At 42.3% G+C, this 72,089-nt stretch overlaps 1 protein-coding gene across 4 annotated transcripts; it reads right to left on the bottom strand.

Annotated features, from left to right (window-relative positions):
• Window positions 1-23,986: 23,986 nt before the first annotated feature.
• Window positions 23,987-71,884, bottom strand: PXYLP1 (2-phosphoxylose phosphatase 1). 4 transcript variants are annotated; one of them, XM_058812342.1, is made up of 6 exons: window positions 71,788-71,884; window positions 57,209-57,340; window positions 36,636-36,797; window positions 35,633-35,759; window positions 27,611-27,750; window positions 23,987-26,314 (listed from the first exon to the last, which is right to left on the bottom strand). In XM_058812342.1, exons 2-6 carry the CDS (start codon window positions 57,285-57,287, stop codon window positions 25,383-25,385), a joined length of 1,440 nt encoding a protein of 479 aa, XP_058668325.1. In that variant the 5' UTR covers window positions 57,288-57,340; window positions 71,788-71,884; the 3' UTR covers window positions 23,987-25,382. The 4 variants fall into 4 exon arrangements, with proteins under 4 accessions (XP_058668325.1, XP_058668326.1, XP_058668327.1 ...); XM_058812343.1 differs by lacking the exon at window positions 71,788-71,884 and adding an exon at window positions 69,189-69,323; XM_058812344.1 differs by lacking the exon at window positions 71,788-71,884 and adding an exon at window positions 41,805-41,871 and having other exon boundaries at window positions 57,209-57,342.
• Between the last annotated feature and the right edge of the window lie 205 nt (window positions 71,885-72,089).

Raw genomic sequence — 72,089 nt, 5'->3', positions numbered from 1 at the left:
CCCACAAGTCATGTCTGAAGCTGTAGAAAAATCCATCATGAAACTCATCCATCAGATACAAATTGTTGCTCATCTCCAGTAAAATAAATTTGCTTTAAAACAAGCATTTTCTTTTTTGCCTGCATCAGTCTTTGTGCAGAAAAGACAATGTGAGAGTAATTGCAAACCTTGGAAGATGAAACAAATCTATTTTACAGTAACTTCCAGAACATATAACTTTGATGAAACAAAGAATCAGCCTAGGCCCTGTCTAAAAACACAAGCCAAATCATCATTGTCCCCCTGGTGTACTCATGAAGTCAGATTTATTAGCTGAAGTTTGGAATTTTAAAGGCTGCATGAGAAGTCCCTCACAGTGACCCTCCAGAAGACAGATGCACTGAGGCTTTTGCACATTTTACTGGTACTCTGGTGTGAAGGCATTTTTAATCTGCTTCTTCTGACAGACAGTACAAGTGGGCCAGCTCAATAGTCCACTGTCCACTAGGGGAAAACTCTTTGAATTTACTTCAGTAGAATTAGGAAACCTAGCTTGGTTTTTTGGTTTTTTCCTTTTCTTTTTAAATATCCTCACAGACAACTATGAGTTGTTTCATTATTTACAGGAATGTGCATGTAAACTGAAGAAATCTGTTCACCAAAACTCTCAGTAGCCCCTCAGAAAGCCAGATCCCCCTCGGAAAATCAGTTTTCATCAGGGGAGAGCAATGACCAAAAAAAAAATCACCACCTGAAAACTTTCCACACTTTAGAAAATACTCTTTAAGAAATAATCTTCTTCCTTCTGCAATTTTCTCAACAGGCATCCAATTGTTTTTTAAGAAATTACTGTGCTCTGTGACACAGCAGGCAGGACTTTCAGATGAGTTCCAATCCTCCTTGTTTTTAATGACTCTGTAGCAATATGCATTCCTCCACATCAGCTTGTCCCTGTGGCCACTAAGGCAAAATGTAAATGTTAAGGTCAGTCATATTTACATGTCACCACTTATGCTAATCACAACCTCACTCTTTAAGGGATGTTATCAATCATCTTGAATATGATTAAGCAATAAAATGAGCAAGTAGCTCACAAGGTGATCTCCCCTACTCCTCAGTCAATTAATGCTGCCTTGTACTCCATCTGTTTGGAGAAATGCTTCCTCTTGAGTATTCCATGCCTCCCCCCAGCACACACAGAAGTAAACATGAATAGCACCATTTTATCATTATTCTCCATACACAGACATGCACCTCCAGCAAGCTGCAGTTCCGAGTGTGTGTTTTCCCAGATGCAGTCCAGATGCCTCCTCAATGCATATGGCAGGAAATTCTTAGCAATCTTTTCTGTTTCCCATATATTATTGGTTTATAATTGCTGCTATCCATCATAATTTTTTTTTTAGCTACTGACTACTGCCCTGCTCTGCAGGTGTGTAGAAGAAACACAGTTCTAGCACATGAGCTACTTTTAAGTCTGTCTTGGTGGGTAGCAGAATAGCCAATCTTTAGTGTTAGTTTAAAGGAAGCCTTTTTGGCAAAATCTAAGATAAGCAAGATTAACAAAATATTGCACAGAGACCAGAAGAGAAATCCAGAGTACCTAATAGACAATTGGGCTGTTTTCTTGACAGCTGAGTTTATTTGACTGTTATTTGTCTGGAGTTGTGCTATCCAACGCTCATACCCAGGGCCTGACAGGGAATAACTGCACAGACACACATCTCAGCTCCACGAGAGCACCCTTGTCTGTGGTACAACACACAGATTTCATTTCTGCTCCCAGCAGCAGGCTGTGCTGGGATGCTGTGCTCTGCCTGACTAGCCTGGCTCTAGGGCTGGCTCAAGGATTCTCAGCTGATAGTGGAGATTGATATCTGTCCCCAGAGAACAAGGCTGGGTTGTTCTTATGGCTGCAAGGGGCAGGGGGAAAGAGAAGAAGGACAGAGGTACTGTACAGGTTTATCCTGAATGTAGAGTCCTGGAGAGCAAGGCTGGGCAGCACTGGAATTGGGAAACAGAGGCAGAGTTTACTGATAAACCCACCACAGCTTGTGAAAAAGGAGGTTTGTGTGCTGAGCTGGATGTTCCCAGCAGAGTACACTGAATGTTGTCCTAATTTACCTTGGCCTATTTGCTTTTAAGTGACTGTTCGGACCCTGTAGTTTCTAACATTGCTTTGTCTTGCAGCAACACCATGCAAGTTATAACATGTGTGCCATGATCAGCCTTGAGCCACTGGAGTCCTTAGGTTATTCTATGACCTGCAAAGTTTCCCATGATTTCTGCTGAGCTTTGCCCTGAATTGGTAAAATCAGTGCATTTCTGGTGCTTGGAACCTGAAAATAACATCTCAGAAAACAATTTTACTGTGGTCTCCTCTGGAATGTTTCACTAAATACCCCACTCATCATTAAAACTTGTAACTGTAGGTTTAGGGGCAGTTTTTCCAGTTTTAACTGATCACAAATGACATGGAAGTCTCACCAGGTCATTCTAAAATTCCCAGTAACTGACACTGCTAAGCGCAAATTGCCAGCCCCATTAAAACACGACAGAGAAATAGAAAATAATTGGCAACAATACACAGTAAGACATCCACTCCTCTCTGACTTTGTATTTTGTATAAAATCCTAAACTGGCTCCAGCAGATAGTTCTGGCTTACTATCTCCGAGGAAAAACATAGATCATAAGGGTTTGGAGTGTTGAAGTTTATACTCCTTTTCCCCATCACTTAACTCTAAAGTTTAGCACCCTATTGACTTGTAATTGTGTCTGTCCCCCTTATGAATCCTTCTCAGGCAACAGATTGGATAAAAACTGAATGAGGACATGGGACCATTATCAACCTAGCCAGGACTTTTAACCTGGCAAGAACACAAAGCTTTGGATGACGACTGAAGATGTACAGATCATTCACCAGTGCCTCTAACACCTTCCACCATCTCCACCATCAGATCAGCAAGGACAACCACTCTGCACTGATTTTTTTCTAATCTAGTTCAGTTATTTACAGACACTTCAGAAAGTCACAGTAGGTATACAAGATGTTTTTTTAAGTTAGAAAGAAATCTTAGAGTTTATTAAAATAAAATTCCTATCTTTTCTACTTAGAAGTTATTAAGAATTGCACCAAAACAAATCACCTCCACTACCATATCTCAAGTGTGACCTCTACAGCCCTTCCATAATCCAAGCCATGCATCTCCCTGGAGCACAGCTTTGCTCACTGTACTTATTCAGAGCCAAGATCAGACATTTGTTGGTCACCAGCTCCTGGATGAAATTATTAAATCCTACTTTATATCCTGACTATGCAAAGTTCAGTAAAATAGCATGGAGTTCTTTCTCACATGGATTATTTTGAAGACTATTAATGCAGTAAAATTAAAAGGGACTAAAAACAATCATCTCACTCCATAGAAAATCAAGCCCTGAAAGCTTCACAGAGTCCTCAAGAGAAACATTGACCCTCTTAGTCTGTCTCTGAGTAGTGCAGCTGGGGATGTCTGTGCTCATGCACAGGGTGGAGAGGAAGCAGTTCTGTTTCATAAAGCTCTTGGCAGAACACAGATAGTAAATTGATGTAATAGATTAATGGAATTTTTGGGAATATGCATCAAAAATAATTTTCTTGAAAGAGAATTCTTATAGTCTCATTTATTTGTACGCTGCAGTTTGCTTTAAAAATGCAGCAACCTCTACAGCTCTGCTGCCTACCAGAACAATGTCTGCAGAAAATAGCCCTTTATGAATGACCACTTCATAGTTTATGTTTTTAGTGATATTGATTGGTTTCAGCAATCAGATAGGATGGCTTCAATACTCAAAAAAGATCATTTACTCTGGCAAAATAATGCTCATGAATTATAAAGAGAAATAAATTGATTGACTGCAAATATTTATGTATTGTGGATGTGTTGGTTACAATGAGTTTGCTCCATATTGATTTAACATAGGAACATTCTCCCTTTGGGGATCAGAGAGTAAGAGTGATTTCAACCCTGCTCCTACATGCCTAAAAGATAATGAAGCCAGCCAGTAGTCCCTCACCAGCTCACATCCCTTGCCCTTGCTGGTTTATACTGTCACACAGGACTTGCTGCATGACAGCAGTCCCAGAAAGCTCCACCCTCCTCTTTTGCCCCATGGTGAACTCTGTTACATCAGTTTGAAAAAAAAAAAAAAATTAAAAATCACTATAAGTAAGAAGCATCTTTGTCTATATATTCACACACTCTTTTAAGGTAGCACTGCCCTAACAAAAAGCAGATTTACTCGACAGCTGCCTCTTTCTGTCCCTAACAACCTCATTTCTCATCCCAGCAAAAGCATTTGTGCAGCACCATGGCAGAACAGATTATGTAGCAGATGGAGAATAAAATCTGACCAGTCAAAAATAGCACTTAATTTTAATTCAGACTAGTTTCCAGTAGTAAATTCCAGCTAAGACTCCATAAGAAGTGACAGCCACAGTCTTCCAGCCAAAACATACAATGACAACATAGACAGTTCTTACCAGCATTTCCCATGAGTTAAGGCTTTCTAAGGGAAAGAAGTAGACAAGGAATAGGGAAAAAAACTATGCTGATTCTCACTGTTCAATAGAGTAGTCTCAGTCCCCTGTACTGAAATCTAAGTAATCTCCCTAAAGCTGTACTGAAGAGATCACTTCCAGCTCCACGCTCTGAGGATGCTGCACCTCATGACCTGGGATGTTTACAGTGTCTAATCTAAGGGAACTGATTTCAGTGCCAGATTAGGAGCTTACATCTCTCAAGCTGTTCCTTAGACTTCCAAGGTTATTTCAGGAAACACAAATATATGAGTATACCACAAGCTCTGGAGGTCAGCAACCAAATGCCATAGGTAGGCTCTCAACCCAGGCTATGCTTGCACATCCATCCAAGTTAACATGCACAGAACAGAGACAATACACGGCCTCAAAAACCTCTCTGAACAACCCCAGAAGAAAAGCCAGCTTCTTTAGAGGCCATTTCAAAGCACTACTACATTTGCCCTGCCACACTGGTGTCACTTAAAAGTTTCCCTGAAGCCTTTCTCTGCTTTCTCCTTTCCTTAATTGCTCAGCAATGTTCTCCTGGTCATGCCACTCTAATGTTTGCCAGCCTGGCTGTGAATGCCCTTATCTTTTGAGTCCTTTATTAAGTCTTGCTATCCCCTTAGCGTCTTTTCCTCTTTATAGCTCCTTGGAACATTTCTTTATACCCTAAAATGCATTTGGTTCTGTCTGCCTGCCTGATCTCCCATCTATCAGCTCACACATTCTTTAATTCAGCTGCACATTCCCTCATCATTCATCAGTCCATTTACACATTCTTCTATCTGTCCTCACGTTCTCCCTCTCTCTTCTTCTCACTTGCTCTTCTGTCACCTCTCTCATTTTTACAGAGCTCTCCTGCCTGTCTCCTGTGGGCCCTGCAGGCCTGGCTCTCCCAGAGTAGCAAACAGTGTGTTATTGTATACCATCCTGCACTCAAACTGCCATCAAACTTCTCACAGCTCATCAGACCTGCACACCCAAGCATGTTTTATACATTCAGTGCTCCTGATTCTGATTTCATTCACTTTACAGTAAATAAAGTCAATGCTGGTGAGAATATACAGGTGTAAAATTAGTTTAAGTAAGATGAAAAAGAACTCTCATTTTCTACTAATAACATAACTATTAAAGAGCTAAAAAGGAAGTTAGATGAGTCAAAATCGAGCAGCTGATCTTTTTAGGAGGCTGAAAGACCATGGAAGATTGGAGAACTGCTGTTTTCTTAGCAGGAGTGTGACAAAGAAACACCCCCTGAGCTCACGGTATTTAGTCCCAGAGATTGTAATACAATGGAACATGTCTTTCTGAGCACAAAAGGCATGAGAAAGAAACACTAAAACAGGTACAAAATCCAGTACAAATACAATTGGCTCCACAGAGGTCCCTCTCAAGGTTCACATGCAAGCACTCCAAGTAATGGACCTAACAGGCAGAAACGGAGCTTGTAGCAATCAGGAAAATCCATGGAAGCAAGTGAAAAACAAAAGCAACATGTACAGTTTCAGTTGTCTGCACAGACAGCTGTGTCTCTGTTAACAGACAAGCCATGGAACTGTGGGCAGATTCTCCCAACACTCACAGATCAGAGCTCCTGCAATGCAGCTGATATCCACAAGATATGAGAGAAAAGATGAAGATTTAATTTGGTCCTAAGGAATCAGATCTGAAATGGGCCCATCTAATGGTCCTCAACAAAGAGACAGTCACTGAATTCCATTAACCAATAAAATTAATCAGGGACAAGAATATTCACTGGAAAGGTGCAAAGAAGAGAGAGGTTCTGTGTGCCACCCTCAGACAGAAGGAGGAAGAAAGATCTTTTGAGGAGATGCTAGAGGTGTGGCTGGAGAGAAAAAGGGGCAATCATCAGACAAGGGGGGCTGGTGACAAATTAAAATCCAAGGAGGAAGAGAATGCAATGCCAACATCCAGAGAATAACACACAGGAGAAGAAATGAGAGATGAAAAATCAGAACATAGTCTAAGAATGATCAAGGAATAATATGAGAGAAAGGCATTGAGAACACATTCAGTTCTATCTCCCAAGTGTAGAAAAGAAAAAAAAAAACCTTAAACTACCAAGAAACAAAAAACTGCTCATTAAAAACACAGAAAATGCCACATGATCACAGAAAAAAAAATAGATAGGCCTAGAGCAAACACTACACAATCACTTATGATCAGGTTAAGAAAAGAGACATGAAAGGACATTACAGATCAAATTTCAAACACTGACCATAAAATTACGCAGAAATTCTCCCATTTTACTGATCTCAACAGTTTCACTGAATGGAGCAGTTTGGTGAGACAAAAGAATGAAATTCAAGTGGTTCTTTCATAAAGAACAGAGAAAGGAAAGCCATCAATACCAGCAACACTGAATGGGGAAAATCAAGATCTGACAGAAAACACTCAAGAAGGCAGCCATTATCAGAAAAGAAGAAATACCATGATTTCGCTTTCCCAAATAGCTACCATATCTTGGAGAGCTTGAAATGCAGCTAAGTGGAACCCAGTGGAGGCCTCAGAGAGGAAGAGAGGGCAGTGGAGGTTATTTGAACCCAGGAATATGCATCTTAACTGACATAGAATCATGTTCAGTAAATGTTTTAGAGGTAATGGAATGCAGATTTAAAGATTATAGAAGAATTAAGGGGCAAATGAGTTCAAAGAGACCTCATTGACCCTGCCATTCATTCCTAACCTCTGAAATACTTCCAGCTTATGATGAAAGGAGCAACATAGGCCTTGCCATAGCCTTGTTTATTAACTAATTATTAAAGGCCACAATCATAATGAGAACTACACAAACAGCATTGAGAACATATTGTCATTCACCAGATTAAGTTACAGTCACAGATAACTATTTTTGTGGCTTATTTCCCCCCATCCAAACTCCTATATGTATTATGATGATGTGTTAATGGCTTAAAAGTACCTTTAGCAAGTTGGTACAAGGCTCAGCTTTCTCTGATAATCAGCAGCCTGAATGAGCCTATAATGATGCTTTTGATTCAGTTCTGGGCCTTTCCCCTCTCCAGAGCATTCATATGGTTTTCATCTCATTGCTTTCTCCAGAGGAGACTACCCACAGTGTGCAGAGATGGGCAAGATGGGGAAGAAGGGCTTTAAGATGTAATTTGCATTTCCAGGTGGGACTTTTCTGGGCCTGCATTTGTCCTGCATTAGTTTCCTAAGCCTGCACTTGTCTAATGCAGTTCAACATTTGAATAACAGAAATGGATGGGTTTTGAAGTAACTGCAACCACTTGGAAGTAAAAAAGTCCCAAACAAATAAATCCAATCAACCCCAAAACTCTATATATCAATTCATACATTTGTTCAACGTGCATGAGTGTTTAACAAAGCAAATCTTAGGCTGGCTGAGAGACACTCAGGAAGCACAAAGCAAGGCCAGAAATAAACCTCCCACAGATTTAATTAGGGGCTGGTGTCTAAACACCATTTCTCTATTGTCTTCCTGACCAATGGCTGAAATCAGGCATGGACAAAAACAGCCTGAAATTGGCTTCAGGTGATAATTAACAAACTCTCAATCTGCCATCTCTCTGCATGGCTAAGGAGGCATTTCAGCAACATAAACCTATCCAATTCTCAGGCTCTGTTTATCACAACTTCTTTAATGCAACTCAAATCACCTCAGGAAGAAGGCATATTAAAAAAATAAAAATAAAGTATAGGTATTTTCTGAGACCTGCATCTTTTGTGCATGATGAAAAGAATTTGGTCTCCTACAAGTAGTCAATGCAGCAGTTTAAAATAAATATTTGTGTTATTAAATTCTTATATGAGGCAAAAACTTCTGGACTGGAATTCTAAATTTTATGAAGCGGTACACTACTATTTACTGTACTTCTGACATCTCATTTTCAGTGGTTGTTAACAAACTCAGTTTTTGTTCTCTCTAAAAGTCAGACCTCTCAAGTGCCAGAACATCTTGGCTAGTCAAAGTCCTCTCTACGCTCTACATCCAGGAGCTCTACATCCAAGAATCAAGTACATCAGTACTAGATTTCACATTTCTACTTGCACAGGCCAGTTCTTACATAACTATCAGCATGACAGGTAAGCCAAGGAGTAATTTACAATTCTCTGAAAAGAGGCAAAACTTTCATAAGTTTTTGCTCACACTTCCGGTAGAAACTTAGCGGAATAGCTAAATTTTTTTCACTAAAATCTTTTCACCAAAATTTTTTCACCTATTTTACTGATTCTCCTGAAGGTCCTTCAGGAGAATCAGTAAAAATAGGGACTGTTTGAGAGGGACAAGCAGCTTCTCACTGCATTGATTCACTCCCTTAACTGACTTCCAGAATTTCTCTCATAGTGACTGTTCTTGTAGGCTACCAAAATGTGCATCTCTATCATGGAAAAGAGCACTGTGCACCCTGGGCTGCCATGATCACACATCAAACTTCCACATCTGGACACTTGTGCAGTAACACTGAATCCCTACCACACCACCCAAGAATACAGAGCCAAAATTATACAAAAATATTAAGCATGCAGACAGTGACAGAGAGCAGTCACAATGTGAGTGTAATACAACACCAGTTGGTCTCTGCGAGCATTTTTTTCATTTATTCTATTGCAAAGTTTGTATTTTTGTCACAGACTTGGGGATGGCATGCCAGTTGAACTGAATTTCCAGCTGCCACAGCCCAAACCAGGGCTGTTGCATGTCAGAGTTTGGAATTAAACATGCAGAATGCAGAGAACAGTCACAATACCTCCTTTATGATGCTAATGAAAACATAAAAAATGAAATTAAAAAGCCCCCATCTAAAGTAAAAATAGCAGTCACTGCCATAGAGACTGTATGAGGCAAAATGAGAACTACATTTCAGCAAAACTGCACATGCTTTTGTAGTCAGACAAGAAAAACCTTCTCCTTTGCTCAGTGGGATATTAAACTTTATAGCTGTATTTCTTATTTTAGATAGTTCTTTGAATGCATAGTTTCTGACTTCCCTAATTTCTTTTGTATGCAGTAAGCTTGGATATTTTTTTAATTTTTTTTTAAGACCTGCACTGTCGTAAATCAGTCCAGCCTTTGGAGGTCTTAAAAAATGTAACAGTTATGACTGGTATTCATAAATGCTTTTATTATCCCTTGTAGACTTTGTGGAATGCCTTGCCATGCCCATCTCTGACTGGGCACAGTACCCACCATGTCTGCACACACACACACGCACACACACACACACACACACTCACACACACACACTCACACACACTCACACTCTCACACTCACACACTCACACACACACACTCACACTCACACTCTCACATACACACGCACTCTCTCTCTCACACACACACACTCACACTCACTCAGGGTCTCTCGCTGCGGGCTGTTCAGCCCAGGAGAGCCCGAGCACACTCCTCTCCTGGGTGAACAGCAGGTGCCAGCAGTGCTGCGGTGTGACACAAAGCAGGACGGGAATCCCGGGCTCATTTCCCACTGGAAGAACCAGAGCTGCTAAAGATGGATTCGGTGTCGCTGTGACCCCTCCTACACCTGCACACAAAGTCCCAGCAGGCGCTAATGAGCCTCGGGCAGAGAGAGAGAGAGAGAGACATCCTCACACTTCCATCACTGTGAGGATCTTCCAGCTCCACCAGCCCAAGGAATGAACATGAGCCCCAGTGCAGGGGCTGTGATCCACGGCCAAGGAGCCAAGCAGGGGGCTGAGGGAATGACCTCTTGGCTTAAGGTGTGGAATAATTGCTGGGTCTGTAAAATTGCTGCACTGCAAAACACAGGATTTGCAAGTGGTTCTCAGGAGATTGGAACCAAGTCCCTGTAGGAAATTTCAGGGAGCACAGTCAAGCATTGGCTGTCCTCAGATGTCATCTTTTCCATTGGACACATGCAAGCACAGGAATGTGTGTGATACCACTGCCAGGTGAGTCTCTCAGCCACACATTCTATTAAATGTTAAGCTTCAGACATAAAACAGGCTCATGCCACAAAACCACATCTAGCTCTAATGCTTTTACTGCTACTAAACTAGACATTTCCCCAGTTTTCAATCAAGTCCAGTTGGTTCTAACGAATGCTTTGCAGCTGTGGAAAGTATCTGAAAGAATTAGCTGTTGTATTTAGGAATCTCAGGTGAAACATTCCACATGTGGTCCTTTGGGACTGCCACACAGCCAAGGCTGGGAAAGCCAAAACACAAAAGGAAAGTCCATGGAGGGCTATGTACATGCTCACCCAGGATGCAAGGTGTGTTGGCTGTTTCAAAGCTCAGGGAGGGCAAGGATCAGGTCTAGCAAACACAGCTAAAAGTAGCTGGAGAAAACCCAAACACCACATACAGCATTTGGAGAAGCAGCTGAACCCCAGCTGCCAAGGACACAATGCACAAATTGAACACCACACACACACACACACTACCATCAGCTACCCCCTTAAACCCAAAGAGCTGAGGAGCTGAGCCTGGATTTGATTGCCACCACAATTCATGGACTAGTCAGGACTAGTGCTTTGATTCAGGTGTAATAATACCAATTTAAGTTACTTCCATGACATCTGAGCACCAGAGAACAGAAGTCTTGAGATTATTTATTCTTATGAAGTGAGTCAATGGAGTAGAGACGACTTCCTTGGATTTATGTGTATTCTCCCAAAATTAACATTTATCACAGCAAAACATTAACTGCAAACTCTGCTGAGGAGGCATGAGACTCTTCTAATTATATTGAGAATGCTTTTGCAAGACAATATTGATTATATTAAGCCTCCTATGATCCTATGATAATACATATAAGACTATCTGTGGAAGAATTACATAGAATCAGGGGAAAAAAGTATGAAATTAGGGTTCCCAGACTTTGCTGTATTTGCAATTCATGCTGACTGTGTTCACTGTCAAGCTGTCATTTTACATTAGGAGTTAATTTTCTTGCTATTGATCCTCTCTGTGCTTATTCTTTTTCTCCTTCTTCAGTTGCCAGGGTTTTGGAAAACAATAACAACCAAAACTATAACAAAGAACCTGAAGTCCCAAATAAATTTTGCACACATTCATTCCATAACCATCTGCCAGCCTGACTTCTACAGCCCCATGCAAATTTCCATTAAAGTTGCCATGCATTTGAATAATGAATCAATTTAGAGAGAAAAGAGGGAAAGAGGCACAGTGCATTCATGTTGAAGAGGAGCTAGAATCAAATAAAACTACTTCACAGCATAGGTGTTTGTAACATTATAGTTGCTGTAAATAAATGAAACTTGTTTCTGAAAACAAAATCTAACAAGGACAGAAATATGGCCCACAAATTAGGTGTTACATTTTGGTAAGGAATGAATGAAATACCCCATATAAGACAGACAGTTACAGAAACAGAAAAGGAGAAAATTGTGATAGGTACAATTCCTCCAGGACACTTGAACTATATTCTATGCTCAACAGCAGGATAGCAATAGCAATAAGCAATAGCAATAGGATAGTCAATAGCAATAAGCCTGAAAGTGAAAGAGACATATGTAGAATCTTTCCATCAATGTTTTCTAACGCAGTATTCTTTCTACTCTTTTTTTATTTACCCTCTTTGCATTTTTCCAAGCTGGTTTTGGCTGAAGTACACAGCACAAGAAAAAGCAGAGAAAAGTGTGTGTAACTGTAAGATCTTTCTGGCACGCAGTGATGGGACACCCTCTCCTGGAGAAAGAGACACACTTCCTCTGCTCCAGCAGTGAAAGAATAGGAAATTAGTGATATTCTGGGATCTGGAGACAAACCACCACAACAAATCTTGGTATCATGACAATAAGTAGGAATGCTTGCCCTTGATATACAAAGATTCTTCTGGACTGACAAAGACACTGTTAGATAGAGCACCCTTCAGAAAAACCACTCATTCACAGTTAATTATTAACAGCTATATTAGAATCATAAAGAGAGGAACCTCTAGATTAAATAAGTCAGGACTTTTTACTCAAATTCAGATCCTCCACAAGGGGGGTCCCATTGGTGGACTGACTCCCTGCATCACAAAATACAACACTTTGAGCCAGGCAGAATATCACCATTCAGGTGGTTGCCTCCTAAAGTTAAAAATTCAAATAGCTCAGAAACAAAGGCTCGTCTTGCTTGGCTAAAAGTCCAAGTTCTACACGTTTCCTTCACTCACTCCTTTAAGATGTAATTGTTTCACATCATTATAGATTAGGGCAGTTCTCACTAATCCACTCATTTTTGCTTAGGATGTCATTTGCAAAATTTACAAAAGAACCTATGAAACTTCTAAAAGGAATGCCTCCAAGAGGCAAAATATTAATCAACATGCTCCTGCCTGTGGATGAATGAGAAAGCAGTGAATAGAGCAGGGATGTGTGGTGCCAGTGACCAGGCTACAGGTGACAGTGTGATAAGGTCCTGACTACCTGTAGCCTTTAAAAATGAAAGACCTTTCCAGGTAGAGGGCTCCCAAATGAGCACCTGGATTCCAGCATGGCAGATTCACACTGGCAGCAATGCCTCACACACCAGAGTGAGCAAACACCTGGGGAATCCATTTTCACCCTGAGGTGGCTGTGTGCAGAAAGCAGGACAGCTTCTGAACTGGACGCTGCTGACTTGTATCTTCATTAGATGCAAAAGAGAACGCAAGGAGAGAGAAAACCCCAGGTCAGTGTGGTCACTGATGTGAATTTTGAACTTCATTTGACTTTGCTAACATTGGTCTCATTTGCAGAGCTTCTAACCATGGCCTCCTGTGCTATGACAAGTTTGTAATAAATTACAAATTGTCAAACTGCAGGTACCTCTCTCAGTTTGCAGCCCAATTTGGAAAACATGAGTGGAAGAACAGCAGCAGCACATGGCTCAGGCTATGCCTGATCAAAGGGGAATTATTCCTCACAGCTCCAGGAGCATTCAGGCACTGTTTACCTCAAGGCGGGGATGAACAGCAAGGATAAGGCACTGAAGCCCCTAGGAAGTCCTCACAGCCTGAAAAAGTCTGCAGAGAAAATTTCTAAGATGCATTAAGCACAAAGGTTCTCAGTGCCCAAGGCAAACTGGAAAATATTCCTTCCTTCAAGTTACTTAACATTAAATCATCACCTGCAGGCTCAGGCTGCCATTTCACACTGAGTCACATCCCACAGTGTCAGGAGCTCTCCCCAAATCATTTACTCTTCGCTCCCCACCCCAACACACACAGTGGCTTGAATTACTTGAATATTAATTACTTCTAGGAAGGAGTGAGACTTACATATAACATACATTAAAGCCCTGATTAAATTCAGCCACAGCCTTCCAGTCACTTCAAACAGTTCTACATTCAATTATAGTTTGGAATTTATAAAGAAAAAGAAAATTCTCAGCATTTCCTGGTGTTGTATGTATGCACTGATCTAGTGCATTTATGTTTTAAGCTTTGGCAAAACCCACAAGTGAGCATAAAAATTTTGCACCCCCAAAAAGTTAAATAATCAGCCAGGTTCATAAAAATCTCTTAAAATAGTATCTCATTTCTGCTGTGCATTTTATCCAGAGGAGTCTTGAACAGACTTTGAAATATGCAACAAAGCACAGTATAAATTATATAAATTATATTATCATTTCCCTCTCAGATGAGCTCTAGCACCTGTTTGACACTGAGCAGCATCACTGCACAGCAGGCTGCAGCTGGAAGCAGAGCAGTTTTTATATAGAACTGCAGGTGGAGTTCAGAGTCAATATAATTACAGAATCTGGAATTTCATCAGAATCCTAAGGATGACATTCCTTTCACTGCTTCTTGTGAAAGTCTGTAAAACTTAAATTATTAAAAACATTTTCCTCCAGCCATTCATATTTTGAATTGACGTTTCTTCACTTGATTCTCAGTTTCAGTGATCAGTAAAATCACAAAGGAATTGTGCTCTTGCAGAGCTTCCCAACAGGTATTGCATGTTGGAATGAGATCAGGATTTTCAATGAGGGTGCAGGGGAGCCTTTCCAAAGTTTGGTTCACATCTATGAAGGGGCCACACTCATTACTAATAACACCCACCAGGGAGATGCTTGTATCATTTCTTAATGCAAATAACATGCTAACATTCCCAGCAGATTGGTCTGAAATTGCTTCTTCTCTTGACATCAAGAAAGCAGAGTGCCATGGCAAAAAAATAATTTAGAACTTACCTTCCTGCTCTCCTTACAGAATCCTCTCTCTTCAGGCCAGCTCTGTAGGAGTGTAAGCAGAACCTGGAAATGGTGCTCTACCTGCACAACATTTATGGACAAGCATCTATTAATGGAAAACAACAAAGAAAAAAGTAGGCTCAGGATTTTAAAAGCCTGCTGTCTGTGCTTTTTTATCATACCTCTGATCAACTTCAGTATCTTCAGAACAGTCTTCAACTTCCCCTAGAGAATCTCTCTCCTCTGCTGTTCATATATATTCACAAAATCTGTAGAGCTTGGTGACTTCTGCATTCCTGACAAATGTTGAAATCCACCCAGGTTCAAAATTTACCAAGGGGAAACCTCTCCCAAACCAGTGCCAGGTGTGATTACAAAAACCCTTCTCTCCTGTGCTAAGGTGCTCCCAGCAGACCAGACTCAGTGGAGTACCAGAATAAAGAACCAAAGCTTTGTGCTCTTTTCTCCCACACATCCCACAGATCAGTGATTTACAGAGCAGGCCCCCAGGGTAACAGCAGATACTGGCATTCTGTCAGCCTGAGAAAACTCTTCCATAGAGAAGACATCTGCTGAGAGTGTTTGGTAAGGACACTTCACTCTCTTCCACTGGCAAAGTCATTTTCAGAAGGAGTCAACAACCAAAGTCTTTGCCTATCTCTGCCCAGATGAACTAGACAAGTCCCAGAAGTTTTGAAAGAAACTGGATTGATATATGCTGTAACACACTTTAAATTTTAGATCAATATTTAACAGGACTGTAATCTCCTCTAGCAGGAAAGTTCTCATTAAAAATACTCCATTTTGTACAGGGAACATTGCTGGAAAATCACATAAAGAAATTGAAAATTCACATTTAGGAGGGCCTGAGGAAAGAGAACAGTGCACATAGAGCAAAGTGTTCTCTTCAATCCCAATTCTGACTTGACAGATTTGACATCTCAGTGTAAATAAGAAACAGTGAAAAAGCTTTATGAGAAATCCCTATAAGATATTGTATTTATATACAGGCACACAAACAAATGCACATGAACTCACAGGCACCCTTTGGATTCTGGAAAAGCCAAACTTTGCAACAAGATTAAATAAGAAGTTAAAAATCATGATTTTATAACATTTCTAAACAGAGTGGATGAGAAATGCAATAAGCCCTTCTCAATTCTGTGTCTGGAAAAGAACCCTCCTATACCTCTCAATATTTTGGAGTTGCCTGAGTGGTCACTGATTCAAGAGAAAACTCTATCAGCTTCTTTAGAAAGAGAAAATTGTGAGGGGAGGGGATGGGAATGAAGGAAGTAATGAAAGGTAACAGATTAAGATGATACAGAATTTTCCCTGAGGAGGTTCTTGGCAGAAAGCCAGCAATGAAATCTACATTTGCACACTCCAGTGGGAACTGAGAGAAACCTCAGCCCTGCCAAGCTATGTGGCTTCATTTGGATGGAGGAAAAGGCTTTAGATAACTTGCTGTACATTGGGAGAAATGCACAGCTTCCAAACACCCAAATCCATGAGCTGTTTGCCAGGAGGCTGCCACTGTACATGCCAGAAGTAGTGGACATTGGGGAAGTATTTCCATACAACCAAAGAAAAATAAAGGATGAGAGAGACTTGGAAGTCACCTCTTCATCTCCTCATTACAAAACAAAATAAATGCTCAGGGAGGTGTTCATATTTCCTGTTCCTAAAGACACTGAAGGTCTGTGACTACAAACCTCTCCCACCAGTTCATCCCACCATTCTGCTAGTCTTGCTCCCACAATTTCTTTCTTAAATGCCCAACTTGAGTATTTTTAACTATAATTACTTCTAGCCCTAACCACAAGGAAGAAGAGAGTCAAATCCTTCTTTTTATTTTTATTTTTCTTTTTTTTTTTTTTTTTTTATGGTAACCATATTTGCATTGGATTGAACCCTTCTCCCTTTCCTGATTTCTCTCTGTAATCTCCCTCCAGTTTTGAGCTTTCTCACCGTTCTGGATGCTCAGAAGAGGGCATGTCACTCGAGGCAGGTCCCTCACCAGCTGTGAGGAGAGGGAGGATGGCTCCATGCATTCCCTGGGCCACAGCACTGCCTTAGTGCAGCATCCCTTCCCCCCTTGGATCTCCCCCTGCAGCCCCCAGGCAGCAGCATCCCTTGGCTCTGGATCTCTCTCACACAACCCTCAGGAACACAGAGCCCCATCCAGGCTTTGAGAAAGACCCCCCTTCCTCCCCTGTCAATGTTGTAGCTAAATAGTTGTATTTTGTCTTAATTAGCATAGTCTGCAGGGCTCTCATTCTTTGAGTTATCCTGAGAGCTATTTCTAATAAATATAGATGAGAGGAACCTTCAAAGGTTGCACCAGCTGTTTTAACATTATTTCCTACTGGTGAAATAATGTGTTTCAACATGCTCGAGAGCTCCAAGAGGCCAAAGAATTGTGACTGCTTCTGTGATAAATTGAAAGCTTAAGAGAATGAGGATGAAACATGTTTCATACTCAACCCATATTCATTATTTAAAAGTACACAGGATTGAGAAAACATGACCTGGATTCTGTACTGATGAAATTATGCCATTTAAAAAAGAAACTAAAGCAAACACTACATTCCCTATTCCACAGCAATAAGTAATTTGCTCATAGTGTGTTTAGAGTTAGAAGTGTGCACAATGAACCATTTACTAATCTATCATCTTTCCATCCACAAATTAACCACACAGGATTACAGAACAGTCTGGGCTGAAGGATCATCAATCCAAATTCATATTCTCTGTGCCACATCCAGAAATATTCAAAGGGATTTCATAACATATTTCAGTTTTGAGCTTGCATGCAAAATGTTCCCTGCACCTGCTGTTACCAGTGGCTAATATTTGACATCCTGTATTTTTCTTATTTCATTCACATACTTTCAATATTTATGTTCTCTGATCAGACATGTTCCAAGCCCAGCATATAGCTAACAAAATATCTTCACAACAGCCAAAGGTGGATGAAATCTATACCATATTTATAGGGAAATAAACATTTGTGCAACAAGTATGACTGTCGAGTATGCCAGTGCTGATTTACTCCCTCTATAGATACATGAGATCATAAATACAGGAAATTTAAAAAGCATTTGAAGCTGGGGTCCAACATCAGCACAGGGCATGAACTCAACCTGCATCCAAATTCTCTGGATGAAGCAGGAGACTGCTTAGGGTGGCATTCCAGTTATTTGGAGGAAATCCTTTCTGGGGATTTGCTGGAGGGAGAGGAGATCCTGTCCCCAGGGAAAGCCCAGGCTTGCACATTCCATGGGGCTGTGCTGCTGGCCAGAGCTGCTCACACACACACAGACACCCACAGGGCTGCGGGGAGCGGAGCGTGTGCCTCAGCCTCGCCCCACCATCCCTCAGCTGCCACCACTTACACACGAGGCACTTCGGAATGTGCCCTTTGGAGCCATTCCCGTACCTCACATCAGCGCCCGGGTGACCGCAGTTTTGCTGCTGGTCCCTTTTCGGGGAGCCGTGCGGATCCCGCAGCGTGGCCCGTCCTGGGCCCGTCTCCAGGACACGCTCCCCCGGAGAGGCAGGCCCGGCCCGGGGGTGTCTCGGTGCAGCTTCACTCCGTCCTGATTCCACAGCACGTTCCCCGCTTTGGGTGCCGCATCCCGGCACTCCGTACCCGAACCGAGCCGCAGGAGCGGGCAGGACACGGTCCCGGTGCCCTCCTCCGGCATCCCGGGGCTGCTCCGGCTCACGGAGCACCCTCAGCATCCTCCTCCCACTCAGCTCCGTGAGGCCCGGCCGGCACCTGCAGCCCCGTGTGCCCCCCACAGCCCCGTGTGCCCCCAACAGCCCTGTGTGCCCCCCACAGCCCCGTGTGCCCCCCACAGCCCCCTCACAGCCCCGTGTGCCCCCCACAGTCCCATGTGCCCCTCACAGCCCCGTGTGCCCCCCACAGTCCCCTCACAGCCCCGTGTGCCCCCCACAGCCCTTCACAGCCCCCCACAACCTGTGTGTGCCCCCAGAGCCCCCCACAGCCCCCTGTGCCCCCCACAGCCCCCTCACAGCCCTGTGTGCCCCCCACAGCCCCCTCACAGCCCTGTGTGCCCCCCACAGCCCCCCTCACAGCCCTGTGTGCCCCCCACAGCCCCCTCACAGCCCTGTGTGCCCCCCACAGCCCCCTCACAGCCCTGTGTGCCCCCTACAGCCCCATGTGCCACTCACACCCCCCCACAGCCCCATGTGTGCCCCCACAGCCCCGTGTGCCCCTCATAGCCCCCTCAGAGCCCTGGGTATGAGAGAACCTTGCAGGTGGAATTGCGGGATTGAGAATCTGAACCACACTTAGAAAATTCGACTTCGTGCATCCGATGAAGGAGTTGGAAGATAGTAAAGGGGTCTATTTCCCTGACAAAAAACGAGGTGTACCATTTGTGTTGTGATCTGATGTTGAGGAAGTAACACCACGACCTCTAATTAAAATTGAAACCATCGATGACGGCCAAGGTCAGCAAACCGCTATTAAAAACATGTGAGCACTGAGTCACTGGCAAAGCCCCAGGCAGCATTTTTCAGTGTTGCTCCACAAACATCAGAGGATGGCAGCAGTGAATAGGGCAACGGCTCCAGAGCAGGAGCAAACCTGCAGGATCCAACCTGCAGCAGGGAGGCAATGGGGCAGCAGGGAAGGCGCAGGGCCAGAGCCACAGGCACAGCAGCACCCCACAGCAACTCCAGCCAAGGGCCCAAGGAGCACCCCAGGAGCTATCGAGGACACAGAAAGGCTGCTTTTCCTCCTGCCATTGGCTTCCAGCATTTGCAGGAAGTTTCCTCCTGGCAAAGCAGGCAAAGTGAGGTCTGCGCCCCAGCAAGTGCTTTACGAAAATTACGGATGGCAAGCAGTCAGTCCTTTGTGAAAAGGGGAGATTCAAATCCAGTGGTTTCACAGGGACACATGGGTCCTGCTGTGACAATTACCTTACATTCTCTGCCAGTCAGAACAAGCACTGCCAGAAGCAGCCCAGATTCACAACAAGCCCTCACAGCTAATGAGCCCCTGTCTGGCTGTGTTTAAGCTAGCTGCCTCCTCCTTACAAACACCACTTTAGAGCAGCACGGCCTGCTTCCAGTCCCCTCTGAAAAGCAAAAGTATTTGTATCACTCTTCAACAAGATGCAGTGCTCTTTCTTACCAAAACCCCAATTACCAGATTGCAGACCCAAGTTAAATATTAACAGGTAAAACTCTCCCTAAACCTACTTACCTCTGGGTTCACAGCTAAAGGGTTAGGAACACAGCTGAGAGCACACTAATTGCTGACAAATGTCATCTTACACCAGTCCTGTTACATAGTCATGGACATCATTTAATCCCCCTTGGAAGAGGTTTAAGCAAAAAGACATCTCTCGTGCTTGAGATAGGACTCAAGCCATTATTGTTGTCCATTTGACAGCTAAAAATGACAGTAGCTATTAATCATCCTTCAAGATATGCCTGACTTACGCATGTATGAGCAAAGCAGAAAAGCACTGCAGCCTGTTACTTATAAAGGTTTGGTTGTTGAAGGTTTTTTTTTAAAGGGACTGAATTGGTCAAAAGGCCCTTATAACTAGCATTGCTAAAGAAGAGCATTCAGTATGCAATCAGTTCAAAAAGGAAAATGAAATTAACAACCAGTGGATCAATACTGATTCATCAGGAACCAGACTTGATTCCATCTCTGTTACTCACCACTTTTGGGGACAGACAAACTTTTAAAAAGATGAAACAGTATTACAATTATCCCTCTCATCATCTAAATCTGCTGAATCCCTTCTTAGGTCACTCTGCTTCTGATGACAAAACTGTTTGGGTCTATCCAGTAGCTGCAGCTGTGCCTACACAGGTCCAAGCAGGAGGAGGACAGCAGTGTGTCCAGTAGCTGGCCCTGGACCTTTAACCTTCCAGTTACTTCAGCCACTGCTGCCAACACTCCAGCAGTCACAAACACACCCTGCAGACACCCTGCAGCTGCCCCTAGATTTTCCTTCTGTCCTGTAGCTGGCCATTGGTCCTCAGTCTCCTGGTGAGGAACAGCTTCAAACCACTGCCTCTATACCTGCTCCAGGAAAGGTGGATGCAAGAAGCCACGTTGTCTATTTGCTATTTTCTATTTTTCATCTTTTATCCTACATATCCTGTTTTGCAAGGACCTACAGGAACAACTTCTGCTCAAACTTTCCCCTCCCACATCTTCCCATGACCATTCTACAATGGCATCTGTAAGGCTGTGTCCTGGGGTGATGCTATGACACTGCAGCCCCTACCGTGGGCTTTATCCCCACACGTGGGTCCTGTAACTTAAGGCTGGGAGGGCAAGCAGGGGAAATTCCTCAGCGGGCAGTTTGTGTTCAGTTCTCAGAGATCCCTGGCTCTCTCTACGGTGCAGCCAGGAGAGCTGTGTCTCTGCTTTTAGCTAGCTCGTTTGTTAGCTGAGGCACGGAGCTCTCCTGGGGCTGTGGCCGGTTCTTCGGGAACTGTTCAGCTGTGCTGCGGTCCAAAATCCGGGCCAGCCCCGGGAGCCCCAGCCCGCGGCCCGGCGGGAGCGGCTGCAGGGACATCCCGGCTCCGGACCCCGGGAGAAGCCGAGCAGGACTAAAAATCTACCAGCTTTCTGCACAATTAGAAGGTTATTACCTAACATTATTCATTCTTTTTTTTTTTCCATGCTTGCATTCTCTCCATTAAATAACAAGGTTGTTTTTTTTTTTTTTCACTTTCCTCCAAGAAATTCCTTTCAAACCTGTGAGGAGGCTGCCCAAACCTATCTTTCTTTAGAGGGCACATTCATTTTAGGATGTTTCCTCCTAATTTGTCTCAAACTGAGACAGACTGCCAAACAGGTGAGGTTTTTTTACCCTGCCAAAAAGACTTCTTAGAATGCCAACTGGACTGCTTCACATTTCAAATGCCATCACTTTTTTTTCACCCTACATTTTTACTTTCAACAGAAGAAAAAATAATTATTATTTTGGCCAGGGCATCCTAAAGGAATAGCTTAAGTGTAATTATAAATCACTTTTTAAAATGGCTCTCCAGATCATATGGAAATAACAAGCTTAATGGTGTTTGATTTCAGTTTGAAGGAAATTAACAAAGTTCAGACTCTGTCACATCTCAAGTGCTTGAATAAGGTCATAGTACTCACATACAGCATAGCTTCTTCCATGTGAACAAGGGGGAAGGAACAAAACTGCAAGGCAAGCAAACTGAGACCAAACCAGAAAAGTGACAGGAAAAAATAATACTCTGCTTTATACTTCCATATAGGCTTTACTAATTTCAAAAATAATTCTGCTGAAAAGTGTAGGGCTGATTTTAGTACACTGGCAAGCAAAGCTGTAGAATACCTGCAGAATACACCTGTGCTCAACAACACGAATGACACTTCAAAATTACCAGCACAGCTGTCATTACTCCTTCTTCACCCCACAAGGATTTGAGCCTCTCACATAGACGCCTATTCACTTAAACCACGGGAATGAAGGTCTCATTCTGAGACTGCAGGATGAAATCCACCCACGGGTCACCTGGTTTTAATTCTTCCTTTTCCAGAGCCCTTCCCGGTGTGATTCCCGCAGCCCGCGCTGCAGCGCACGGAGCCGCCACGCGAGGGCGCCGCAGCCCCGCCGCGCTCCCGCTCCCGCTCCCGGCGGCGCCGGGAATTCGCCTTGGGAGCCTTCCCTCCCCTTTTCATGCACTAACAACAATACACGGCAGCTCAGGCCAAGCCGTTTGGCACTCGCAGCGTGCAAGGAGCGTTTGGAGCCAAAGCTGTTACGGCTTCCTAGAAATGGAACAAACGGAGGGGAGGAGTGGGCAGGGAGAGACGGGACATCAGCACGGCGCTGGAAAATGAGCTGGACCGGGTGAGGAAGCACTGCACGGATTTCATTCACAGTGCAACTACTCAACATGTTTAAACATCAGTTTCTGAATACCGTGTTTAGCACACAACAAAACAGCCCACTCCTACATCGGTTTCAAGCCGAGAGCAAGATCTCAAGCAGCATTCCTTAAAGCAGCAACACTTGATTAAACTGTGCAACTGCTCAAGCCACTGTTTCCCAGGTGGTACAGCTAATTCATCAGTGCACCCCTACAGAAAGGCTATTTATCAATTCCAGGATAACTAAATTCTCACCAATTCTTCTTTTCATTGTTCAGGTACTTAGATTTGTTACCTTAAACCAACTATAAATCCACTTGAAATTACAAATTGAATCATAAATTAGGTCAAACTTCAAAATGTTACAATTAATCAACTTCAGTAATGCAGTTTGCTTATCACTTCATGTCCACAGCCAGGTGCAAGGTTTGTGAGAGTGATCTCAGCCCTGCAGCTCTTTCCTTTAGCTCTTCTGGTGGCACTGGAGATGGATCAAGTCTTTCATTGCTGCAGATCCTCTGTGTGTATGGCTTACAGGAGATCTTAATGAACTGTGCATACACAGAAGAATAATTAGCTTTTGCCCTTTTTAAAAAAATATTTTTTACATTAAAGATTTTGTTCTGCCCATCCAGTGACCCTCAAACATACAGGTGAGCAGATACTGACAACCTGAAGCTGTAACTGAAATTTAGTTCCAGATTTCCTTAAATTCCCCAGTCCAGGTTTCTTGCCACTGCCCTGACCACAGGGGAGGCTTTTGTGGCTGAACGAGCTATCAATGCTCTTTTCCACTCTAGGACAAGAGAGATGGAGCTGCTGGAGAGTCCCCACTGACAGCCAAGATGGTTTGGAGCACCTGACATGAGGATAGAGCTGGGTCTGCTTAGCCCAGAGAAGGCTCAAGGAAATCTGAAGGGAACTATAAGAGACATCTTCACCGTGTTGGCCAGTGACAGGAGAAGAGGCAGTGGGGGCACAGTCACAGGAGGTCCCACCTCAACATAAAGAAAAAGTTATGGGGTCACTGCCTTTGCTTCTTATATTGGGCAAAAGGTCCCCTTCATATTATTTCTACAGTCAGCTCAACTTTCAGATTCTCCCTTCCTGTTTGCTCTCCAGCACACAAGCAGATCCAGTCTCTTAGACAGAAATGTTACCACTCCAGTGTGGTACAAAAGCCCCAAATATTCTGTCAGGATTTCTAGTTCAGTGTTCATTAAATGTTTACTTGCTCCTGCCCAGACTGGGGCCCAGGACAGATTAAATGCAGAAATCAGAAATGCAACAAGCAGCTTAACAATATCCACCTTGTTCCTGCAAACAGCTAAGGAAGTCACAACGAACATAACACAAAAACACAGAGACCCCAGAATTTTATTTAAAGAAACATGTTCAAATGCAGCATTGAAAACAGAGAGAGTGGAATGCCAAGAGTCAGAGAACTTATGCTGAGTTATGTTTTCTTTGACAAACTAGCACCATTGAATCACAACTCACAGACTAATTTATTTCTAGAAGTTACAAAACCTCCATCATTATAAAATTTCTAGGAATTCTATTAAAAATTGGTTCTCAATTTACTACTCCTACAGAGATGAAAGCAGTCTGAAGTTTTCATATCTACTCATTGTTCGAATTACCCATAAGAGACAATAGTTTATTCTTAAGTCTAAACATCCTGATCAAGGGAAAAAAAATGTCTAAAAAGAGATCTCCACAAGTCTTTACAAACTAAACAAGTAAGAAAGATCTACTGTGTTATAAATATACACAGTACAATATGTACAAGTCTGGTCTTACAAAATAAGAGCTTCCTAGTCCATAAAAATACTAACTCCACTACAAAGTTTTCTCAGTATTTAGTCAAGCTGTCTCAAGCAGTCACCATAGCAAATTCCTAAAATACTGATTTGTACCATAGCACAACAGCTTGAACATGTTCACAATGGGAAAGAGCCCAACACTTCACCATAAAACTCATTTCTAAGCCTGATTTCCCACTCAGGTTTAGTGGTACTGTTAGTGTTTGCTACCTATTTTAATGTCACAAGGCCTTCACATGTTTCTAGACTGTGTTTGAACTATTCAAAGTGCTGAAAGTGCAATCAGAGAGTAGAGTTTTGTATCCCTTCTCCAGTACACCCTTCTCTGGCACTGGCAACAACAGCCAAGGGTTTCTACGTCTGTGAGGTGCAGAAGGCACACTCTCATTTGTACATGCTCAGGAAGTATTCACACACACACACACACACATGCACTTTGCTTTAAGGACCATAATATTCTAGTATTATGGCTTCCTCTGAGTAAAGAAATTCAAAAATTCCTTTAAAATGCCTTAATGCAGACACCTGGAATTCCTAATGACCCTGACATGAAGTGCTTAAACTGACTGTGAGATGGTGTTACAAAAAAAAAAGGAGTTTTGGCTTTAAACTCAGGCTATCCAAGTATTGCTCTGGAACAGAGAAACACAAAGTCTATGCTCTCTCACTATATCAAGCAAGGGCCAGGTCACATTCACCACATGGTTTATCACAACATTTAACAGCATTTGTGAGTATACACACACACATAACCCTTGGCATTTGTTCTTATACTAAAGGCCATCTGCAGCCTGAATGAAAACAAAACTATTTGAAAAATGTTTCAAGCATTACCCTTCTGTACTTACACATGAAAATACAAGAAGTAAGAAAACTGAACTGTGCCTCTGCCAGAAAACAAATCACTGACATAAGTTAACACTGCCTCCTTTCCTCCTCCCTTCTCTACAGTGCTCTCCTATGACATGCATCATAGTAGCTTGTACTGTTAAAAATTAAGAACATATCCCTCTTGACAAAGTTGACAAGTTTTTCTAGTGGGCACATTGGCTTGCTGGAACGTTTATAATGATCCCTGCAAAAGGAGGTCTGGAATGTGACATCAGCCCCGTTGTACAGGATGCGGATAAAGTGTTCTTTGGGCCTCTTCCCATCCTGCCACAGCTCAAAAACTAATCTGGCAGCAAATCTGGGAAATCTGGCCTCTGTAATGCCCAAGGCACTAAGAACAGGTGACAAGGTGACATCATGTGCAGAGTAGAGGACAAACACTTCCTCCTTCTTGCCCTCTGCAATACGCTGCAGCCTACTGACAGTCTGGTTGAGGAGAGGATGAGTAGCCAACAGGGCATACAAGAAGTAAAGTTTCTTTTCCTGTCTTTCTCTCTCATCCTCCAACTGGTGTCTCTTGATTACTTTGAAGTGTTCCATACCAATGCAGCCAGCTTTGGTACATGGAAATGAGACATTATGACAGAAATAGCACAAGAGAGAATCTATAGGGTTAGAAGCTCTCAGCTGCCTGGTGGGAACGCCCACAATCTTTGCCATATCCACGTAGATCTTCTCCAAATTGCTGTTTTTCACCCGTAAGCTGTACTGCCTGCGCTGCTCCTCCTCCAGGTAGTGGTTTCTCATGGGACAGTCACAGCTTCCTGAGCAGAAAATGGTGCTCCACTGGTGCCTCATGTTAATTTTCTTCCAGTCGAAATCTGGCAGGAAGGTGTAGAGCAGGGCCAGCGCGCTCTGCAGGGTTCGGCTCTTCCCCGTGGTCTCCAGGTAGAGCTGCTTGGCTGTCCAGTCACTGGGGAGCAGTTTGTGTTTGTTGATGTAAATTTCTCTGAGCAGCTGTCCATTTCGCAGGTGTTGTACAACCCCTGCATTGTGACAGAAATTACAACACGTGATTAGAATCTTTGCAGTTATGCAAAAAAAAAATTACAGCTAGTAGCCTTACTGATAAACTTACAAAACTGAACTGCACTTATGATGACTGTAAAAAAAACTGTCTGAAACATGAGAAACCTTCTATTCTTCAGTATCTCTCATTTCTAGGAACTAGCCTGATATACAGAAAAGAAGTTGGTTCCATAAAGTTTGTTTGTAACCTCAGTGGTTTAATATTAATTCTTTGGACTAAGACACAGACTGAATGGGTCTAACATGACTATAAAAGTAAGGTGTTTTCAAAGACTGCACCTCAGTCAGGTTTTCAGGCCTGCAGAGAATGCTGCACCCTTGAAAATTTATGGCAGCCAATAAAACCACCAGCAGTCAGGACACAAATACATAAAATGTAAATTAGTGTGCAAACTCACAAAACAATCATGAGGTGTAGCAATTGTATCCAGCTTCCTTCTCCATCTTCCCTCAGGGAGTTTTTAAATTGCTTGATAATTTATGCTAAAGCTCTGCCTTTATCCAGCTGGAGAGTGTATCCTTCTCACGTCCTAAACCTCCACTCCAGAATCCATATTTCTTGCACAGCAGCAAAGCAATAGGCCTGAAGCCTTTATGCACTAGAACACCTCTGTATACCTTGCTGCAAGCCACAGGAGTCCCCAGATGCCAGCTCAGTGACACAATCTGTGTGTCTGTGCAATTTCAGTGGTGTCCTGCCTTGCTTTCTCCTGATAACACTTTGCAAGACTTTGATAGTGGCCAAGGATTCCTTCCAAAGGGATCCCACAAGAATTTGAGAGGCACCAGACGTATAAAGCATTTCCATAACACCAGGTTTGGCTGCTACATCAGCATCTCTTGTAGGGGACACAGGGCCCCTTTGAATCCCAGCCCTGTCAGTAACAGAGCACCAGATCTTCCTCAGGAGGGACTGAGCAGTGCTGTTTGTCACAAGGGTAACAGAGCAGCTCTGAGGTGTGAAGCAACATGAAAGAAAGGTGCTCTGACTTGCTACAAAGGAATTTAAATGGGATGCCAAGATTGACCAGTGTGTAACAGGATTGTCAAGCTATAGGACAAAGCATGGTTTCTTCAACTGTTGCCACTTTCACAGTTGAGTTACACATCCCAGCATGGCTGATGATATGACCAACATGATAAGATGCCATAAAAAAGCATTTATGTCAATATAAAGAGAATCAGAAGGTCCCTTCTCAAGCAGACTGTGTTTAACAGAGCAGAGGATGAGACAGAGCTGCAGAGGAACTCACCTGTCTGTGTAAGCTCTCCCATTTCACACAGGGAATGGCTGGGGAAGTGAGGCAGGCTGCTCAGAGAACCGTCCATTTGGGCTGCAGACCCTTTGGACATATGCTTAATGAAGGCTTCAAGCTGAGGATGAGAAGGTTTCCTAGAGAGATAAAAACCAAAATGTGAAACTTCCAAAAGCATATGGGAAAGCAGCTCGAGAGAGTCAAGTATTCCAAGTATGTCAGCTCAGAAGTTTCATGATGTGAAGTTATTTCCCACTGGGACAACATCTGCTCTTACTCAGGACTTTTGCAAGTATGGAAAAGAAACCTAGCTACTTACTATCTGCCAAAGAACTACAAAGAACTATGTCTTGTCACGTTAAAATTATGATATCTTCCACTTAAGTATTTTAGAGCAATTTCTGGGGGTTGCTTTGTATTCAGTTACTAATACTGTTATGTATTCAAATGAAAAAGAAAATATATTTTAAAATCCTTAAAAAACCCTCCAAAACTCTCTCATTTCTGAAGTACTAATGCTCTTTAACAGCACAGCCAAAGCCAGTTACAGTCTAAAGGGGTTCAATACAGTACTTTAGGCCGATGATTTTGAAGGAATTCTCAGATATTTTAATGTGCAATGCTGACCACAATCTCAGCTTTTATTTCTACTTCCTTCAGCCTCAAATCAAATAGCACATGTAGCCTTGATTACGTGGAACTGGAAAGCAGTACCCAGTGTCCCCATTAAAACTGGAATCATTGTTTAGGGTATTGCACTTTTATCCAGGAAGAAAGAGGCCAACACTCCTGGACACACACACAAGTAAGATACTCTGCCGTGGAAGTAATGAATGCAGCTGGAAGAGATATTCACTAAAATATCCAAGTTAACTCACTGAAACAGAGTTCAAGTCAGTGAAAGAATGCTTTAATCTCCCCCATTGCACTGGAAATTTCAAATACACCACGGATTCAGCTCACTGTGGTACTGTTGCACAGAAAGGTACAAAAAATCCCACAATGTAACCCAAAGGTAACCTGAACCTTTAAAAAATAAATCTGTGATCACATTCCTTCAGCAGAAATGCATTACACAAGTGGGGACTTCCTTGTTAAATGTCAGCAATTACCAAAGGTTACACAGTCACCTCTCTAATTTTGTGCAGAACTGCATCAGAAACTGCTTGGCAACCCAACTCTGCTCCAGATCTTATCTTAATAGGATGTTCAGTTTGAACACAGTTATTTTCACATTGCTTAAAAAATATATATAAAATACATTTTGTCAGGGATCTCTTAAATAACTGGGATTTGTGTTTACTATTCATATTTACATTTGTTAGAAGGATAAACTATTTTGAATATAAAAACCTCAGGTCTCAAAAAGAAACCTGACTTGCATGACACACCAGAGGGAGCAGTAGCACCACTAAAGCAGGAGTGAGAGTCTGGAATAGAAGTTTGCTGGGACAAGCAAAGACATCCATGCTTACTGAGAAGAGCCAACTGAGAAACTCTCACACATGAGGGGACCTCTTGCAGAGCTCTGCTCACAACCTGCACATACAGGAGGGCTCATAAGAATCAGTGTCTGTCAGCAGAAAGGCAGCTCATATCATTTTATAAAACTTGAATTTCCCTGTATTTAATTTCTTTTCAGGAAAAAGAAATGCTGGCAGGAAAATGTTACTATTATCCCACAACTGCCAGTAAGAAAAAAATGCAAAATGAGACAAAAAGTATAATGAGATTAAAAATCAGACTAATTTTTTCATTTTACTTCAAATTAAAGGATAACCAGCCAATTAATGATATTCTAAATCCATAGCTTCTTCTGTATATTGTAATTTTAACAGGGCAACTGAAGATCAGTATTTGCAAAGCAGAGAAAGAACAAAGCCTGATTTTTGTTTCTCAAGCAGTGGAAGCTTCCTGTGGTACAATCATACATTAGAAGCTTACTCCAGCTCCAGATGAACATTTCCAACAGAACATTTTGTACATTGCACTATTTTCACAGCCCAGCAGTGAAATCTAAAAATGGAAGAATTAAGTTGAGAAAATTAAATTACACCCATTTAGCAAATGGCATTTTAAGCATATTACAGAGGTAGCAGGCTGAACCACCAATTTTCTAAATTTTGAACTCTGCAAAACTCTACACATTAATAAACCGACAATCAAAATTTTCCTTAAACTCTGTTCATTTAATTAATAAGCTCTGCAAATACATGTGAAAGAAAACTGACAGAACTGCTTTATCCATCCTGCTTCTTTTGCTGCTTTGCTTAGAAAAGCCTGAAAGAATTCTAATGGAATCAAATCTGTGCTGATAAAATTGCCAGCAATCACTTGTGGGAAGAAAGAAAGGGAAGAAGAAAGAAAAGTATTTATCTGTACTTTGCAAAAGGATTTTTCTGAAAAAATGGCAGACAAAATAAATTAACTTTTAAGATAAAACTACAAAAGGGATGATAATTGAAGATTTTATATTCCAGTGTATTAATAGAGTGTATTAATAATATTAGACATGGAGATGCAAGTTACTTGACTTTGGATTACACTGGATTTAGAGTGAGCACAAGATAAGCCCAAGCCTGCAGAAGTGCATTATGAAATATATGAAATATGACTTTTGGACATCTTTCTGAATAGAAACTCAAAGCTTACTCCTTGTTAAACAGATATCCCTGTACAACTGGGCAAACAAACATCCATTTTTCTCAGCAGCAAGACTTGCAGCAGCACTCAGGCTCCCAGCTAACGAAGTATTCCCCCTCCCGCCCCAGGACTTGGCTTTTATTTAGAATATGAATCCTCCTGTTGAATTGGCCAATTTACAGATGCTGCAGGAGATGGAGTATCCAGGCAACACGGCTGAGGCTGCTGGGGCTGCTGGAGCAGGAAGCAAAGGAAATTGCTCTGTTGTACAGCTGAAAAGACTGAATTATCCTCAAAATTTTATTTCCATAAGAGTAATCAGAAAATAAAAATGAACTAAAGAGATATCCTTCTGTAATTTTCCTGGCCTTACAATGGCAAGCTACCACATTTGCAAAAGGTAGGAGTATAGAAAATATTTCAAATTTTGTCAGAAAATGGAACAGCTTTTTATTTAAACCCACTAACAGCAGCCACACTTCCCAATTTTAGCATTTTGTTCCCTTATTTAAAATCTGTTCATTTGCCTTCTAATGATTTTATTTCTGTACAATAGAATAAATTTTATCTGTAACAAAACTGAGGATGCATCTTTTCCCTCAAATAATTAATTCAGTTGATCCTTTTGTAATTTACAACCTAAGCACTGGGATAATAGATCCCAGATTGAATACTCTGGTTTTCATGTACTAGCATTAAAATGGACCAACATTTAAATCCTTAATCAACACTTAAATATCATATTTGCAAAGGTCTTAAAATGCTTTAATATCACCTTTTATTGCTACCCTGTAACCAGTGTACAAGGGAAGAAATATTGCATGACTATTTGAACTATATTATGTATTTCTGCCAGGAACAGAGCTGGCATCCTTCAGTAAAATTTCCTTTTTCTTTGAGGAGTTAATACAAAAATTCATGGCAACAGCTGAGAGGAGCAAGCTTCTCACAAGGTGTTGCAGAGCCCTCAGTGCATCACTCAGTGAGTAAACATGACCCCACCAGGCTTCAGACACACAAACATGACTTTTCTGTAATCATCAATACAAAATTCTGCCTGCAAACTATCCCAAGAGTGAGTTTCTTTCTCTTTACTTAAAATGCAAAAAAATCATTTTAGAACTTCAAGCAAAAATAACATGTCTTTTCTATGAAGTTCAAGTAGGCAAAAAAAGTGTGGGATCAAAGGAGTACTACAGTGTGTGCTTTCCACAAAACAAATGAATGGGGAAAGCCACTACACCCAACAATAAATCAGTGTAGTCCACAGAAGAGATCCTAAGGCAGCAGAAGTACAGTTGGGGATTATTTATTCATAAAAGTCTCACAGCTTGTACACTTCTATACAAACTCCTCAGTGCTCCCCTGGCAGGGGGAATGAGAGGCTCTGTGAGGTCCCTTCCAGCCCAAACCATTCCATGGCTCTGGAATCCCATCTCCTCCACTGTCTGACTCTTTAAAGCCAGCAGAGGCCTCAGGAGACCTCTGTTCACCTGACTCTGGTCTGGATCCCACTCTGACCTCACTCCAAGTCAGATCCACACTCCCTTCAGCTCACAGGATGACACTTGTCTCATCTCCCACCTCCCAGCTTGTTTCTGTGGCAGCTTCAAAACAAGTGCATATTGAACCTAAAATTTCGGTATTTGTTACTAAGCTTCTTATGATTACCATCAACACCTCTCAAAATGTCTTCAAGTATATGCTAATTAACCCAGCTTACTATCAAATTACAGCAGTCTTCTGAAATCATTTTAGCATCTTCCAAAAAGCGTTTCTTCTCTCTCACATACAAACTCGGCGAAGAAACACTGCATATTTTTTACTTCTGACACTATAAATGTGAGCTACATAAGGAAAAAAATGTGTGGGATTAATTTCTTGCCCCCATAAGCAAATACTACAATGAACAGATTTTCATAATATCATTCAAGTAGTTTTCTTGAGGAAAAAAAATGCATTATTTGGTTCCCTTTGGAAATTTGCATCCAGAACAATAAAAATTATAACAATAATATTAATTGAAGTTTTAGATGGAAGAAATCTCCAAAGCATTTAATCCATTTGCTTATATTCATCCCACACTTATATGTCACAATCCATAACTCACAAAACCCAAGTGTGACCTCAAGGCTATTTTGCATATCCATTAGAAGTCCAGGGGGCTGTGGCATAATCTGCTTAATTAATGAATTCCATCAGCTGAATGCCAAGTCAAATAAAGAGCAGCCTGCATATGAGCAGCTTGCTTATCTGATGTTGTAAGTCCGGAAAGCTTAAACAAGCCAGACTTTCCATCAGACATCTCAGCTCAACTGTACAGCAGCAAGAAAGCCTCAGTTCAAAGGCAGTGATTACAGACCCTGTCACACTCCCCATATAAACACATTTACAATCAACCTCCAAATTTACATCACAAAGGAATATAAGCCTGACAGCCAAACACAGCAAATAACTTCCTGATGTTGAAGTAATGAATGTTCCACTCAAAACAATGGCTTCATTCTAGCTTTATTCAGTAAGGTCAGCTTTAACACATCTGGACAGAATGGTGCAGAGCCAACTCCTTTCATCTTTCTGCTGCCCTAAATTAGGAGAGGAGATGCTCTTTTATATAAATTTTATTCTTGAGGAGACAAGGTCTTTGAGTGGCTGTGAGGGGTAGGGGATGTGTCATTTACACAGCGACGCTCTAATGCTCACAAATCAGTGAGAGCCATGGGTGTTCCCCTCTGGCCTCCCCAGAGCCTGGCTGTGCCCTCTCAACTGCTCCTCTTGGTCATTCTGTGTCAAAGCCACACTGATCCTTCTCTGACTCCAGGGCCTTCATGTTGTACTCCTTGCCTGAAACTGAATTGGAAACAGCTATAAAAGCTTTTCTGGCAAATACAAAACTGAGGTCTCATGTGGCACACTAATACTGAGAAACACAGCTACTCATCTAACACTGTCACTTGCTGTTAACATCTTTTCAATAAAGCTTTCTCACATACATTCTAACATGACAGATACTAAGAAAGATCAGAAGATCAGAGCCTTTAGGAATCTGGATCATATTTCTCTGCTTAGTATTTCATGCTGAAAATAATCTCACCCCTTACAGGCAGGTCATTAAAAATGTTATCATAGCTATTAGCAAACAATTCATTTTCCATCTTCTTAGAAAAATTATTTTTTTATTAAAACAACTCCCACTCCACTCTACGGTAGAGATAACTGAAGTTTGGTCTCCTCTCTGCAGTCTCAGGAATGCACATCTCATTTCAGGAAGCTACTCAATTTGCAGTAGGCACAGAGCGCTTCTGGGGTTAGGGACCTCTCAAGAACATCCAATTTCTCCTGAAGGATGTTGGACCAGACCTGGATGACCTCTTGACAAAACAGGCATTTTGGTGGAAGCTGAAGTGTGAACACAGGAACAGCAGCAGCCAATGTCCACCCTCTTGGGCTGCCAGTGCACACTGCTGGCTCCTGCCCAGTTTTTCATCCACCAGAACCCCCAAGTCCTCTGCAGGGTTATTCTCAGAGACTCCTCCCAGTCTGTACCCATGTCTGGGATTGCCCTGAGCCAGGTGAACCTCTTAAACTTCTTGACCCTCTTGAGTTTCTCATGGATCCGCTTCTCAAGCTGGACACAAAAGTCTTGTCACTGCAAATTGGCTGAGTGTGCACTCAATTCCACTGCCCACGTTGGTAACAAAGGGATTGAAGAGCACTGGTCCCAGAGCCCTGAGGGACACCACTCACCCACCAAGGGCCTCCATGGACACAGAGATACTGAGCACCTCTGCATCCATTCATCCACTGAGCAGTCCACCCTTCCAACCCACAAGTCTCCAGCTGGAGTCAAGGATGCCATGAGGGATCACCCTGAAAGCCTTGCAGGACTCCAGGCAGACGACACAGGTCACTCTTCTCTTGACCACTGCCCCAGTCACCCCATCATAGAAGGCCACCAGACTGGTCAGGCACATTTGCCCTGAGTAAAGCTGTGCTGGCTGTCCTGGATCATTGCTTTGTCTTGCACTTGCCTAAAAATCCCTTCCATGAAGATCTGCTGCATGATCTCCCAGGCACCAAGGTGAAATGTACTTTCAGTGTGGCATCAACACCTCCAGCACAAGAGAGTAAAGCCATTTGTGAGTCAAGAAATCATGTTCTTGGTTTTCTGGTGTGGAATCAAAGACATAGGAGATTCCATGCCATTCTCAAAAGCTATTTATGGTCCATCTACACTGCTTTGTGTACCTACTGTGCCTCTTTTCCTGAGTAATGGATGAAGGAACACAACACACAGCCCTCAGCCATTGAAATCTCCACAACTGACACTGCTGAGGGGACAGCAGCATGAAGGGGTAGATTTGCCCAGAGCTTTTGCTAACATATCTTGGTATTTTAATTTTAATTTTAAGTATTCAATAGGTTCACTGGCAAGTCCTCTGCTGAAAAATCACCGTCATCATTCTACTTAAAAGTACTTACATGTAATCAAACAAGCCATGGCAAAGATTGGGAAATTACATCATCACGGGGCTTTTCTACTGCTGTACACTATAATTCACCTATATCAGTGAGTAGAATCTAAACAAAAAAGGAAGGTTCTCCCACAAAGAGCCATTCAGATCAGATCTGCAGCTCAAAGTGATTCAGGTGTGAAAACAGTTTTCAGCAATCTACAAAGACATGATGTTAGACAAAAGCACTATACTGAAACAGAAAGGAAAATGATGTTTTAGTGGCAGTTAGACACAAATAACTAACTTGTGACAGATCTAAACAGAGAGAGGTAACTACAGGAAAGGGGGAGTTGTCAAGCAGCAAACAGTAGCACTTTCTATTAACTTGTATTTTAATAGTTAAATGTACAACTCCCATTTTTTCCTGAATTCTGACACAAATTATTAAGGGAAAGTTCTGAGAGCCTGTATTTCTGAAGAGTAAAAGAAAAACTAAATACAAATATGGATAAATAAATACAAATATCTTATGGTAGTGCTGAGCTGCCTGAGAGCTGTTTGTATTCAGATGAAGAGAAGCATGAAGGGAAGTGATCATCTCAAACAATGCACTTACATTTTGAAAATGTAGAAACTTATCTAAAAGGAATGGCAACTTAAATATCGAACTAAATAGCTTTTGCTTTTTAAAGAAATATGAAGAACTTACTCTGGTCAGAACTGGTAACATGCAATAGCTTTTGTTTCAAAGAAAAAACTGTGTACCACTGATCCAGGGGCAGCTTTTTTAAACCATGGCAATACACAATGGCCAGAAGTCACAGTGTACTTCAGGCTGCACAAATTGTTTCCTGAAGAGGAAAAAAATTATTCTCAAGCAAAAAAAGAGCTTAGTAAAGACAACCTCCAAGAATTTTACCTGCTGGGCACCAACATGCAGTCGATGTCAGGTCTCTTTGTCTTGGGAATGGCATACAGAGGGTACCTATCGCCGTGTCGAATTAGCACTTGAACTGACACCAGCTTAAAATAATGAGGGGCATGACCTGCAGTGAAGAAAGGGAAAACAAGAAAATTACCTACATCCACTTTCTTTAATACAAAAAAAAAGAAACTATCATTAGCTTGATAGCTTTAGTATTGAAATGAAAGAAAACACCCCTAGGAAATTACAATTTACCAACCTAAGAAATATTTTACTTCAGATTGCAAGACAAGTTATACAAAACTGAGGCTCCCAGCATATCTCCACAGTACATCTGAAGTCCACCAACCACACAAAACACTACTCAAGCACAGAACTCTGTCAACACAATAAGGTTATTCCCCCTTCATAATGCCTCTCTTCAGGTTCCCATCATAATGATGGATTTTGCAGCATGTCTAATCTGGATCTTTCTGACATACTGGTTTGTGATTTATTTGATAACCATTAGTAGGATATGCTAATGAAGGGCTTCATTCAAACTTGCTGCAGCTGCTGTGGAGTAAAGAATGCAAATATGCCTTCTAGCTGACCATGTCTAATGGCTTGTAATTCCAAAATTAATTACTTCTGTGGGGTTTTTCTTCCTGAATTCCAAGTCAACTGTTTGAAATGCAGCTGATGTGTCACAAGAATTACAATTTAAATATTAAACATCTATACCCCTCCAAATCCTTTCAGTTTTAGACCTATAGCTGACTAGTGGCCGGACAGAACAATTTCTGAAAAGCAAGGGGAAGGGGAAGGGGAAGGCGAAGGGGAAGGGGAAGGGGAGCAGCAGGTTTTGAATGATTTAACGTAATTCAGTGACCAGCTGGCATTTGCTCCACCTTCTCCAAGCAGCAGTGAACTGACAGTGCACAGAGCTCTCATTTCCAATACCAGCACAAAGGAACAAGCAGCTGAGCTGAGGTGTGCCCTGCCCAGCCCAGCTCACCTTCCATGCTGCGCTCGGCGATGCTGGGAACGTTGCAGTACACCTGAGCTTCATACACGGGGTCTATGGCAGGGGGCTCCGTCAGCAGATCAGGCATTATTCTCTTCCTGCTCTTGGGATTCAACCCATCCTCCCTCACAGGGTTTACTGGGATTAAATGCACTGAAAGATACAAAACATACACCATACATCTTCAAGAGACTTTAGGGACATAGAGGATTATGACTTTTTTATCACTATTTTAAAGTAATTATGCACAAAGATTATGGTTTCATGAAAGGATGTCTCTCAACAGTATGCAACAACTTCACTGTGATTTTTTTTCCCTGATTTCCATAGCCCAGAAAAGCTCTTTGTCTAAGTCAATGCTTGGCTAAAACTTCAGGAGCAGACCCAGCTGTACAACAACTCTGGGTTTTGCACTCTCCTTGAAGCTGCTTTTGCTCTCAGTCTCTCAGCATGAATCACAGAAAAAGTGCCACAATAGGTCTGGCTGTCTCTCATCATTCTTATTTAAAAACTGACATTGAAGGACATCAGCAAAAGACACAGCACAGTTATGATGAGGGCAGTACAAACCACTGGGAAAACAAAGTAGTCAAGATTGAAGGACTGGATTATTCATCATTTTCCTCACTAATCCCTGTCCTTACATTGCCACCTTGTCAACCTTAAACAGTCTGGCTTATTTTAAAAAAATAAAATAAATTTTAAAAAACCATAGAAAATATATTTCTTGGAATGAAACTGAGACTATCCAAACAAATATGAAACACAAAGAAATGCAGTAAACACATACAGAAGAGAAGCTAACAGAAATACCACCACTAAGTCTTCTGACATGCAGATCAAAGTTGAAGCATATCTAAATCTAAAGCCAGAGTTATAATGACCCTGCCTTAATCTAAGAGCATCAGTGAGTCTTAACTAATGAGTCTTCCCAGACTACACTTGCAATAACAAATGCCTCTATTCTATTCTATTCTATTCTATTCTATTCTATTCTATTCTATTCTATTCTATTCTCTTCTCTTCTCTTCTCTTCTCTGGAATTTTAATCAGTAGCTTTAGAGGTAGAAAAGAGGAGGAAAAATGTTCATATTTACAGCCCCTTAGTCTTTTACCTTGAGAGAAAAAAAAAAAAAAAAGAAGAAAAAAAAGATGAGACAACAAATTTCAAAGCAAAACTTTACTAATTCTTCTGTGTCAGTTCCATCTTGACTCCCAGTTCCAATTTCAGATGTGAATATGTTCCACAATAAATAGTTGTACAGACCAGGAAAACCAATGAAGACAGCAAACCAAAGCAAAACACACACAGATTTTTATGAACACATAGCCAGTAATAAACACAGGCTCTTGATTCTTACACTACAATACATTACACTTCAAATATTTTATGTGTTCACTCTTTGTCTGCCAAACCAAAACCCAAGCATTTTCCACAGTCTTGCTAGAGCTGAGCAAGGCCAATACCTGCCAAGTGCAGTGACTTGAAACTTTTCATTAAACTGTTCAGATTTTGCTTTCAGCTGTGTTTGGTGTGAATATTAAACTGTAATTTTCACTTTGGATACTTTAATTGTGGAGCTCAGCTGCCATTTCTGCCTTTATCTACCAGATTCAATTTTTAACTCCTTACTTAGACTCACATGGTTGTGAGACATTGCAAACCCCTGCCTAAGAAAGTGGCAGTAACACAGAGCCTTGGCAATACCTGCCAGAGGTTGGGAACTCTGGGCTTTGCAGTACATTTGCACTTGGGGTATAAATCTCAAACCCAAGAATGTCATACAACAGTGACTGGACTCTGCAAATAAACAGCACTACAGGCAGCAGCTGTCCACAGCACAAATTACAGGAACATTCTATTGGCCAAGGCTCCAAGCCAGAAAAGGTTACAGCAACAACTCCCAGCCTTCTGCAGCAATTCTCTCTAGAGCAACCCACAAACAACACAGCTACTGCTCCCTCATGTCACACGCTCAGAGCTGGCTGAAGCAGCTCAAGTCAGCTAAGACACAGGGGTGTTTCATCAGACAGGGGAAACCATACCTCAACAGCAAAAACTCCAAGTTAACTCTGATCCTAAATTTAAAAGCAAAATAAAGAGCCTAATTTTTTCATCTAAAGCAGTTTTAACCACAAAAACCCTGAACATATCCTATTTTTGTACTGAGACTATTAGGGACTATTAAGGAAGCCAACAGAAGCATACAACAATTTTAAAACCAAGTGCCTATGATTCCTGAGGCCAAACACCTTGTCTGCAGAAAGCAAGTCTCAGAAAGAATAAGTCTCTGATTTATTTTAATCAAACTGAATAAATACCATAACACTGCCAGACAAATTCAAGAATAAGGAAAAGCACTAAATATTAAAGTGAAGCATCTACTGTCTTTAAAATATTAAAAATAAAGCTGAAGATTACGAATAACACTGAACACTAAGAATAACATTGAACACTAAGAATAACATTGAATATTAAAAATAACACCTGCAGGACTGCCAGAATATATGTTTGCCATTTAAAAAGCAACTGAAAGAACATTTTCAAAGGTGACTCTTAAGTCTGTACAGCAGCTATGGGTATAACTCAAGAATATTTTGTGGACTGGAAATGGACTCAGAGATTAGAAATATCAATAGTTCATGTCATAGTTGGTAAAACTTGTCCTCATTGTACAGTGAATATGCTTGGCTTATACAAGGGAGAAGAAAAGATCTATGAGAAGCAGTATTTGCTTTTAACACACTGGAAATAACACATATTGGATGAAAATAGTGGCAATCAGTCAAATTACCTACTCAAACACATGGGTCATCTATTTAATATAGCTAAATAGAAAAAGGAATTACATGAACTGGGCACCAGTCTCTGCAGTCTCCTAAAAATCTCCACCACGTGCATATAGATGAAAATAACAAGGATTTCAGAGTTGGGGGAAAGGGGATAGGAGGGATGAGAAGGACAGCAGGGAAGAATGACAACACAGGACCAAGGAGAGATGAATCCCAGCTGGAGCTGCCTTCCCATAGCTGAGCACAGTCACCCTGAAGATCCCACCCAGCCACACTGGTGCTCCTCAGCCCTTGTCAAAGCTCCTCAGAAGCTGGAACGTTCCTGCAGCTTCAGAGCTTTGGGATGAGGATCCCAACTAACACATCCTCCCTTTGTATTTATGGCTGCTGAAACAACAGAGTACATTGAATATTAATATTCAATTTTATTCTTAGTTGCTTCTCAATTATTTCCTCATCTCCTAACATTCCCTGGACAGTGTTAGTGCCTTGTGTATTTATGATGTTCTCTCCTTTCTCCCTCCCTTCTCATGTCAAGTACTTGGCCTTCATGCTCCCTTGCTGTGCTCATTTATCCCAGCTCTCCAGTCCTGCTTCCCACTCTCATCCTCTCCAGCTCCCTTTGCACAGAAGGCTCCGTTTGGTCCTTCATTTTTGTACTCCCTGTCCCACACAGAGCAGTTCTCTACAGCTCTTTGAAGAAGAGTTGACAGTCTCTCTGTATCCAACTATTTCCCTGCTGAAATCCTCCCCTGCAGTGGCAATGCCACCTCTGTCTCCCCCACGGGTTTTCTGGTCTATTTGTAAGGGACAAAAGTACAAACAGTATTGAACTGATACAGCTCAGAGAGGAAAAGGAAAAAAAAAATAAAAGTAAACTTAAAAAAGCCCCTCACATGAAGCTGAAATTTGTTCTTTTTTTTCCATACTCAGTTCAGCTCTTCCAGCTGTAAATCATTACAAGGTCAGAACACTGCTACACAGTTTTCACATTGTTTTTTACAGCTTAGCAATATTTTATGTGAATTTCTCTATTAGTTCACAGTAACATGCACTTGCCCAAAACAGAAGTCTGCCAGTGTGCACACAGTCACACTTGAATCTATGACTAAGGGAGGTTTTGAGCAGGATTTTTCCACTGCTGTGCCTTTCAAAGCTCATGTTTCACTACAACAGGAATACAACAATGTAAACCAGAAATGTAACACATGATTTTGATGTGCATTTAGCCCAACCAGAGCAGTTAAAATAAAATAGATCTGAAACATATTTCATCATCTAACTGGAACCCTTGCTAACACTGAAACTATAAAGAATATGGACTTGTTATTACAGAAGTAGCTTGACAACAGAAAGGGAAAGAGAAAACATTTTTATTTCCCAATATTCATAAACTTATTTTTGTAACTAAAGAAGCTACATAAAAACTACTTTGAAACAACAATTTTGAAAAGTTATAGTGAGGGGGAAAAGTAGTAAGTTACAGAAACAATAAAAGGAAAGCGCTCAATGCAACTCTTCCCAGAGTCCCACCAGGATAAAGTTGTTTGAAACACAAAGTAAAACTGAATTCATGGGCTGGTATCAGGCAGAAGCAAGACCTGATGGAACAGTCAAACAGCAGCTGCTGCCTTGTGAGACAGAGAGGCTCTGGTCACACAAGATCACACCTGAACACTGCTGAAAAATCACTCCTTCAAGAATTCTTGCAGCTCCAAACTCAGATTATTTTTTTAAGTCAATACAGTTCAAAATAAATAAAATCCAAATTCCAATACTAAGTTTAATTAGAAAAAAAAACCTCCAGGAGCCTTTATTTTAAATCATACCACAGAACCTGAAGAGCACATTCTAAAATGAACTCAACAGCTTGACTAAGAAATGTGTTTAAGAAAAAACCCAGTGGCATTTAAAGAGCAAAAAGTTAATTGTATGACTTCCATACTCCCTCCTCCCCACCAAGTTCCTGAATGCCCAAATATATAAACCCCCAAATATCAGACAAGTAGCTTCCAAGCAAGAGGGACTCAGAAGTGCTTTCAGTGGAATGATAACAATTCCTATACAGCAACTACTCCCCTCTGGAAAAATGGCAACTTTACCAAATCAGCTATTGTGCTCAGAAGCCCAGGCAGGAGACAGATACCTATTAGGGCTACAAAACTGACATGAATTTGACAGGATTCAGTGCAGCAGAAAACCAAACACACAAAGTGCAATTCATGTAGAAAGAACAGCAAATCCAACACTAAATCACTTCATTATCAATTTCTCTCCCTCCTGCCATCCTACTTTCAGCTTGAGATACAAAAGGTAACAACACTGAAGAAACATATTTATCCATGAAAAAGAATCAAGAATATTTACCAAAAATCAGAAAGACAGGCAATAAAACCAGTTTCCATTGCTGTTTTCCCTTGTAGCTCCAAACAGCCTGAGAAGCAGCAGCACAAGTAGCCATGTTAGTCTCAATTTTCTGACTTAAGAGCTGAAGTTTTCATCTTTTATAACACAGAAGGTCCTTTCAGGCCCATGCAAACATACTATTTAAAACAGTCAAATAGCAATGCAGCCACAGAGCAGAAATGAAGAACAGCAAGCCCACTGTAAGGAACCTTCTGCTGACGGGTAAAGAAAAGCAAACGCACATGTTGGAGAGCACAAAAAGTTATTTATCCCCTTCCACCTTTCCCCCCACCCCTTTCTGCTTCACCAGGGCACTAACAAGGCTGCCTAGCACAGAGCAGAACACTCAGGCTTCTGAAAGGCTGGTGGTGAATGTGGACTCCACAGATTCATAAGGTTGGAAAAGGCTTCTGAGATCACTGAATCCAATTGTTAACCCAGCACTGCTGTCTCCACCACTAAAACCTGGCCCCAAATGCCACATCCACACATTTTCCCTCATATCAGTCTGCAGTTCCCCTGGCACAACTTCAGGCAATTTCCTCTTGTCCTGTTGCTTGATGGGACTGGGAGAAGAGACTGATTGGCACCTGGTTATAAACTCCTTTCGGGAGATTGTAGAGAGAGAAGGTCCCTCTGAGCCTCCTTTTGTCCAGGTTAAACACCCCAGCTCCCAGCTCTTCCTCTAGCTGCTCTTTCCCTGGAAAAAAATGGAAGCTAGAACAGGAGTACTGTACAGAAGAACAACCCAAAAGAGACAGGAATTCTTGAAAACAACTGAGGTGGGGGGAAAAGGTGAAAAAACAATCTGAAAAAAAAAAGTAAAAAACAATCTGGAAAAAGCAGCTAAGGCACACATGGGCCAAAGAGCACATCCTGCAACACTGAGGGTAAACTGCCAGTGGAGAAATGAAGCAACCTGAGCACAGAGCTCTGACACCCTGTGACCCTGGGTATGAGCCTGCAAGTCCCAGTGTGATCCCTGCAAACCCCCAGGTGTGGGCCCAGAAAACCCCACCCTCACCCCCAGGATCAGTTTTAGAGCTCTGCCTGGGACTGCAAATGCACATTTGGGTATTAATGAAGTTCAAATATGCCTATGTGACACACAACCCACCTTTCTCCTTTTCTGCTTTTGCATTGCTAAATAAAGGCTCTGACTGGCTCAAAGGTAAGATCTGTATTAACAGCAAGGGCCTTCATCCATAATGCATAAGGGCACAATCACTAATGTGCTGTATGTGAATGGTGAGTAATCACACAAACAAAAAAAGGCTTATTAACCTCACACTGGTCAAACTATTAAGTACTATTCAAAAAAATAACCACAAAGGTCTTTTGAAAGGCTTTCTAAGCCTGTGAACACAAGTTTCTAACTTTAGATTTAGTATTTATATAAAATATAAATGGAGCTACTAAACTTTTACAGTCCTAAAATTTCACTGGTTTTTAGTTTATTAGCATGTGTAGCCTAATTAACAAAAAAAAAAAAAAAAAAAAAAAACAAACAAAAGAGGATTTTTTACTTTGAATCAAATCTCTTGCCCTACAGAACTTGAAGAGGAATTTTTTTTTAATGTAGGTCCACAATGAACCTACAAACAAGTGACAATCCTCAGTGTCTTTTCAGTTTCAATCCCTTAACTACTTTTTTCACCACAACTCTGCTTCCCCAAGCATTTGCCCTTTCATTTTCTCCACTCTTGCTGTGTGTCCTGCCTGTTGAGGAGCAGGGGCAAAAGGGGTCCCTCAAGCACAGAGGGGCTCATGGGCAGCCACAGCCCCCTCTGCACCACAGAACAGGCTCTGAGCTTCAAGGCTGTCTTCCCACAGTGCTGCGAAATTCTCTGAGCACAATCACAAAGAAAATTTTAAAAGAGTGAAGGGAGCTATGGGGGAGGTGGGTAATAGAGAGAAAAACAGTGAGGAATGGAGGAGGGCACACACGTAAATTTAACCTGGAATAGCAACAATGCAATGCTCTGCTTTAACAAACCTGGGAAGACAAAGAAGGCTCCTTGGAGTGCAATTTCTCCCCAGTATTTCAACCTCACAGCATTCCAAGGTGACACAGGTACAACCCTGAGTGCAGCTGTGGCAGGGCAGCAGAGGGGAGCCCTTCCTTCCTTACACACCTGAAATGTTACCTGCCCAAACTCTGACAGTGGGGGATCCAACACAGATCCATCAGCCTCAGCAGGGAACAGGGCAGGAACTCCCAAGCTCACAGGATTGACTAAGCAGCCAAATGGCAGCGAGCAGAGACTCAGATCCCCTCTGAGTTTCCAACAGTTTGCAAACACTCAGCACCAGTGGTGAGTTATGGGCTGACATGTGCCCAGACACATACACCTATTTAACTCACTCAATTTTGGGACTGCTGCTGCTGTTTTTCCCTCTGTGAAAGAAATCATAGTAATTTAGAGACTTCTCAAGCAGTCTTACAGCACAGTTCTATTGCCAGCAGCCTATATGTCACATTCTAGGACAAACTTTAAAAAAAAGCAGTATTTAGGTGTAGCAAGCAAGTAGCAGATATCATTGAATAAATATTCTTTTCATGGCAGTGTTTTTAATCAAAAGTGCTGAAAAATGCTTGCCACAGCAGCCTTGAACACCTGCACTTGATACTGCAGAGCCACACTTCTGTCATGGCCTTCAGCACAGCATATTTTGACACCAGAAATTAAAATCCACTAGAACAGTTCTATTGATCCTATCAAATAAACATGGACATCTCCCTTCCTACAGCAAAAAAACCAATTACTTTGGAAGGCCATGAGGAATGCTGCAGCAGACTTGTGAAACAGAGCATCATATTTCAAATTCTTACAGAGAAATTTTAACCTGTCATGAGAAATTGATTAAATTCACACAGTTGGGTGGATGAGGAGGGTGTGTGTCCATTTCAGTGCACTCATCTTTGTTGGGTAAATTTCTGCACACTTGAGTCAACATCAGAAAAACACTGTTTTTAAAATTCTGTTAAGTGCTATGTTTATATTTCCTCTTGTAGTTCCTCAAACATCTTCAGTTTCATGGTGGTAACACAGAACTAAGTCCCATTTCCTCCCCCAATTACTTCTTGTGATTTAATCAAGAAATGAGGTGGATCTCCCTTTTCTTTTAGCCTTGCAGACCCAGTCACCAGAGAGCCTGAAGCATCAGGTCCCTTCCTGCCTTTCTCCTGGAGAATTCAGCTACAGCCACTCTCCATCCAAAACCTGCTGGAGTTGGGAGCAGGGCAGCCAAACACGAGGAACCACTCTCCTCCAACTGCAAAAATACCCAGGGGAAATTTGAAATAAAAACACTGTTACTCTGTTCAAAGTGCAGGAAATGTAAGTTTTCTGAAGCATCCTGTATATCCTAGGTTCACTGACAGAAAATGGGAACTCAGGGAATTTAGGAGGCTGCAGATGGAGCTCAGCTAACCCAGTGGAAGTCAGATCTGATGAAGGGGGAAGGAGTGTGAGCTCTAGAGTATTTAGATTTTTAATGTTTTGAAGAGAATAACAAACATTAGGACATAAGGAAAAAAAAAAATAAAGACTTAACACTGCTCTCCTGCCACACACAAACAAAATGGAAGCCTACACACCCAGCATGAGTTTTTTCACCACAGTCCCTGCTTTCTCCCCAGAATAATAACACAATTGCAGCTGCAACTTGTAAGTGCATCTTAGTTTTTCTAATCAATCCTGGTGTTATTTTCTTACATGAAATGCAACCAAAAGCTTATTCTTCAGTCCAATGCCACCCGAGTCTTCAGCCTTCTTAGTTTTCAGATCCCTAAAGTTTTCCACTGGAGATGCAAATGTTCCTATGGACAGCTGAGAGCTACTATAAATAGGCTGCTCTCCTCAGCTGCTTTTCACAGAGCTGGACAGAAATAGCCAACCCTCCTACCCCTTCCCAGAGTGGGGCAAAGCCTACTTGCCTGCCTATTTTCTGCCTCACAAGCTGTGAACCTTCTTTAAAGGTTTTCCTTATTTTGGGGCATTTGCCCAAAGCAGCCCTTGCCCATGGAGCCACAGCTCACAGGGACTGACCCAGGGCTTTATTCCATATCAGAGTCAGGGCAAAAAAACAGATTTCAGTACTTGTGTGTTCATGTTCAAAGGTAAAATAGAACAACTACACACAACCACCATGCCTGGTAGCTTTTTACCTTTAAACACCAGTACTGCAGGGAACAGGTTTCTTATTTCCAGCTGCATTAACTGCATGGCTAGCAGATTTTTTTACAAGGTCACAATCCAACTTACATGAGGAAAATAAATATGTTAAGAAAATCCTTTTTGCACCAAACACAACATGGCAGGCCTTGCACTCTTGTGTTTGAGACCTAATTTAAGCAGATACATTAAATTATACAATGTGTGCTTGCATTTATTAAGTCCAGATGTGACTTTGAAAAGAGCTTTATCGTTTCAGGGGTTTCCCCCCGCCTCCCATTGTTTTTCACTGGACAATTCAGAAGGGCATATGGCACTGCTTAAACAGCTTCCAGGATTTTCAGCCTGACAGCAATAACACAGCAATGCTGACTGCAAATCTGAGCCTTTTCAAGCTCTAGAGATGACAATCCTTTTCCACTTCTCCTCCCAAAGTGAAAAATTACTTGCTGTATTTTATCATATTTTCCTACTACACTGAAACTCTACATGTAATGTTCACCACCAAACAGATTTATATTTTCATCAATTTAATATAATAATTTCTTTAAAATAAATACACATGCATGCTAAAGCTTTTCTTCCCCAGCATGTCACTAATTACCCCATGGCTTGGCTCTGCACTGGGTCTGGGGGGAGTGGGGGAGGTTCCTGTGAGACACCCAGACAAGCAGATGGATTTGCTGCTCTGTAAACACATTGCTCAAGTCACATCGTGCTCCTTCTCCATGTTGTTCAGTGACAAGATGCAAAAAGAGCCCAGCAGTGCTTGCAGTGACACAGTTATGTCAGTCCTGGGCCACCACAGCCCCACTGGGACTCCCACGTGAGAAGGGCAATAAACCACCAGGCTCTGGTGAAGTCCCTCCTATTGCTGAGAGCTGCCACATCTCATCATGCTGTGGGAAGACTTCATCTGTGCCAAATCAGTGTCCTGAGGGCCACCAAACAAGGCTTAAATACACAAAGACTAAACAGGGGGGAATAGTGGCCTGAGCATGGTTTTTATAAATACAGTAGATCCAGCCACTGCTGCTTATCCAACAAGAGTCATGAGCACTGCAGGAAGATTTTAAAGCACTGTCCTGCTTCTGTCTACAGAACTGAGCACCAGCTAAATGAGCTAATCCAACTGAATTGTCCTGGAACAGATTTTCCAAACAGCTTTTATCAGCTGTGTTCAGAAACAGTTGGCAACTCCTTCCATTTCCATAGTATTGTCCCAAAATAAAGATCAACTGCTCTGCACTGATATACACTGCACTGAGGGCCTCTGCCATCCTTTTCCAGGGGGTGGGGACCTTTGCCTTTGCTTTTAGTTTGGGGTTTGATTGGTTTTTTCTTTCCTTTTGTCCTGTATGAGTCCCACAAATACTGGAGTGGGAAGCTGTGCAGCAGCAATTGCAACAGGACTGAAAAAGGATGCTTGGCAGATTTCACACATGAACTGAACACCAACACAGCAGCCAAGAAGATTCAGCACAGCAGAAGAACACACAGCAAAAAGTATTTTCTCAGGAACATGGGTTAAAAATCCTTCAGGCTTCAGTGATCCTCTCATCTACAGCAACTGGGCATGATACAAAAATACACCCCATAAAGCAGAGTTCAAGGTAGTTCAAGAGTTGCTGCTGTTCTGTTACCCAGCAATCTGCTGCTGACATGAGCTCTCCACAGCTGAAGCCCTGTGAGAGCTCCTTGCACACAGGACAAACATGCACCACTCCTTTCTATCATCCTAGGTGCCTCTTTTCCTTAGGGCTCTCCCCAAACTCAGAATGGGGAGACTCAGTCTCCTCAGACTCACCGCAAAATGTCTTTTGACATTCAAGTGTCATTAGGATGTGTACTGAACATCCAGAATCCCAAAATACACAGGGAAAACAAAGAAATAAAGAGACTTAAAATCACATTCTGCCCACCACATCTTCACAAGTACTGCTCCCCTGGTGTCAAAACACCAAGGCAGCAGCTTCTGGGCTGCAACAAACTACACCAGCTCACTGGTAAAGGCATCTTCTGATCCTATTTCCTGAGCTGTCCCTGCCCTCCCTGCAGCATCCCTGCCTCACACCTGGCCGGAGGCAGAGATCAAAGCTCTGCAGCCCAAGGCACAGGGCATCAAGTGCCTCATATGTTAATGGCATCAGTCAGACGCAACCCACAGACATCTGGAACTTCTCTACAGCACTATCCTTCCAAGATAAAAAGCCTTACAAATTCAAATCAATATTTTCACTACTGCATTAAATTAGCACTTTTCTGTTTCACATCTATTCCCAACTGCTTTCTGTCCACAAAGTGACCTGCTCAGGGAAGTGATCTCAACACCATATGCCACTGCTTACCCAAGCCAAGCCAGCTCTCTTGTTTGTCCTTGTCAACACCAGGCCAAGGCACAGAAAGCTGCCATGGATTTGCCAGCAGCAAACCTCAAAACATATTTAATACAGTAGAACCTGGCAGATTTCTGTGCTGGGGAAACCTTCCTTGACAATCAATCTCAGGAATTCAGAACAGTGCTCTCTGGATCCGAGAATTATTGGTATCTTTGGGACTCCTGCCATAAAACAGCTCAGGGGAAGACAGTGAATCTTATTTTTTGTCTTCATTCATCATTAATGTGCACAGTTGGTAAACCCAAAATTACACCACATATGTTTCCAGCCCTTTTAATCCAGCCATCTCACAGAAGTAATGAAGAGAGATCACTTCCATTTTACAAGACTTCATATTTCACTGCAGCAAGTCCACAAAAGCCCCAGTCTTTTAAATACAAACTACTTAGACCCTGCCTCATTTAAAATAAATCATAATGAAATTTAGTATGTACAAGCACTGCTTTTCTCTCAGAGAGTGAGCTTTGAAAGGCCAGAAGGGAACTAATTTTGAGAACAGAGATTACTCTTGTTAGAAAAAACAAAAGGCAATAAAAAACTGCCTCTAGGCATTAAAATCTTCAAAATCAGTGCAGTTTGAGACACTTTATTAATCACAGAAACTCCACATGCCCAATAACACACAATAATTTTTTAAAAAATCTTTACAGTCAAGTGACAAGACACTTTGGATTAAGTCAGTCTCTGTATCATTTCAGCAATGATATTCCTGCAAAAGCACAGATAAAAGAACAAAACTGCCTGAAAGACAACTCACAAGAGAAAAATTAAAAGGACTAAGGAGAAACATGAACAACTGTATGAAGCATATTAAGCATCTCTCTTTCAGATACACACAGTGGAACCAGCACATCCATAAACCCCAATGGTTTTCATTTGCAGCAGCACAGTGGGGATTAAGGCAAGAACAAAGGACAGCTCAGAGAAACAAACCTATCATCAAACATGAAGTTTAAGTGGCCCTCCATGCTTTTCACAAGACTGCACATGGCCTAGCAAGAGGGAAAGCACCACTGCATTACACCCAGTGACATTAGGGTCCTGTTCCTGTCCTGTTGAAACCCTGCTCACTGAACAAGGAGAGAAGGGAAATTTGGGTCAGAACATTCTCTGATGAAGATGCAGAACCCAAATCTCAAACAAAGGACAGCAAATTATTAAAGTATGATGAATTCATTTGCAATTAATGGATAACATTGTCCTAAAAGCTTTGGTAAAAGTAAAGTAAGAGATAAAGCTAAGAAAATGTGAATTATTGTGAATTCTTAGAATGCAAACCCCACAAAGAGGGGCCATGCTCCTGGGAGAACTGAGGCTTGACACTGTGCAGATTTCACCTGTGTGAGCTAACGCTGACTCTCCATTTATACAGAATAAAACAGCTGCACATTAGGAACAATATTCTCTTTCTGCTATTTCTACAAACAAAATATGGTGAATATCCAAATTTAAAACAATGTTTCAGTTGTTAAAACATAGTTTAGCCCAGTATACAATAAACATATGGAAAAATCCTAGGAATAATTTTGTTTGACTTAAAAGACAAACATGCCATTCCAAACATGCCTGCAGTGACCTGTAAGGCAGCCAGACTCTGCTTTCAAGAGCTGTGAAAAAGAAAAGGCAGAGAACTGGTTTAATGACAAGACAGAATTTGCTAATATAAAAATGAATAAATCACCTGACCTACCACTACAGAATCAACTGCACAGCAGCCTTCAAACATGTGCCTTAACACTTCATATTAATTCTGCTGAAATGCAGTCCAACTAACCACCATGGCTGAAGTCAGAATATGTAGTTAAATATGAGTTAAGAAGTTCTGTAGCCTGACAAGTCACTTCTGTTGGTCAAGTCCTGTCTCAAGTGATTTAACCTGACCTATATTTAAAGCAACTACTTTGAAATGATTGCTCTATTTTTGTAGGAGAAAGTAAGACTGCCCCACAGTATCATTCTCAAGAATTCATCATGTCTCCTTTCCCTTCAGGGGTTCATTCTGGGGATTGATGCTTTATAGCACCACTTTTGAAAAATCACAAAACAGTTATTTAAAATCCAGTTACAAACATAAAAAGGATCTTTTAAAAAATCTCTGTATTTACAGTTAGCTCTCTTTATTTGTTGCTAAAATACACAGAGCTTTGGATTTATTATTTGTGGGTTGTTTTTCCCTTTAATCTTAAATTCAGATTAAATTAGCACTTCTGAAGAGCAAAACCCAGAGAGACTTCTCATGAGTGGAAAATTTGCCATGCTTAGGAGCTCGAAGGCAAAATTCATGAAGGGAGATATCTGTTCTCCTTTTAATTTCATATGCTGGTAACACATGACAAAAACAAGTTCTCTACATGAAGCATTCTAAAGATGTGGGGTTTTAAATATAGTTACTTGTATACAGCAGCAAAATGCAATCCCCACCTGAGCAGCCACTGCCCCAGGGCTCTGGCTCCCAGCAGGGGCTGCAGGAAGCCTTGGTGAGATCTCAGGCTAAACCCCAAACACCTCAGTGCTGCACATGATGCCCACACTGTCCTCATCAAGTAAGAGCTGCTGGCAAAGCCCAAGCCAATGAAATAAAACTCTTCTGCTTTTCTGTGTGGAAAATCCCAATTCCTGCTTCCTGTGACTCATCTTTAAAACCAAAACCTCCAGTATGAAACCAAATGACAGAAAGTAGAGGGAAAATATTACTGGAACAGCAAAATGTCACTTCCAGATATGCTGATACACCAACACCCAAGCATGACCCATCGAGGCAGAGAAAGTATTTTTTTAAAACCCCCGAAAACCCATAAAACAGCTCTCCACACTTTACATGGGAACCAGCACCCTGCTGGGGCAGTGGCCAACATCCTAAAATGCAGTGGCAGTCACCAAGATGCTTTTTTATCAAAAGGCAAGCCTAAGCCACTGATCAAAGCATCCAAGTATGTAGAAAAACAAACTCTAAACCAGAAGAGAAGCTCCATGGGCAAGAGCTGCCTGAGAGCCAGAGCCCTCAGAAGCTCAGTCTAGAGTGGATGTCAGCCACAGGGCTATAAAAAACAACCCTGTAAAAAGGGATGCTTTCCCACTATCATTTTAGTCCTCTTCTCTTGACTGTTACTTTTTTCCTTAGGCTTTCAGTAAATAGGGAAAAAAATTAAAACAAAAAGTGTTTACTTCATGGAAAAATTAATTTCCATGCCTTTGATTACAGAGTAAAAAAAGCATTGTCAAGCAAATTTTACAGAATGTACACATGGCATCCTAACAGACAGCTTTTAAATTGCCTTTCCATTTGGTTCAGCCAAGGTTTATTCAAGGAGTCCCCACCTTGAGACTTCTGCTGCCAGTCACAGATGCTTCTAATGAATGCAATGAAAGGCCAGTGTTTGCCCAGTAATTGGCTTCTCAGGTACCAATCTTTGGAGCAAAAAGAAAGCTGCTCTTCAGATCTCCTTGTAAATTGCTGCTCCTGACTGACCTAAGGGCTCACCAATGCAATTAACATTGACAGGGTCCTAAATTCTGTCTTACATCCTTAGCTGGAGGCTGAAGGCCCACAGCTGGATTCTGACACATCCTTTGCATGCAGGTGCACTGCCATCCTCTGTCCCTGAGCTGCAAGAGCTGCCCCCAGCCACTGCATTTCCCTTCCCCTTGCACTGCTCCAGGCAGTCACACAGCACAGAACAGGAACAAAGATCTCAGCCACTGCAACCTCTTCTTCTGGCAAAAAAAGAATGAAGTATCCCTACATATATTCTGTCTTTGTACAGGAGGAAACTGCCCAGTTTTAGTCAACAGCATTATAGATGATATTTACAGAGACAAAATACACAGTATAGAACATGCTCATCTTTCCATTCTGCAGATTTTCTGACAAAGTGAAACCCTGAAAAGTCCAGATAAAAACAACATAATTACGTTTTAGAACAGCCTTAACTGACAAGTCTATCAAAACCAGCTCTCCTTTTGTCTTTAATGCTGAAGTTTTAAACTGTTTTACAACCATGTCCATTTACATAAACAAGGAGGAGAAAAATATAAAACACATGTGGACTAATAAACACTATAAGAAAAATACTTCTCCACTCTTTTCTGTAGATCTGGCCTCAAACATAAAACAAGAGGGAAACAATGACAATTCCTAATAAAACTTTAATCTGCCAGTCATATTTGGTTTGGAAGTCAACCAGTTTCCCAATCCAATGGGCTTCCCAAACAAAAATGTTCCATTGATATAATTACCCATTAGAGACAGAGTATTTTTCTAGCCAGCACTGGAACATTTCTTTCATGTTAACTTTTAACACTGTCATTTTCATACACTATTTAAAAATTCAAACATTTACAAAATCCAGTGGCATTTGCCATTAAAGAGATGTTCCCTCTATTGCTGATATCTCAGGTTTAACTCTGTACAATGCATTAATAGCAAAACTGAACTTGAGGGCACATCTGGCCCCAGCCTTTTGTTTTGAAGTCCAGGCTACACAATTATATTAAAGATGTCTAGAACTGTTAAGGCTTGTACCTTTTCAGCAAGTATAAACTCTTTGTTAAAAGCCTTCTATGTGCCTACTACAAATGGTAACAAAATCTGACAAAACTATGAACAGTTATTAAAATCTCCTAGTAAATTTTCAGATGTGTCTCAAATGCATTTCTCCCATCATTCACCAGGAATGTTCAGGGGAAAAAAAATGTGGCATTATTTACCTCAATAAACACACAGAGCTTGAAAACAGTAGGACTTCCTGAAGCCAGTTCCCCTACCCTACTGCTCCTTGTGAAGCTGCCAGTAAAGCAGCGAGCCCCATGGGCAGCCAAAGCTCAACACAGCCCCTGGGCCTTTTGCTCCTGTTCAAGGACATGAAGAGCAGAACCAAGTGCTCCATTGCCCAAAATGCACAGGACAGAGGGCCCTGGCAGGAAGGATTGTGTCTCACAGGACCCACAGCACTACATCACCTTGAAGAATGACTGTTGGAGTTTAAAAGGAGTCTCCAGCTGTGCAGCAATCTGCTTACACATCTCCTTCTAGCCAGGATGAGGAGATGAAGGAGATGCAGCTGGCGTTTGATGCAGGCAGCCAAGCCAGCACACACATGTGACAAACATGAACCAGCACACACATGTGACAAACATAAACCAGCACACACATGTGACAAACATGAACCAGCACATACATGTGACAAACATGAACCAGCACACACATGTGACAAACATGAACCAGCACACACATGTGACAAACATAAACCAGCACACACATGTGACAAACACAAGCCAGCACACACATGTGACAAACATAAGCCAGCACACACATGTGACAAACATGAACCACCTGCTCCAAGAGCTGCCTGTCCCACCCTGGGACAGAGCTGAGGCAGCTCCTGACCCGGGTCCTGGACAGCTGCTCCATGTCCATCCTCTGAGTCTGCTGGTGGGAGAGAACACCTCCAGCTCTCAGAGCTTTTCAGAGAGCCTTTGGGGGAAGCTTTCTCCATTATCTACCCCATGAGCTGAGCTGTTAGTATCCACAGAAAGCACCAGCCTTGTGGTGAAAACAGCACAGGAAAGCAGAATACAGAACTCAGAAACCACAAGAGAAGAGAAAGGAACCAAGAACGAGCAAACATCACAACAGGGGACAGAGTTTTTTATCAATCCTGGGTTCACCCCCAGCTACCAACACTGAGGATTCTAGGTCCTACCCTGGGGTTGTTTTCCCCAGCAGTTTTCTCCTTGCGTCTGAACTCGAGATGTGACAACTATCAGCTCTGAAACAAGTGCCTCAGGAGTTTGTCTTACAAGCAAGGACACACTGACTGCTCACACAACCACCACCACCTCCACCTCATGAGCTGCAGAAACCACTGCTCACAAAGCACTCCCAGGTCCTTCCCAGCACAGCACATTAAAGTCAACCAGCATCCTTTTCTGTTTGACTGGGTGGCAAACTGCTGCAAGCAATTCCTGAACCCTCACAGCTGAAGCAGGAGCCAGACTGTGACCTTGTCAGCCAGCCCAGGGTGGGCTGTTTGTAATATTGAGTCAGAACCTACAGAAAAACAGCTGAGCTTGCCCTTTACTACTCCCTTTGCTTCAGTCAGCTAAAATTCACAAGTCTGGCTTCAAATGCCACAGTTCCACATGTGGATAAGAGGGATAAAATATCAAGCACTTACAAGAGTTATGCTCTGCTCTAAAGAAGTTTGAAAATAGAAGATATGTACCACATGTATAAGTATACATTTAGTGTTACTAGTGTTTTGCTTTTATAAACAAATTTATCACAGAAAGGAACAGACATTTTCAACATTTCATGCTTAGAAAAGCAGTAGCATATTTTAAAATTACCAGCCCTCCTCCACAAAGCTGTGCACTGCTTGCTAACAGAGATTCACAATCTCACAACAGCATAAAACATTCATTTCCACTCCAAATGCTTCAGGAGGTACCTCCCTTCTAACAAAACAAAATAAATCAGTGGCTTGGGCATTTTCCTGAGTCTAAATGTATAAACACTCATTTTCATTCCATGAACATAAACCATATCATCAATCATTTAGGCTGGAAAAGACCTCTAAGATCAACACCAACCACTGACCCAGCACCACCAAACCATGACCCCAAGTGCCACATCTACATGTCTTTGAGATCCCTCCAGGGATGGTGGTTCCACCACTGGCCTGAGCAGGCTGTTCAATGCCAAACCACCCGTTTGGTGAAGACATTTTTCCTAATACTCAATATAAACCTCCCCTGGCACAACTTGAGACTATTTCCTCTTGTCCTGGGAGATGAAACTGATCCCCACCTTGTACAACCTCCTTTTGGGTAGCTGTAGAGAGTGATATAACCCCCTGAGCCCCCTGTTCTCCAGGCTAAACACTCCCAGCTCCCTCAGCCACGGCTCATCAGACTTGTGCTCCAGACCCTGCACCAGCTCCACTGGGGAATTGCTCCAGATCTCAGTGTCTGCCTTGTCATGAGGAGCCTGTAGCAGAATGTTCTGCCTAAGCAGGGGTAAAACAGCTCAAATTTTACCCTATTTGCAAAGAAGCTGTAAGTGCTGGATGGAGAAGGAGGGATTCATGCTAATTTAGGTGTTGAAGAAAGCTGAGACCAGCCAGACTCACCAATCCCAAAGTTCAACAGTTATTCTGAGGATGTGAAAAATCAGTGTTTCCTGACAGAAACAGGCACTGATGAGGCTGTGACAAAGTTCCTGATAAAACAACAACAAGTGCTAGCACTGTAACTCACCTGAAGCTGCAGGGTGCCCAGCTGGCACAGCTCACCTGGAAGCACAAGCTGATGCAAGAGGGTTTTGGTTTTGCTGTGGAGATGGACTTTGCTCCAAGTTGGACCAATTGCTCTACATCCTGAAGCTGGCAGAAGTTAAAGTATCAGGCTACCTGGATGTCTTGGCTCCCAGCAGACTGTACTGCAGCTCTCTTGGAGTAAAGCTCTCTGTATCAGTGTTGGCATTGGCAGTGAGCTCCACCCTGGCTGCCTCCAGCAGCTTACATGCTTTTTAAAGCACTTCTCCAACATCCTTATCTCTAGCAGAAATTTTATGTTCTAATTATGCAGAAAATCATTTTATCTTTAGATGAAATGTGATTCACTCTCCTAAATGCCTACCTCCTCATCTCTAAATAAAACTCATTTAGTTAACAATTCAGTTTCATGTTTCAGCTGCAGCTCCTCCAGGACCTTCCCCCTGTGCACAATTCAGAACCAACCCTAGAGCATCAAGGGCAGAGCTATAAGGAGCCTAAAGGGCAAAACAAGCTGCAATCAGACCCCTGGCTGGTGCCCAGAGGAGCCTGAAAAAGCAATTCAGAGCCACAGGTCCCTTTATGACACGTAGATGAGTTTAAGCACACTAAAATAACAACAGAAAACCACAAAGTTTCTTTCATCTTCCCTCCCTCCCTTTTTTAAAGTTTTCTGTCATGTTCAAAAGACACATTCTAATTCTAATGTAACCTTTTGGGTTTGGGGGCTTTTTCACTGGGCAGAAAAAAGCACAGCCCAGAAGGACAGTGCTCAGTAAAACACAACAAAAGATGGCAAGAACAACAAAGAATGTTATCCTATCCTATGGACTGGACTTTTACTTGCCTTCTAACAGAACTCACTGCATTGCTGTGCATTAATTGGTACAGACCACTTTAACACAAAACATGGCTTTAGCTGTAAATGTTCTCTCTGCTGCAGCAGGTGACAATCAGGGACAGGGCACAGTGCCCATGGGTCACCTGCACTGCCCCTCTGAAGCACAGCACAATTCATCTGCTCCTGAACAAACCACCCACTTCTGCTGAACCAATCCAACTGCCTGAAGTTCCCTGAAGGGAGGGTACAAATCAGGAGAAGTTCCAGCACTCAAACCTCTCACAGCAGTTTCCTAAATCCCATCTGGTCTGATGCAATGTAAAATAGGAATTGCAGCAGTTTTCACTCCAATGTCGTTTGCCTACTTTCATGGAAGGATTCAATCACACTCAATTACTCAACTGCACTACTACTACAAAATGCAGATTTTTTTTTTTTTAATACAGTAGCCTGATTTGAACTCTCTAGATTGTATAGATTCCTGCACACAAAACTGTTTCTTACTTTTTTGGAAAACAAGCAAACAAAAATTCTTACAAACAAACAAAAAAACCCCAAAATAAACTCCAAGTATTTCAATAAAGAAAGAATGCTTAAACAACATGTAATCATGGCGATTTTTAAACACACCTATAGAGCACCATATGTGGAAAACAAACATGAGGACACTTACAGAACTGCAGACTGAGGCTCAGAAAGGCTAACAGGGCTGCCAAGGCCAGCAAGAACAGAAAGCGGTTTCGGAAAAGCATTATTATTCACTCTGCTCACTCCTCATGGTTTCATCTTCAGGTATCTCTGGTTCCTGCAAACAAAATAGAGGCAAATTATATTTCAGATGTGGAAGAACCAGTTATCCTATAAAGGCAAGCACACAAGGTAATTTAAATTGGCAACAACAGAATGGAGAAGCTGCCTTCACCCCAAAAATAGGATTAACTGTATTTCCACAACAAAACTTTCAGGTAAATAAAAAATATTTCTATTTTCCATAAAATGAAGCCAGTTCCTGCTAACACAGGCTTAATACTCACATTCACAATTCTTAAGATAATAAAGAGTGTTAAAGCTGTCAGTCCCACTACACAGTAAACAAAAATTTAATAAAGCCACAGCAGTTGTTACTCATTGCAAAAATAAAAATACAAAAAAAAAACAAGCCCTCTCTTGAAAACATCCAAACACACTTTTCCTTGCAAAATGACATTCTGAAGAGTACAGAATTTGCTCAAGTGCCCTGTTTTCACAGATATACACTCTCCTGTGGAAAACTACTCTAAATAAGGATGAGAGGGGTTGCTCTCCCCCCTTACATGCCTTTTTTTTCTTTTTTAAAAAAACAGCTGCTCTTATGTGCAAGAGATGCCTCCTCCTAGCACTGACAGTGTGCTGCAGGAAATTGGTTAGTCTTGAAAGAAATCTTCTGAGATTGCCAGATCCTTTGAACTGAGTTCTGTTTATGACTGAACATTCAAACCTGTTGACAGAAAGTAACTTTTTTTCCCCTCCACCATTTCTTTTTGGCCCAGAACTTATTTCCTCACAGAAAGAGGCCTCTCTTTATCTCTCCTGCTTTTGAGAATGACAAGTCTTACATACACATGTAATTAACACATATTTGCTTATCAAAACTCTTCTGGACTCCAAAAATGAACCATCTTAGATTTTAATCTCTGAGTGTTGATAAAAGCACAACCTCAAAATTCTGATTTTTTTTCTACACCATTCCCTTCTCCTCCAATTAATTTTCTTATTGATATTTAAAAAGGTCTCAGGAATCACTGAACTTATTTCATCCACTGGGGCTGGTATTGAAAAGAGTTGTGTGATCGCAGTAAGTGAAATCCATTATACACACACATTTTGCAGGACTGAGGTCTTTCCAACTCATTTTACTTGGACAACTACCTTTACAGCTTTTGGAAACTGTGGAAAAATGGAAAGATCTGGAGATTCTGAGAAGCAAGAAACCAGAGTCATTACAGTATTTTCCCCAAAGGCTAACAGCACCACAAATGGAATGTGCAAGCAGTAATAAAAATAAAGTAAAAAGAGAAGGAGAGGGAAAGTTGGAAGGAACAATTTTTAACAGTTCTCAATTTCAAAAAAATCATAGCTCATCCTGGAACATCCTAGTGAAGGGCAGGCAGAAGCAAAATTGAACTACACACTGCAATTCAACAAAGCTGTGAAAGATAGAAGGTAAAAGGATTAGTGTATTCCAAACACCAGGAGAGAATAAAGCAGTTCAACCAAACAGATGGGACAACAGAAGGAACCACAAGAAAAAGCAAAAAATAGACTTAGCAGGAAGGAGAAGGTAAAATCTTTTTAAAAGCTCTCAGGAACAAGAGGTCTTGTGCACAGTCTACACAGATTAATACTGTTGTTGCACAAAATAAAGCTGCCACAAAAAAGAAAAATTAAAGACTGAAAAATAGGAGATCTTACACACTTCATACTAGCAAAATGTCTTCCTGATTAAGCTTAATGAGCTTTAAGCCTTAATTGCAAGATCAGAAGCTTTAAAACATGGAGTGTGAAAGGCATCATTCAAGAAATTACAAAGTGGAAAGATTTTTCTTTTGAATACACTTTGGCTTGCTAACAAATTAAAAGTTGCTCTGTTGTGACTTATGAGGCATAGGAACAGCTCCTGCTGAGAAGCTGTTAATTAAAAGCCTGTCAACACAATTTGCCATCAGCTCCTCCTCGGCAAGAAGCTGCAGGGAAGCAGGTGAAGGGATGTGAGACAATCCTGGAGCCTCTGCTCCTCCAGGCTGCCACACGGGGAGCACAATAACCATTGTGGGCACTCACTGAAGGGAGCATTGCTAAGCTAAAAATGATAAAATTAAGCCTGGAGAGGGAAGAAATAAAAGCAAACCAACACAAAACTATTCTTACATGCATATGAAACCAACACAAACCACAGAGCAGAACACAGCTGGGTGTGCAGGACAGACCATCAGACAGCAGGAGCAGGGCAGAGCATCCCCTCCCTGCTAAGCTGACATTCAGGCACTGCTGATCCTCATCTGTTTACCCACACAGAGTGGTGCAGGTCCTGCCCAGCCCCAACATCTCCACACCATGAAGGGATGGTTCCATCCACAGCATGGGCAATCCCACAGCAGCACCTGGCTGGCTGCAGGAACGTGGTTCAGAGCCAGGGAAGCACCCACTGCTTTTGGAGGGCACTCAGTGCCAGGAGCAGCAGCTTCTGCCCAAACTGCAGTGATTGGTGCTCATCTCTGAGACAGAGAGGTTTAAATTGGATATTAGGGAAAATTTCTTCCCAGGCTGCCCAGGGCAGTGGTGGAGGCACCATCCCTGGAGGGATTTAACAGACCTGTCGATGTGGTGCTCAGGGACAGGGTTTGCTGGTGGCTTTGGCACTGCTGGCTTTTCCAACCTACACAATTCCACAGTTCTGTTTCTATGAATGCAGTACTTGATAGAGATGACTTTAACAACTCCAAACATTTCAGTCACACTAATATTAAATGTGACACACTTAAATGGTTTAGAAAATCATAAGGAGAGTCATTAATAAAGCATCCTACACCAAAATGTAGGTAAGTAAAAGGCTCCTTCTCAGTCACCTTTTGCAGCATACCTACCTACATACCTATCCACAGAATGGAACCTTTCCTTTTAAACACAATCCAAAATCTCAACTCATCAAAACATGCCAGAATGACTCACAGCACTCAGAGCACCCTCAGTATTTACCTAATCTCACACAAGTGCTGGTGGAAGGTGTTATTGCATGCTCACAGCAAGGTAAAAACAGCCTTATGGTTGAAGGCCAGCCCAGGGAGTCAGGAAAAATTAGTAACTACGAGAAATGCTGGGAGAGAGGCAGGCAGCCCACAGCCCAGGCAGGGCAGAGCAGCTGGCAGCACTAACCTACACTGTGCTCAGCACTGGAGGGGCACTGCCAGCCAGGGCATCACACAGAGCCTCCCCTGGCAGCACCAGCAACTCAGCACACCAGAGACAAGGCATTTCGTGACTGGCCACACTTCTTTTGGTAAAGTCAGGCCCTGAAAATAACTTTACATCATTGCTTTCAAAGCACTTGTGAGATTATATGAGACAGTAAACCAGCACTGCCAAACTCCAAACTCCTGTGCCAACTGACTGATGCTGTTACATCCTCTAAATCACCAGCATCATCTATAATACAAACCTACTCTCCAGCATGAAGCACAAGCACAGAATTATAATGACTCACCATGACAGCTTAAATGAGTTCACTTGATTAAAACAGCATGTCTCCATAAATAATCAATAGTACTCCTCAAAGTCTGCCTCAATAAAATCACTGTATTTATCTGACGTGCTGCATCAAAATGACATTGTCTACTGAAACATAAGAGAGCAAAAGTGGTCACGATGAAAAAGCAGCAAAGACAAATGGAGACTTTGCCCCAAAAGGAAGGCAGTGCTCAGTCTGTACATAACTGTGTGCCAAAGACAGAGCAAAGTGTATTTTGGAGCAAGCTTATAGAGTGTAGGAGGGAGAACAAAAAGCCCACAGACGATATAATGTTGATTTGGAGTAACATTCACAGGTAGTTTTAGAAAAGAATAACAGAGGGACCCACCCATAAGTCTGATACCTCTACACTGCATAAGAGATTTTAACTATCATTTCTTTGTGATGTATCCTTTGCCTTTCATTTGCATCTGAAGGCTTACTTTGTGACAAAGCCTGTTTTGAAGGCATCTGAAATAAAGGTGACAGTTCCTGATACAGTTATAATGAAAAGCTCTGCCTTGACTTTCACTTTAACTCGTGATGCTGCACCAACCACTCCCCAGCCACTGGGCAGCAGCCTACCAGGCACATCTTTCATCTGTTCCCAAGTCCAGCCCCCAGACAACTTCAGACAGTGAGCTCATACTCTTGAATTAGCAACTACAGAAAATAGTTGTGTCAGCAAACGGCACAAGCCAAACCCTTTCTTTGGCACTTTGCAAGTGATTTGCATTTTTTTCCTGCAGGAATGCAAAACAGTGGCTGGGATTTTCTGGTCATGACCAAATGGACCAGAGCTATAAAGATCCATGGCAAGAACCAGAACAGAGAGAAATGGAAACATGCAGCAGGACCAATTCCCTGGTCAGCATGACCTGCTTGGTTACTGATGCTTGTAATTGTCACAGTGAGGAAACCCTCACAAAACCCCTGCAGTCACTGTAGCAGTAGCAATTTAAATTGAACATATGATCCCTGCAACACTGAGGGTACATTTTGCACAGCATCACAAAGTAACACAGCATCTGGGATACTGTTCAGCACAATTCTCCATTTCCCCACTGGAAAAAAACAAGAAACACTCTTTTTAAAAAAAAAAAAAAAAGCATTTAAGCAAAATAGGTCACAACAATTGGTGCAAATAAATGCATTTCTAAAAAGAGTAAAACTGGCTCATCATTGAAAATATGAAATAAACCCTGGTCAGTAGTGTTATTTGTGTTAGCCCTCCTACCCCATGAGTTAAACTGGAAGTCAGTAACCACAGGACACACAAAACTCAACTGGAAGTACAAACAGGTCAGCAGCCTCACAAAACAAAAACAAAAAAACCACACATACAAAAAAAAAACCCCAACACCTAAGTGAAGATAAATAAGCCTTGATAAAAAAGGCAATTTGTACCACTCCACAAGTAAAGCACGGAAACAGCACGAAGCAGTGCCTGTCCAATAGAGCACGGCTACATGTTAATATGTAAAAACTAATGGTTACTTATAAGATAATTTTATTTTTTAATTACTTAACATTTTACCAACAAGTACCTGATTTAAAAAGAAAAACAGCTAAGATACTGAAGTTTAATATATTTTAGCACATGACAACATCCACATCCAAATTTTTCTTGCCTTTGCAAGTTTCCTCCTTACCTAGGCATTTCCAAGATCCCCACAGTGGCACAGCTGGCCCTGCACAGTGCAGAGCTATTGCATGGCCCAGCAGTACTGCCCAGCCTTTCAAGGGAGCAGCATGAGCTCCCACTTCACACAAGGCACGGGATCAGAGATCTTGAACAATTCTGCCCCTCTGTACAGCACTCACCTTCCCTGTGCAGCAGATTTGCCCCTGAATTCAGTAAGCCTGATGAGTGCTGAGCACACAGAAGTGATGAAGGGACTCCAAGCCAGGCTGAACGCTGACACACCTCAAAGATAATCCACTGCTCTCAAAATACAAGGTTTCCTTGACTCCAAAATCTGAGCTTTTAAACATCAAGGTGCACAAGCAGACAAACTGGTGAACACTTTAAACACCTCTTCCTCCTAAGCAGCTTTCAAGTTTGAGCAGGACTCTCGTAAAGTTCTACACTGGAAATGCTGGAAAAGCCACCTTCAGTTTCCATCCCTCAGAGGGCTTTCCTTCTTCTCATTTCTGTCCTACTCAGTCACCACCAGGAGCTGCCTTCTCTCAGATGCCAGAGCAGAACAAGTGTTTGCACAGTTTGGGTTTGCATTTGATTTTGCCAGACTAAATCCTTTAGAATGTATTTGTTTTACTGAACTTAGAACTCACCAGTCTATCAATCTCCTGAAACTGGCCAATAAATAGTCACACAGAGACATCTATGTTCAAGTTTTGTGCATTAATGTTATAGTTAATGCAGTGTAACCTTAGAACACTGCAACTATTCTTTATAGTTTCACAGCATTGGAAATTGACTTATTCTGCAGCCAGAAATCTCTCCGTTTCTGGAATTTCAATTCATCAATTTTCTGATGAAATGATGCCCACATTATCTTGAACAACCACAAGTGAGTAAAAAAAAAAACAAAAAAGCATGAGAACTGTTAAAAAAGCATGCAAATAAAGTGTTGGATTTTAATTGGTTTTTTCACCCTTGCATAGCAAACCATTTAGGTGTGTCATCTTACCTCCCTGTACTCTGACCACTAATCGTCTTGCAAAGAAACTTCTAAAACCAAATGCTTCTGAAAACTCAAACAAGTACTTTTGCAAGAAATACCATAATTGTGAGTTGCAAATACCCTTATAAACACTTGAGTACCAACACAAGGGTGTGTTTTTAGACCAAGCACAATAATTTCTGGCACGAAGCCACTAAACAAGATCAGCACTGCAGCTTCTACATAATCAGTGGTTCCTAGAACTATTAATAAAAATATAAGTAAATATATGAATTAATTTAGAGATGAAAACCATAGTTTCAAAATACAAGGTACTATAAATATCTGATTCTTTGGGGATGAAGTAATTGCCCTAGAACACTTTTTTCCTTCTCCATGCTCTCTGCTATTCCTAGAATTATCAGTATATGTGAGAGAAGTTCTCAACAGTTGCAATTCAAATACTATTTCCACATCCTGTACATCCTTTCATTAAAAATAAATAAATAAACCCACTATAAATTCATTCTCCTGTTCTCCAGAACACTTTTCCTTTAGAGACCCAGCTTGGAGCCAGCTTGCTGCCTTTGTGCCCAGGCTCTGGCAGCACCCTGACAGCAAAGGCATTTTTGCTCCTACCAGCTTCACTGGGCTGTTTACACAGAATATCCAGTGTTCCCATCAGCCAGGACACAGGCATGGCATGCCCCTGCCTGGAGGAACCTAACAAAAGTCTAAATTAGCTCTGACAGTAAACAAAGGGAAAAGGCAGAGCTGCACATAGAAACAATTATGGCATGTTTATTCCAAGCAGTGTGCACAGCTCTTTATGTTCTGCTTTCTCACAGATTTAGACATCTGTTTAGACCAGAGGACAAAACAGTGGTCAGCAGCAAAATTCACACTTGCCAGCTCACACATGCTCTCCCTTTTGGTTCATACTTTAGTCACTGATGCTGTGCATCACTTCACTCTGAGGGCTCAGAGCCTCCATGGGAACCTCCATGCCTGAGCTCTGCTTCCCAGCGTGGAAAACACCCAGGAAAGCTGCACACAGCACCCACAGGAACCTCTGAACTCCTCCCCAGAGATGTCTGCTTGGCACAGCCAATGCTGCTCTAAGGGCTCCGAGTGCAGCACAATCCCTGAAGATGGATGTGGGTTTGAATCTGAAGCTGCATTCTGGACAGAACAAGATACAGCATGAACTGCTCCCCTCAGACCACAGAGAAGCTTCTCTGGTGTGTTCCAGCCTACCAATAAAATCCAAACTATAATAAAATATGTCAAATTACAAAGCCTTCAACAGAGTTCAAACAACAACGGATCACAAGCCATTCCCCTGTTTAAAAGTCAGACTTCATGGCATACCCAAATCTTAACTATTGAAGAGACCACTGCAGTTCCTTTGCTAGCTTAAAACCTCTTCTCTTATTTTCATATTCCTTTTATGAATTGTTGAAAGTCCCTGTGCTTTGGCCTTTGGTTTTCCAGCTATGACTTGATAGATTTCACATGGTTTACTCACTTGAACAGCAAATGGAGCTCATTAAATATTTCCAGGAGTAGGTGTCCTTAACTTTGGTTTCTTTTGGCCCACATAAACCCTTAGCTCAAGAGATTCCCCAGTTCAGACAAACTTTTCAGTAAGTGTTTTGATCTGGCTTTGCTTATCTCCTTTTGTTTGGAAATAAGATCAATGTCCTACAGTACTGTGTAGGTATTAAAAAACCTGAAGTCAATACCAACCCATCAGTCCAGCGCAGCACTTTGGGGGCTCTGCTTGAACCAAATTTTAATACTCAGGAAAATCTGTCACGAGCCCAACTCTGTGTTGTGCACTTCAGGAATGTCTCCATATTCCTACTCCCTTTCCTATGTAATACTAGGTCATACAAGCCTCTGAACTGCAGAGAAAGTAAAAACAAAAGCAAAGGAAGTTATTTCACTTCCTTAAAGGAAACTGAGCAACTCTATTTTAACATTATTATGAAACTTGAAGGAAACCTTAGGATTTTGATGGCTCCAGGCCAGAACTGAATATTAACTGGCAGCAAAACCATTCTAGAACATAGAGATAATTAAATAATTCTTAAAAAACAGCACCAGCATGTAATTATTTTTAACTTACCATTTTAAAACCATATACCATATGCTCATAACTATAAGCATAGACCCTAATCACCCCCACATCAGCCAGTGGCTGATCAGATAACATCACAGCTCAAAAAAGGCACACAAAGGCAAAGCAGTTAACATGCTTAAGTCATTAAATTATTTTTGGGGTTTGTTTTTAAGGTAAGGTTTTACTTTTTACCATTTTAATTGTTTGAACAATTCCATCTCCTGCTATAACACCCCTGTGCATGTTTCCTGAGCCTCCCTCTGCCCCAGTGTCAGGGGCTGTGTCCTGAGGCAAATAACTTCTTCTGGCACTAACTTTGAAAGTAAACATTGCAGGGATGCACTCAAAGCTAGTTGTGATCAACCAAGGAAGACAAGTTGAATAAACAGATCAGTGAAGAGAACTCATAAACACAGAAAAATGCTTATTTTCCCATACTGAGTCAAATTTATCCCGTGTAATGTTCAAGATGATGTTACCTTTAAGGACAGTATTTTTCACTGCTTGTCAGCTCTTCCACTCAGGTTAAATTTGATTTCAGAATGTGATCTGAGTTCCCAAATCTGTACTACTTTTAATTCCAAATGACCTTATACTGGGTCAGTTTATACCCTAGCTCACACAGACACACGCTGCTGGTGGAAGTTACACACCCACAGTCCTCAGGGGCCCACACAGGTTGATTTGCTCACAGTATCCAAACTGAATGGATTTGGGGACACTTTCTCTCCTCAGCCCACTCTCCATCCTGCCTTGCGTCCCATCTTCACCTGGTCCTTCACTCACCCTCTGGAGAACTGCCAGAATCTGAACCCAGTGCCCCAACCAATCCCCCCCAGCTGTCAGGGGCAAATGCACCACTCACCACTCTCATCCTAAAATTCACCATTTTACATCTGCTGATTTGGTCACCACTGAGAGCTTTCCAGGCAGTAAAACACCATTTTACTAAATTAGCTTATTATAGATGTGGAAAATGGCAGTGCAACAACCTGGTAAGTGTTGCAAGAGGGATGGAAGGGATGACATTGATTTTTACCCATCACATTTCTACTCTATCCTGTCCTTGTGTTCAAGCTATATTTTGACCCTCATCCCAAAAGATTTTTCTTCTGCCTCTAGCCCTGCATGAGATCTGTTCTATCCTGGTCACCCAAGACTTCCATATTCAACCACTTCCACAAAATCTCAAGGATTCAAAATTACAGGGCAGATACACACTTGTGTTCCAAATGGAAAACTTGTGCTTCTCCACACATTCTGCTATTACCCACTGCAACTCATACTGGAGAGGGGAAAAAAAAAAAAGATTAAACATACTTTCTCCAGCAGTTTTGTCATCTTCCTGCAATCTAACCCCAGAATGGTGATTACACAGATGCATTAGCACACAGTCAGCATTTTCTGCTGCCCTTTCCTCCCCACAGCACTCTGCACAGCTGCCAGCTCGCCTGGCTGCTTGAGAGCTGAATGGGGAATAACACAGGCAGCAAACTGGGAAAAGTGCCATGCTGCTGGCAAAAGGGCATGCCTGGCTCTTCCCTGGATCCTCATGGCAGCAGCACAAGCTAACCACCAGGAACACATCATCTCACAGAGAGAGACAGCTGAACACACAGGTGCAGACAGGAGAGTTATTGCTTCAAAAGGAAAAATAAAAATAGGTTTAGGTAAACAGCGCTGGCATTAAACATCATGTCCCAGCATTTCCTTGGAAAGGCCCTTTGGCTACAATTCTGTTGCTTTATTTGCTTAGCTGTTTTACATTTTATCAGCCCACAGAAGCTCCTCATGAAGGTACCCAAAGGTCTTCAGAGAAAGACAAGGCTGTGTTCAGACTCGGGAGCCATCAACAAACCAACACCACAACCACAGAGAATAAAGCATGGGAAATGCAGGGCAAAGTGCAAGAATCACTCTGTCCCTTTAACAGTGATGAAGCACTGAGGGTACCAGCTGTGTGTCTGCAGGGTCCCCATCAGCACTGCCAGCATCACAAGGCACAGCACAGCACCCTCCACCCCCCGGGGAACGGGGACATTGATCAGTGCACACCCTGACACACAGCTGTGCTGTCTGTGCCTTTATTTTCACAAGGGAAACCATCCATGTGACAATTTCAGGGGAACTGACTTCATTCTTGGTTCATGCTGAAGTTTTGGGTGTCTGTAGAAGCTATGAATGGATCAGCTGAAAAACAGCCCCTGATGAGCATTTCCAGACAGCCATTCTGAAAGTGCTCACCATGTGGCACAAACAAATAAGCCTAATTATTCCAGCTTCCAAACATCAGTTAAGAAATATGCCAGCTGTCTAGCTTTTCAAAACCCAGTTTACTTCTCTAATCAATATGAAATAGCCTGTCAATCTTGCTCTGAATCCTCTGCCTGTCATCAGAACCACTTAGAGCCTAATCACACACTTACCATCTACCTTTGTAGACCTCCTGGCAAATGTTTCTATTATCAGCTTGCACAATGCAAAAAAAAAAAAAAAGCTCTTTCTTGCTGCTCAGGATGAACCATTATATTGATGATTCAGGCATTATCTGTTTTTTCAAAAAGAATTGTAAATGCCATTTGTCACAGTACACCTTCCCACTCTTGTATTTCTTCACTGAACAAGAAAATGCCTCACCCAGCTGTAATCAGAGAACATCTAATATTTTCAAGACAAACAAGAACATGAATTTTGAATTCTAACCTAAACCTAATGGAACAAAATAAGCCATGTGCTCCTACATTGACTTAAGTCAAGACTCATGTATCCTTCCCTACAAATTTTAGACAATAAAATTTCCCAAATTCTTCTGCCCTAAATAGTATGCAAAGCAAAATGCTTGCTTCAGGGATTCACCAAAGTGCAGCCTGATTTTAACAGAAGACGAAGCATGTCACAGTCTGTACAGCATTCCCAGCATTATCCTGGAAAACTGCTACAGAAACCTTCAGCCATCATCAGCCTTTGCACAGCTTTATGACCAACTGTTTCCAATTCTGTTTCTGTGTAACTTATGCCATACACTGGCCTACATTTCCATTCCCTGTCACAGAATGCATTTTCAAAAGCATGTAAAAGAAAATAAGAAAACATGCATTTTGAAGCACAATATTTTATCAGTAACACAATATTTTAATACAAGTCCATTAAAATTACCATGACACTCAAACCCATGCAAGTAAAAATCTTGCTTGAAATCTACATTTAAGTCTCCTCCCAAGAATTTGACATTTCTTCCCTTTTTGCTCCAAAATTTAAGTTTTCTTTTTTGTATATAATTTACCACCCAAGCAAGAGTTTTTTAAATACACCCTTCTGAATGTGAACCAATGCTCACTTACTGCCTCCCTCTCCCAGGGAATCAAGATTAAAGGCTATATCCAAACACTTCCTGAACGTGATGCACTGCTGGGACAGTTTTGACCCAAACTACATTTCTGTCCAACATTTGGACTACTGAGGTTCTCTTTAAGCAGCTCTTTTCTCACCCTTGAGGCTGCCATCTGGCAGCATTTGTGTGTGTGCTGCCCCAGTGCCACAACACCTTTCCCTGCATATTATTGGTAACTATCTACCAGTAACTCCCAAAACTTTCGTGCATTCCCTATAACAAACTCCATCTTTAGTCTGCTCATACCTCCTTCACCAAATGATTCTCCAAACAGCCAAAGCAGTAGCTGAGTATTCTGTGCACATTCCCAAGCTGCTTGAGAGAGCACCTTCATCCCTTTGGTAGAGGCAGGCTTGAAGACTCCACCCTCTTGAACAATTAAAGTACCACCAGCTCCTCTGTGGCATCCGTCATAAACCAAAAATCTAAATCATAAAGCATATGTTAGTAGGTGGATTAACATTTAATTCCTATGCTCATGTGATGTATGCTTGTGAGCAACACATATCTCACAGTGGTTTTCCACCCAATTAATTGCCAACATGTTATTGTTGGCCAAAAGATAAAACTGTGGGGAGATGAGGAGAATATGCAACGAGAACTGACCATAAATCCAGATAAAAGCCACACTTAGAACCACATGAATCCACCATTCATTCTTTGGGCAATAACATGCAGACACACTTAAGATACAAAGCCTTTGTATGTAAAAGAATCTTTTCTTTTCTTTTTAATATTTGCAGCTTTATCAGAAAAAGCATCCAAAAGTCAAGTTTCAAAGGTCTTCTATAAGATTGTGAAAATAAAAAAAGACATACATAAGAAACCTCAAAGGACACTTTAGGTTTTGTTTGTCTAAGGAGGTTATGGTAAGTGTGTAAAAATACACACCCCCTTGTAAAACCACTGGAGGAAGCACACTGCATGGGGACAGTGATTTTGCACACCATGAAGCATTGCTTTTTGTGTTTCTTCACTCCAAGATGCCCACCTCTAAAACTAGACCAAAAAAAAAAAAAGAATAGAAGACAAAAGTAAGCTGCTAGAGAAAATAAAGCACCCAATTATGAAAATTCAACTATTTAAACAAGTTAAAGTTTTTTACAAGTTAAGCAAGTTTTTAACAAGTCAAAGCCTGCAGCCTTACCCGAGGCACACCTCTACACAGGCACAGACACAGCCTCAGTTACACCAAAGTCATTTTACAGATCTGTTGTTGTCAGACCTTCCTATGACACCTCTGTCCCTCAATGCTTCCTTTGCCCCAGAACAGGGAGCTTATTCAGCACTGACTCAATTTTATAAAAAGTAGTATTTCAGCACTACTGAGTTTACATAACACAATCAAGATAGTACAATTAAAAGCCATTAGAGAGGAGCATATGTGTTTTAACCATGTGCACTACTTGTAGTTACCTTTTTGAGAAGATTAAAATTAAGCAGCTTTTGCTTTTCATCTCACTCACACCCTCCCACTACAAGTTCTGTCTGAGCTAATCCTCCTTCTAGAGACGTCAAAACAGGGCATGAGTATTACAGCTACTTACTGCCAAACTGTGCTGGTTTAATATCCCATTACTATTGTAATACTGGCACAATAACTTATTATATGTGACAGCCTTTGCAGTTAGTCAAAGATAGAGCCACTTATTCAGTACTGACTTTTTCATCACATAAAAATATCATTGTGAAATTTGTAGAAGAGAAAATTTAAGGTCTGTACTCAGACACTCATCTGAGACTATGATGCCAGACAAAATAAAAGGCTTTTAAAGTCATTACACATGCTTTTCCTACCCAGTAATTTCAAAGACTTTATGCAAAGTGATCAGTCCAGAAATTCAGGTTACAGTGTGTGCAAATGTATTGTTTACTCCTTACTTCCCGGCTTTTTAAAACACATTTTCACAGAGTTTTGTGTTTTTTTAAGGGCCACGCTCTGCACGAAGGCCAAGACAATGTCCACCTCAGAGCACACTTCCCATGAGAAGCCCACGCTTGTCAAAACGCTCAGGGTTATTATTGGGGAACCTGCAGCACAGAAATACAGTAAGAAGTCTGTTCAAGGTCCGAGAAATATCTAGGTTAAGTACATGCGATGCAAAGGATGCTGTGGGACACGCTACAGACAAGAGGCATCAGGAAACAGGTGGATGCACGAAGTTACTCCACTCCGGCCACAGCGTATCCGCCAACAATGGATGGCAAGGGCCGGAACCCGGAGCAGTCCCGGGACCCGGAGAAGTGCAGGGACCCGGAGCAGAGCCGGAACCCGGAGCAGCCTCGGTACCCGGAGCAGTCCCGGGACCCGGGGCAGAGCCGCTCCGGCCCCGCTGCCGCTCGCTGCCAGCCGAGGCGGGCACACGCGGGGACTCGCAGGGGAACGAGCCCTGCCAGCCCCTGCCCTGCACCGCTCACACGCACCGGCACCGGCTCGCACACAGCAGCTCACACACACCGGCACCGGCTCGCACACGGCTCGCTGCCCGCGGGTCTCGCCCAGCCCGGGTCCGGCCGCGCTCCCGTCCGGGGCAGGGCTGCGGGGCTGACCGGCCCCGAGGCCCCGCCGGCCGAGCCCTCACCCGCCAGGCCGGCCCGGCCGAGGCCCCGCGCCCGCAGCGCTCCCGCCGCCCCTCCCGGAGCCGGGCACGGGCCGCACCCCCGCTGTCCCCGGGCGTCGGCAGCGACCGCCCGCCCGCTCCGCCGAGCCCCTACCGGGACAGCGGAGCACCGCGGACACGGCAGCGGCGTCCCGGGGCAGCAGGCACAGCGCTCCCCGGCGGCGCGCCCCCGGCGCTGTCCCACCTGCCCGAGGGGCCCAGCCCCGCCCGCAGCCGCCCCTCACCTGCCTGGCCGCGCTCGGCGCCTCCTCCCGGGCCCGCAGCTGGAGCCGCCGGAGCCGCCACGCCACGGCCGCGGCTCCGCGCCCGCCGAGCGCCCGGCCCACCCTGGCACCGCCCCCCCGGCCACGCCGCCCGCCCGCGCCCCCTGCCGGCCGCCGCCGCCCCGCCACCGCCCGGGCAGCTCCGCGCGGCACGGCCGCGACGGGACGGGACGGGACAGGCCTGTCCCACAGCCGACATGGGACGGGCCGCCCGCTGCCCCCCGCCGCATACGGGGCCCGCCCGCCGAGAAGCCGGCAAGGGT

Source organism: Ammospiza caudacuta, chromosome 11 (genome assembly GCF_027887145.1).
Source record: "Ammospiza caudacuta isolate bAmmCau1 chromosome 11, bAmmCau1.pri, whole genome shotgun sequence".
Taxonomy (NCBI): domain Eukaryota; kingdom Metazoa; phylum Chordata; class Aves; order Passeriformes; family Passerellidae; genus Ammospiza; species Ammospiza caudacuta.
Note: the sequence above shows the minus strand (reverse complement) of the source record. Positions and strands in the feature narration are given on the sequence as shown.

Bases quoted from the DNA above. Each gene is read 5' to 3' on its own strand.
- PXYLP1 (XM_058812341.1), bottom strand. From the start codon at position 41,898: ATGGCTACTTGTGCTGCTGCTTCTCAGGCTGTTTGGAGCTACAAGGGA. The intron at 35,760-36,635 runs GTGAGCTGGGCT...TCTTCACTGCAG, and splicing joins CGCCGAGCGCAGCATGGAAG to GTCATGCCCCTCATTATTTT. The intron at 26,315-27,610 runs GTGAGTTCCTCT...GTCACAATGCAG, and splicing joins GGGAGAGCTTACACAGACAG to GGGTTGTACAACACCTGCGA.